The sequence below is a fragment of the Cupressus sempervirens genome, chromosome 5 (genome assembly GCF_028749045.1).
Source record: "Cupressus sempervirens isolate cs-2001-9-10 chromosome 5, ASM2874904v1, whole genome shotgun sequence".
In the NCBI taxonomy this organism is placed as follows: domain Eukaryota; kingdom Viridiplantae; phylum Streptophyta; class Pinopsida; order Cupressales; family Cupressaceae; genus Cupressus; species Cupressus sempervirens.
The window spans coordinates 884,105,593-884,177,681 of NC_143122.1; positions in this window are offsets into that span (position 1 = coordinate 884,105,593).

Below are 72,089 nucleotides of genomic sequence, written 5' to 3' on the forward strand. Positions count from 1 at the left end.
TGAATTAAAGGATAAATCTATTGAACTAGTAAATGTGGATCTCTAATGGATATTTTAGTGTCTTTTCACTATTTCCATTGGCCCAATGATAACTTTCCTTTCTTTCATACTTACTTTTCCATTTCCCATTAAGTTTTGGAGAATTATGAATAGAGTACCCCATGAGGAAATATCTGCCCAATTGAATTTTACTCAGAATACTTTTTCCACAATGGTTAGGTTGTTTCCATTATCATCTTAAGATGTTTTGTGTTTAATTGATGGTCCCAATTTTCTTACAAAGTTGATTTTCTCTTGAATATAGAAAATCATCCTCATGGGTTGAAAACCTGTCAAGGAGAAGACGATTCCCATTTTTTCTCCCAGACTTTCTTTTAAATTTTATGCTTTGAGTTAATATTTCCTTTGGTTTAAAAAAATCTATAAAGGACTATGAAAGTCAAAAAGGGGCCGACTTCCTTGTTTCTTTCCTTTACAATTGCCTTTGGCAGAAAATAGACTTCATGGGTCAAAAGCCTGCTTAAGAGAAGTCATTTTTGAGTTTTCCACTTAAGATGATTCTGAGAGTTGTGATGAATCCTAAATGTTTCCCAAGGTATAATATTGTAATAAAAATAAGGATTTTCTATAAAATAGCTCATTATCTTCTTACATCAATATGTTAGCCTAATTTGTTGCTCTTTGTGAGAAATTGCCTTCAAGGGTAGAAAACTTGTCGAGGAGAAGGCAATGCTCAATTTTCCATAAGAATCCTTATTTCATTGAAAACATGATAACTCACAAAAAATCATAGGTTTGTGAATAAACTTCACATGTTGCAAGAATCCTCATCAAATTAGGTACTAAGCTACCCATAAACTCACGACATCAAGGAAAACCACCTTGCCATGAAATATGGGAGAAGGGAAAGATGAAAGATCCAATTGAGACTCTTTTCACCTAAGGGGAATTAAAACTAGAACTAGACATACCTAGGCTTAACTAAGACACAAAATTTCCCAATTTTGCAAAATGCTTACAGGGTGAAAAGTGGGGCAACAAAATTAAATTTTGATGAGAATCATTGTAAGACTAAGAGAATAGATGTGTTGGAAAACCTACTTAGGAAGAACAAAATCAATGTGCCAAATGCTTCCAAGGATTCAAATCCACCCACTTCAAAGGGAAAAGGGCAAGCACTTATGTCTAGTTCAAGTTCTTTAGGGGAATGGATTCTTGACTTAGGTGCTTCATATCATATGGGTTCTTCAAAAGGAGACTTTTATTCATTGAAGTAGTCCAAGGTACCTCACATCTTTGTAGGGGATGATAGACAAATGGAAGTTGAAGGGAAAGGAAAAGTTGAGATGGAAAATGGAGAGCTCAAAGAATTTCTCAATGTTTCATACCTTAGCTCTAATCTCCTTTCAATTTACCAAATCACTCACTATGGAGATTGCAATAAAGTTGAGTTCCTTCCTGATTTAGTAATGGTGTGAAATCTTAAATATGATTCTTTGGTTGTAGTGCGTAAAGTCAATCATAACACAAGGCTTTATCCCTTCTCCCACTTTGTGCTTAAGTCTCCTTTACATGACTTGTTGACTCAATCTTATTCACAAAGAAAATTATGGTATGAGTGGTATGGACATCTTTCCTTCTACTAGCTTCATCAACTTAGCTCAAACAATATGGTCAAAGGTCTAATTTCAATAAACTTTTCTAAGGGTGAATGTTCAACTTGTTCCATGGATATGCATCTAGAAGAGAAGATTGATAAAGGGAACTCATGGAGAGCATCAATATCTCTTGAGTTGGTTCACACAGTTCTAATGGGTCCTTTTTCTGTGACATCAGTTAGCAAGGGTCACTATATCCTCACTTTTATTGATGACTTTTCACGCTACACATGGGTCTACTTTCTTGATCACAAGAATGAAGTATTTGATAAGTTTCTAGCCTTCAATAGTCATGTTGAGAAGTAATAAAGTAAAGCCATCAAGGTTCTTTGTATGAAAAATGAAAGCAGATATGTGAACTCAAGACTTAGAGACTCTTGTGAACTTGAGGGTATTGATCTTTAGAATCTAGTAGCATTTAGTCCACAAAAGACAAATGTTACAAAAATGAAGATTAGGACTCTTAAGTCAATGACAAGTTTTATTATTCAAGCTAAGTATTTTGATCCATCACTTGAAGTTGAAGCTATAAGCAATTCCAAGCATATACTTAATAGGTCTCCTCATTATTTCTTAGATGGAAAAACTCATTTTGAGGCATGGTGTGATAGAAAACTAGTTGTGAAACACTTCAAAGTCTTTGGTTGTCCAACATGGCCACACATCTCTTTAAGGGAATGTAAGGCGCCACCACCTAGGTCTTGTACTTTTATCACATATGAAGATAGTGTTAAGGCATATAGACATATGGATCCTAAGACCCATGAGATTTTTATAGAGAGGAATGTTCACTTTGAGGAAATTTCATCTAGCTTATCCTCTAATCCTCTCCATACTTCATACATTATCGAAATTGATAGTGACAATAGTGATAATGATTTAATAGATTCAGATATGTGGAATCCTATTGACATATGTAGACCAAGGTCACAATATTAGCACATTCTACATGCATACATTGTTACAGTGATAGCTCCATGTAATTCAACACAATTGGATACACCTTGTCTTCCACTTTCAACATCGGGAGATGACTACATAGCATATATTTTAGGTTTTTTTGTGGACTCATACATAGAAAATTTGGGAGATCATTGATGATATACATCTTCTCTTTGATGAAGAAGATCCTTCTTTAGTTGTTGTGAGGGCTTACTTTGACCCTCCTATCCATTCTCTACATGATCAATTTTTCCAAGTTGATATGATTGTGGATCCTTATGTACAATAGTTACAAGAGGTCTCTTTATCATTTGAGGAGACACATGGCTCTTTGGAATATGTTCTGAATCCATCCTTGCTAGATCCAATTTAGTAGTATTGGAAGGGGTGACAGTCAATATCAATAGAGGGATAGTTGAGTAGGTTTTAGAGACACCATTCATCATCATGATTCTTTCTTCACATTGGGGAAGCATCTCATATCTACCTATGATATTGTTTCTTCCAAAGGGGAGGAATATTATTCAATAGTTATGGATCAACTTCTACATTAATCTTGGAGCAACTATCACTAATTGACATTCCACATTTGTGGAGGGACCACCTTGTCTCCTTTCTACTTCTTCTCTTTTATTGGGGGACCTTTTCCTCTTTTGGGATAGTGTTCTTCCCATACTTCTCTATTGCATATACTTGATGTATGTGATAGTGGGGGGAACTTGATTACTCCATCCATCCATGCATCTTTCTTTTTATCTCTCTTTTTGGGGGAGGGTTTTTCCCATGAGGTTTTCCCTTTTTCTCTACTTTATGAGAGATTTCATTGCATTTTATATGAGTACCTAATATGGCCTAGTAGTCACGACCCATCATGCATTTTCATCCTAGATTTTTTGAGCTCAAGTGCATTCCCCTAAGTTGGACTTAAGGGGGGTTGTTGGTGTAAATAAGTATTTACTTATTACACTTTACTTAGGTCAATTAATTATTTTATTATTTATTAGGTTAGACACCTAGGAGTATGTGTACTCACATGAGTTGTCTTGTTGACAACACAAGAGTAAGGAACTCTAATTTAGCACATGGTGTCTACAACATAATTTTACATGACACATCTTTGTAGGCTTATCCTCTCATCATTGCACTAACTCTTGTGTGCGATGGAGGATAATCGACACTTGGTGTACATCTGCTTAGTTGTGAGGCTTATCATATTGCAAACTCCTTAACATTCTGGAAGCATTCTAGAGGCCTTTACATACAGGTACTCCTAATGTGTATGAACATCAATTGAATATCATATTGTTATTTTGATCATACTTTTTTCCATTATGTGCTTGTGCTTGAGTTCCTTGATCTTGGATGATTTTTCCCTAAGGAAAAATCTTACAAATCATCAATATAATGCTATCATTTTAAAAATTTATATATATATATATATATATATATATATATACACACACACACACACATATATTTATATCATTCTATTGATAATTATCATCCATAATCATCTAACCAAATCTATTAATTTTTACACTCTCTCTTAGGTAGAGAAGATAACATTCTAAGTAAACATCATAATAGGTTCATTTATTGTTATAAGATCTATCAACTTACTTGTGATATAAAGAGGTATGATACTTAAGATTATCAAGTCACACAACATTCTTTATAACTCAAAAATCTATGGTATGTGCATTGATATCAAGTCTCATGATGTCTAACATATGCATGCTAAATCATGGCATATCCATGGACACAATGTCCACATTATTATCTCTTAAATATCATTATGATCTTCAAATGATATCAAGTCTCATGATATCTATCAAAATTTCTAATAAGTGATATTAACTATCATGATATATCCACAAATATCAAGTCACATTATATCCATCATGTGAAGTTGTCACCTTACAATATCAAATACTAGTGTTCATTATTTGAAAGATCATCACCTTTTAATAAATTTCACAGGGGCCCATAAAATCTTGGAATAAAAAATGCAAAAAACATTTAAAACATTAAACATCTTTTATATATTTTATGTAGGAGCATCTAGTAGTGCAAGGGAAAGTTTGTATCACCAAAAAAAAATTTATTGATAGTTTTTAGTTTATGTGTTTATATTTCTAGATACTGATTTGGGCAAAATAGAGATTCTAACTCTCAAATTACCCTTGTTACTTTTCTTGGATAGTATTTCTGTGACCTTAGGATACATGAAAATGTTTTTTTTTAATAGCCATAATTATGAAGAGTTATAGAGTGCAAGTAGGAGGGAAGGTTGTAATTGAAATTTTAAGAGCTCTAGAAAACATTAATTAAGTCAAAATGTTTCACAATTTGAAAATTATGGCACTTTTAAATTGCTTAGATACCTCATAGCAATACTTTGAAGCCTAGTTTGAGGAACTAAATGACCTCTAATCACCCCAAACAATGGGTGGGGGGGGGTGGGGGGGGGGGTGGAGGTGTTGTGCATAGGTAGCCCATAGGGCTATAGAACACTTGGAGATATTTAAAAAAATGCAAATGATTTGTCAATCAGAGCCATAGATCAAACATTATGCCTTTGATAAGTTGTACTACCTTTTTGGAACCTTCTATTCTTGAACTAACTTCTATGTGAGTTCTAGAAGATCTATTTTGGTACCGGTTGCCAAATATCCTAACTCTAAACTTAGGAATGGCTACATAAGGCCCATTCTTGGGGTGTAAGAGTATTTTTTGGTAAAGTTTGAGAGAAGGTACTACTAGGAAGGTTTTTCTCCACAATATAATAATACTGTAAGCCCATAGGGCATGTAGTTGGGTCTATTTTTTTTGTAATGCATGTTGTAACGTTTCATTTTAGATAATACAATTTTTAAATTTTTTTTTTTTGTGGGTTCATTTTGTCCCAAGTTTTTGCCTCATCAACATTAGTAAGAATAAATAATAATATACTCAATCTCAAGTTTGACTTATATTTTCAACCATACCAAGTTTATGTTGAAAGCATTCAAGTTCTACCTTAGAGAAAGGCTCATTATGAATGTATGTTGTATAATCACTTGTACTAATATACTCCAACCAAGTCAAATTAATTTCTAACACATGTCTCTAGCATACTAATAAGATATCTCAATGTGTTTTGGTCTATCATGGAACACTAGATTCACTAAAATCTTAAGAAAACTCTAATTATAAAATAGATAATGAAAGGATCCAGGGTCTTATCAAATAATGCCAAAAGAAATTTCTTTATCCATACTTCTTCTCTTTCTTTCATATAGCCTACATTGTATACAACTTATATAGAGATTTAATTAATTGATTATTATTTCCTATTGATCCATGAAATCATAATTGATTCTAAATTGAAGTGACATCCTAATGTGCTTTTTCTAATATGTTCAGTTCTAGCCTAATCTGAATTAGAGTATCCATGTAGGTCTAGGCCTAATTTTTTGTATTTAAGACCATATCCAATTGTACCTTGAAGGTACCTTAAAATATGTTTTATAGAAACAAGATGTATCTCCTTTAGTTCACTCATAAATTAGCTTAGAGATTTCACTACATAACATATATTTGGTCTTGTGTTAACCAAATAAATTAGTGATCCAATTATCTTTCTATAGAGAGTGGGACCTACGAATTTTGATTCTATTGTTGCTTCCTTAAATTTGTGCAAATTAGTTTCCATGGATGTAGACATGGGTCTATTGTCCAACATTCCAAACCTCTTCAGAATGTCAATAATATACTTTACTTGATTAAGAGTGATGCCATATGATTTCTACCAAAATTCTAACCCAAGAAAGAAATGTAAAATTTTCAAATCCTTCATATCAAATTCTAAGTCTAGATCCCACTTACACTAAGAGATTAGGTGATCTTCTCTTGTGATCAATAGGTCATCAACATATAAAATAATTATTAATATATCACCATTAATTACTATAAAGTAGAGTTTGGGATCTACATCATTCTTGGAAAACCCTAGTACCATAGATAAGTGATTAATCCCCTCCTAAAAGGTTGTAGGGGCATATTTAAGTCATATAAATCCTTCTTTAATTTGCATACATATGGTTCAACATTATGTATGATAAAACCTTTAGGTTTTTCAAAATAGACTTCGTCTTCAATTGTCCAATTTAGGAATGTAGTCTTTGTATCTATTTGTTGGATCTTCCATCCTTTAGATGTTGCAATAGTTTTCACTACTATAATTGAGGTTTAGTGGTACACATATGAAAATATTTCTACATAATCAATACCTTCTTTTTTTTAGAAACCTCTAGTAACAAACTGGGCTTTATGTTTTTCAATATTGTTGTCTGCAACATATTTGATCTTGAATAAATTTTTTGAAGAAAAAATATAATTCCATTTTGGTCTTGGAACTATATCATACACTTCATTATTAATAATGATACTCTTCTATCATAGCATCTTTGCATACCTAATGTTTAAGAGATTCAACAAAGGTAGGTTCTTGTTTTATGATCTCACACATCAAGGAAACATTACTAGAGAATTTGTGGGGTCTCTTACTTTCTCTAATAGTTTATTTGGGTGTTGCATAATTTTGGACTTCATAAATCATCTTTTTATCATAAAGTGGTATCTTTTTGTTATTATTAGGCTCATCTACTAGAATGATCTGATTTTTATTTATAGTCTCCTTAGGAAACTCCTACTAAACCTCTAGAGAATAATCCTCCTCTACATCTTTAAAAGGATCTTAAATTTCTATCTCATGAGAGCTCGTGGATCTTGTGAAGAAATTTATTCTTTAAAGATGACATATTTTCTAAGTTGAATCAATTTTTTTTAAATGATGTATATTGTGTAGGATTTAAATGTTTTACTGTAGCCCCAAAAAATTATTTCCTTATCTAATGATTCTAACTTTGACCTCTTTTTTTTAGGCACATGAATGTAGACAAGACATTGAAAGATCCTTAGATGATGTATGCTAGGTTGATACTAGTTAATGCTTCTTTAGGGGTTTTATTTTCTAGGAGTGAATAAGGACATCTATTTTGAATGTTGTCAACAATCCTAGTGGTTTTAACCCATTATGAAGTTTCTATGTTTTGATCATACAATATGGCTCTAGTAGATTCTATAATGATCCAAATACTTCTTTCAAAAACTCCATTTTTTTGTGGATTTTAAGGTACAATAAACTCCCTCTTGATCCTAACATTTACACATACCACTTTAACAATTTTGGAAGTGTATTCCCTCACATTATCTGCTCTTACTGTTTTGATTTTCATCCTAAACATTTTTTCTATGAGAGCTTTAAATTAATTGAACCTTTTAAGGATTTATTTAGTATCTTTACATCTAAGAAAGTATATCTAGGTCTTCTTAGAGAATTATTTAATCTCTTTATATTTAAGAAAGTATATCAAAGTCTTCTTAGAGAAATCATCTACAAAGATTATATATATAAGAATTCTCCAATAGAGGGTACAAATATGGGTCCACCTAAGTCAGAATTAAATAATTCTAGTAAATTTTTAGTTTTACTTATACTATTTTTTAAAAAGTACTTTGTGTATTTTTTCCTAGACCACAACGTTTGTATGCTCATTCATGGGATTGATTTAGTTTGGGCAACCCAATCATAATTTTCTCTATTGAAGGTAGAGAGGAAAAATGAATAAGCTCTAGTATTCTATGCCATACCTTCAATTCAACTTTGAAGTTTCATGGATTAGGGCTTGATTTGAATCAATGCAATATTTGCAAATACATCCTTGTCTTATTCCTATGGTATGTGCCTTCTTTATATTAGATTTTTTTGGCCATGCTGAAACCTTTCCATCTATAAAGGTTATTGTATATCCTTTGCCTTCAAGTATATAAATGAAGAGTATGTTTCATTTTGTCCCTAGTACAAGTAATACTCTAGTGAGTTTAAGGGATATGATATATTTCAAACTCATGCTACACATTCTAGTCCCCTTTATTGGATAGTTAGAATAATCTGCAATAGTTACTTCTTCATCATATTTTTCTACCATGGTGTCTGGACATTTTTTGAATCCTATAGTATTTCATGAGGATCAACTATCAATCACCTATTGGAAATACAAATGGGAGATATATACTTCTGGGAGCAGGGGGGAGGGGTGAATTAGAAGTAACTAGTCTTCAACTAATAAAACTTTTAACATTAAATAATACATGCATTAACATATTGAAATAACATGCAAAGTAAATGCATCCACATAAACACTTGACACTAGCTATGATTACCCAAAAATCCTCCAATGAGAAGGTAAAATTGGGGTGGGGATGACACTCATAATTCTTCACTACTGCGGTAATAAAGTTCACTTGTTAAGGTCACATAGTTTGACCATTTTCATCATCTACCCTATGAGAGTCCTACCCTATTAAAGGCTTACAAAGGACTATTAGATCCTACCCTTTTAAAGGATTTTAACACCCATTAAAAGTGTGCCTGGCTAAAGGACTTTAGAAAACTCACTTGGAATATCACCTTGTAAAGGATTTCACTATGACTATTCAATCAACCTTAGTCCAAAGGATTTCCCCTATTGATACAGTTGTTAGAAAGTAATAGTAGAATGTTTGATTTGATTACATACAAGCTTGTCTTGCTGATTTCAAATCACGATTCTATCCATCTTGATCCTCTTGATCTGTTATATCAATGTTGTATATCTTCTCCTTTATTCTGCAAACTAATTCTACAATTCTTTCACACTTCTAAGTCACCTTGGATGCTTTTTGATCAATTCACCCCTTTCAATTCCTTCAATTCTTCACTCGCATCACTTCCTCACATACATTCATTCATACTCATATTAAGTTATGGAGTTTTGTCTCCCTTTAAAAGACTTTGGTGGATTAGGGTTAGGTATGAATCTATGATTGAGATTCATTCATTTTCCCATTCAATTCCTTCCATTTTTCTAATTGGTTGCATGTTGATCACATAGGGAATCTAAATAGATTTGATCTTATCTTTAAAGCTTCAAGATCTATCGATAAGTCAACTCAAAAGTGATTTACATAGTTTTTGTGCCATCACAAATAATTAGGTCCATTTTGTGTTACTTGGCACTTGATAATATTGATGCTTGACACCTATAATAATTTTGTCTTTCTTTAAACTTGAAATACTTAGCACATGAGTGAATCAACACTCATTGCAACTTGACATCTACACACATTATACTTGGCATGTGTTACTAGCTCAGAATGAACTTATTAAATGTCTTAAGCATGTTGACACTCAATTTTCAAAACCAGTCTAAGATAAAAAATCTCCCCCTTTGACATGAGTGAGAAAAAAACTTAACTGTACATAACAAATCTAATGCCCTTAGGTATAATACGCATATAGTTCAGCATATGTACAAAACTTTAAAATTTATATACCTCAAAATTTTTCTTGTTTAACTCCCCTTGAGTTAATGTGCCCATTCCATGTCCAAAATTTCTTCTCTTCTCTGAGTAGATTTGCTTCACATTGATCCTTTTTTTCTTTAAAATTTGTGACACTCTATTTTTGTCTGATATACTCTATTTTTTCTGATTTCTCCCCCTTTTCTTGCTCCTTTCTTTTATTATTTATTATCTCCCCCTTTCATATTTTTCTCCCCCTTTATTATATTTCTCCCCCTTTTTGACATTGATGTCAAAGGGTCTATACACTAATTGTGTATTTGTCCAAAAATTTCTTATGCAATTCCATTATGATCTTTAAAGCAGCATCCCAATTGTCTAATGCAACATCTAAGGACTTAATCTAGATGGTCATCTCTACTGCAAGATGAACTAGTCTATCCAATGTTGAAAGATTTGGGTCTTTCTTTAACACTATTTTTGCCTAGGCTAGTTCCTTCTAGAGTATTTCCATATGGGGGGTAAGGGAGGTTTGTATATTAATAAACTTGGCTCTTATGCTAGCCTCTTCTACTATTAACATAGCTAGTTGATTTGATATATGAAGCACTGAATGAAAGTCCTTCTCACTTTGAGCTAGATTTTGGGGTAGTTTCATACCTGAAATCTTCAAATTTCTTTCCAAACTCAAAATTTTGTGGCTCGTTTCTTGTGTAAAGAGTGTGGGATCACACAATTTTATGTACAATAAGAATATGTTCTCAAGCACTCTCTTCACTTTCTCAATTTTTTTAGCCAAATCAACTTGTGATAGTGCTATTCCACTAGTTATCTTCTCATTGACTTTCCCTTAAAATTTATTTTTAGACCATTCCATGAGTTTAACATTGGTTTCCTGGTCTTCATTTGTCACCTATTCAACAATTTCTGACAGTTGTTCTAATATGGGCTTTGATCCATCAGATGTTTTCAAGTTGAAAGCATCTAAAAAGATGTTTTTGATCTCCTAAAGTGCTTGCCTCTATTTATACTCTTTTTTGAGTATCTCTTGATTCTTCTTTCTTTCCAATGCCTCTTGCATGATATTAATTTTTTCTAAGGTCATTTTTTTATAATCATATTTGGGTATCACTATGTCTTCATCTAACAGTGCATCACCATAGTGGAATACCTTTATAACTTTTGTTGAGCTCAAGCTTGGTGCTGAAATTTTCAATGGTATTGCTTCAATGCTTAGGCTTTGAGGGACTTTAGTAGCAATTTTAGTTGCTGGTATATTTACCAATGTCTGTATGCCTTCTTGCTCCTCTTTGGGTATGTCCTCTTCATTAGTTCTACCTTGATCAATTATGATCACTTGAGGTGCACCTTATGTTATTGTAGTAGGTACAAAAACATCTATTTTTCTTTCTTGTTCCTTTGTTGGCTCCTTCACTTCCACAGTTTGAACTTCATCAACTTTTGTAGTAGTGTCAACCTTTGTAGATTTATCCTCTATTTGCATTAATGGTTGAACACTGGTAGCTATAGGGATGGTAGTGGGTGCTTCTTGTGTGTTCACCTTTTCCCTGGTTATGTCATTTGTAGCCCTTTGTAGTTCATCCACGCTAACCAATACAATATTTTCACATATTCTTGCCTGTAATGTGGATTGGTCAAGTATCTTTTTAAAATCTTCTGCAGTTAATGGACTGATGTTCTGTGGTGATTTATCAGGAACATCTTTTACTGTTATGGTCTCTACAATTGTCTTTGTGTCATGTGGAGGGCTCATGGCTAGCAATTGTGAGTCGTCAACACTGTATTCTACTTGTTACTCATCAACTATTGCTACCTCATCTTTCTTCTATTCTGTCTCCCCCACTATAGTGTCTTCTTTCTCTTTTTCTATTTCTTCCTCCTTGTCCTCACCTTCTTCTTCATTGTTCCTTCCCTCAAAGGGATCTACCTTCTCCTTCCTTTATAGTTTTCAATCCATATATTAATCTTCACAATTTTGTGGATTTTTTCACAACATCCTCAATTTTATTTTGTAAAATGCTAAATACCCTGCATTTTAATGCATATCTACTACAATATTTCTTATTAGCCTTAGTTATTTTTCCTTTTGACAATTCTGGCATCACTTGTACTAGTGTAGTCTCTCTTATTTCTTTCTCCAGGTTTAGGTAATAGTGCCATTTATTCTCAATAATAGTATACAAGTCTTTTGGCATTGCATTATCAAATTCAAGAGGAGTGTTCTTGAATTTTGCCATCATGGCATATAAAAACTCTTCAACCATATTTTGGTCTTCTCTACGTAATTTACCAAATTCAATGTTTTTCAAACTTTTTAAATCTGCATTGTCTCTAACATTATCACAAATGTTCCCAATATTAGATTTGGGAGCATGAATTACCATTCTAAATTGGCTTCTATCCTTTGATTCTATCTTTTCATCATTTGATTCTAGTTGTGCCACATATTTTCTTCTAGATTTCTTCTACATAGGACTAGTCTACTTAGTTACCTTGGTTTTCTCTTTTTCTTGCTCCTTGGCCTTTTGAGTGGTTGCCCTTATAGTGGCTCTAGTTACTGGTGTTGTAGGCTTTGTTGCATTAGGATTTGCAGTCTTTTTTGCATTAGGTTGTGCAAATAGCTATGTTTTGGCCTTTCTCTTCTTTTCTTGTGGCTTTCATGGTGCTTCCTCAACATCATCTCCCTTGACTCCTTCTTCTTCCTAATCCTCATCCATTCCTTGGGTCAAACAAGAGGTTATTGACCTTCTTCCTCTTCTTCTTCTTCTTCATCTTCTCTATCATTGCCTTCTCCAAACTTAGCTTTCAATTTCTTTACAATTTTATCTTTCTTCTTCAAGGTTGATGCTATCTTTAATTCCATCTCAACCTTTGATTTAACAACATTGTAATTACCAAATATTTTGATAGTCTTGCCAGCTTCTTTAGCAAGAAGTATACTGATAGTAGCTAAAGCTTCATCAATGTTTATTTCATAACCTAAAGGCCTTAACCATATCACTCTAGGTACTATAGCCTAGAAGAAGGTGTAGTCAATATCCACAAGAAAGAAAATATCATTGTAATATTTCTCCACTAGGGAAATAGGAATTCTCAACCTTTGTTTCATGGACTTCTTGAAATCTTTAAAGTAGCTGGTCATTACTGATTCAAAATTCTCTCCCATTTGCTCAATATACTCATTGATTTGCAAAGCAACTAACCTGTTGGTCTTCCATCCTACTCTACCAAAATATGGGAATTTATTTTGAACATAGAAAAAAATACAAATCAATATGGAACCAAACTTATATTAAGCACTTTTAGAATTCCTTATTTCTCCTAGGTTTTCAATTATTTGTTACAACTATAGTTTTGCAAAATCATACGTATGATCTTTCTTGACTATCTTGTAGGCTACATCAACTACTATATAGGGAACACTATTTAGTTGGCTTGACTGATAGAATTTGTGTGATATGACTCTAACAATAAAGTCAAGAAGTGGATCTAAGGTAGTATCAATAGTGATCCCTCGCTTGTTCCACTTGGCTCCTATATTTCACTCAATTTCCTCTTTAGAATTGCTCTATAATTTTGAATTCCTCCTTCAACTCCCCATTTTTTCATAATCTATCATATTCTTGTCTAATATCCATGTCTCCACTTCCTCCTACCTTGGATTTATAACACTTCCTTACATCTTGAACCATAAGAACTTTAAGCAGAATGAAAGATAATGCGCCTATTAGATCATTTTTATATACAACTTTTTGTATGGCCCTAAAATCTAGTTGTTTGACCTTATTGCTAACTAATTGAGCTTTGAATGATTCCTTCTCCTTTACATTCTTAGAATTGGAGGCCATTATGCAAGCTAGGTTTTAACAAATATAAAATTGCATAGCTCAACAGATGAAGAATACCTTTGAAATCGATGAACTGATGCTTGATCTTCACTATGATCCATGAAAATACTTCAATCTTTCTTGTAAATTGCTTCTTCACTCTGATTGCTCTTTCTCTATGTTCATGATGATGAAAAATATGTGAAACTTTCCTTTATACCCCTTCAAAATATAACATTTATTGCATGGTACATGTACAGCTATAAACTCAACTTCAATGCAATTTCTATTTCACTTGACATTCACTGATTTTACCATCACTCAATAGCTATAAGAATTACCCTTACTCAACACCAATAGAAATTTCCCTCACTTGGTAGCTACTATTGACTCAGTTTCAACTGACTCTAGTTGATAGCTCAGCACACATTAGGATTTTACTCAACAATTGAAGATAACTTTTCACACTCGGTAGCAATGTGAAAACTTAAAGATTTGACCTTGGATTTTCCTTATCATCTTTCATATTTCTTTATGATAATGCATATTTTTTAGTATTAACTTCTTTTGGAATTGGCAGTTGATATTTTTTTTTTAAATATCAGTGCCACCTACCTTCTTTTGCTTAGTTTGATGAGATGTGACCACTTGACCTATCAGGTAAAGTGATCTCTTCATTTAATGTGTTGCATCCATCTTTCTTCCTCCATATTTTTTTCATCTTTGATCTAATGTATTTAACATCTATCTTACCTTTTCCTTTTTTGAACTTTGAGTTAGGTACCTTTGTTTTGTTGGACAGTGCTTGTTGATACAACAAGTCTTAAAATAGCTAAAGCATGTAGTCTGACACAACCATCTATTGTAGTTACCACTAAAGTGTGTTCTTATGTAATTATTAGGGATGTGTCCATACTCTTGACAATAATGATAGCTATGTCTTGTATTGTAATCCTAGTTATAGGAGTTTTTATAGTTTTTTCCTTTTGTTGTCTTGTTTGATGACCATGTGGACTTGGATCTACATTCAAAGGTTCTATGTCCAAACTTCTAAAAATTGTAGTAGTGTCCTTCAAATTTTGGTGCATGCATGGTTTTGGTTCTGCATTCATGTTCATGATGACCTTGTTTTTTGCACTTGTGACAATGAGTCATGTTCTTGGGTTTAGCATTCTGACTAGTATTCTTGTTCCTACAAACATTCACTATATATCCTTTCTTACCACAATGATGACAAGTAGGTTTAGAATTATTACCTTTATTATTTCTTTCCTCAATAGCTTTGGATGATTCTCCTTCTTCAGTGCTTATGTAGAGCAATCTTGATGTGTCTTTACTAGATCTAGGGGATTTCAATAGTTCCTCAAAGTACTTTATGGCTTCATTTGGCTTGTTGAAACTTTCAACAAACTCTTTTTCTCTTTTTAGGTCATTTTGTTGTTTTTCATTCTACAAATTCAATGTAGTTGTTTCAATGTCTTTGAGATTCAACTCATGATGGGCATTCATCATTTGGCTTAGGGTGTCCAATTGCATGCTTGAGATCTTGGATAGCTCTGCTAATTTTTCTTCCAATTTGTTTTCCAAAACTCTTTTTTCTTCATCAATCATGGCCTTGTGATTCTTGTTACAACTTGAGATTTTTTATTTCTTGAGCTTGTGCTCTATTCTTTGCCATGAGATCTGCAATTGGTACATCAAATTCATAGGAGTTACCATCTATAAATAACTTTGTGGTGTCAATCTCTTTGTATTGTGTGTCATTTCCAGCCATAGAAATCTCTTTCCTTCTCTTCAGTGAACTTCTCAAGGCATCTCTAGCTTCATTCAATTGTTGTAGTAAGAGATGTATCTCAATCTCCTAATTTTTAATGGTCTTTACCAACTTGTAAACTTCTATTTCAAAATCTTTTCTCCAAGACATAAGGCTTCTCCTTATGATAACTTAGCTCTAATACCAATTTTTGGAAATACAAATGGGAAATTTATATACTTTTGAGGGGGGGGGGGGGGGGGCGAGGGTGAATTGAGAGTAGCTAGTCTTCAAATAATAAAACTTTAAATTTAAAACAATGCATGCATTAACATATTGAAATAACATGTAAAGTAAATGCATACACATAAAAACTTGACACTAGATATGATTACCTAGAAACCCTCCAATGAGAAGGTAAAACTGGGATGGGGCTAACACATACAATTCTTCATTACTACAACAATAAAGTTCACATATTAAGATTATATAGTTTGACCATTTTCATGATCTACCTTGTGAAAGGCTTACCCTATTCAAGGCTTACAAAGGACTACTAGATCCTACCCTATTAAAGGATTTTAAAACCCTGTTAAAAGTATGCCTGGCTAAAGGACTTTAGAACACTCACTTGGAATGTCACCTTGTTAAAGGATTTCACAATGATTGTTAAATCAATCTTAGTCCAAAGGATTTCATCCTACTGATATAGTTGTTAGATAGTAATAGTAGAATGTTTGATCTGATTACTTATAACCTTTCCTTAATGATTTTAGATCACAATTCTATCCATCTTGATCCTCTTCATTTATTATATCAATGTTGTATATCTTCTCCTCTATTCTATAAACTAATTTTGTAATTATTTCACACATCTAGGTCACCTTGGATGCTTTCTGATCAATTCACCCCTTTCACTTCCTTCAATTCTTCACTAGAATCACTTCCTCACATACATTCATTCATTCTCATAATGAATTATGGAGTTTCATCTCCCTTTAAAAAGACTTTGGTGGCTTAGGGTTAGGTATGAATCAATGATTGAGATTCATTCATTTTCACACTCAATTCTTTCCCTTTTTTTGATTGGTTGCATGTTGATCACATAAGGAATCCAAAAAGATTTGATATTATCTTGAAAACTTCGAGATCTATCCATAAGTTAGCTCAAAAATGGTTTACATAGTTGTTTGTGCCATCAAAAACAACTAGGTCCATTCTGTGTTACTCAACACTTGATAATATTGATGCTTGACACTTACTATAATTTTGTCTTGACCGACACTTGAACTATTTGGCACATGAGTGACTCGGCACTCATTGCAACTCATCATCTATACACATTATACTCGACATGTGTTACTAGCTTGATATGAACTTAGTAAATGTCTTAAGTGTGTTGACACTCAATTGTCAAAACCAATTTGAGATCACCATCACCTAGGTGTTCATTTTATTTTAAAATTGGCCCAAAAAGGTTGAATAGAAAATAAGTTTCTTTGTATCATGTTTTATATTAGCTTTTCCAACTTTAAAAAATGGAGCTTTTTCTTTTGTTCTATTAGGGTACTTGACTTCACAATGTCCACATTGATCATATTTGAAATATTTTATTTGAGATATATCAATCCTCTTCTTGAAACATCCTTTTCTATTTGTACTGTACACCTATTCCATTGATAAATGAAGTTGAGCTTTCAATTTAGTGATCCTAATAAGGGACAATTTCTAGCTATCAAGTTGAAATTTAAATTTAGTCATCCTAATAAAATATGTTATAAAAAATTGTCCCTTATCCATTTTCCCATGGTGAAGTTATCTTTCTAATGCAATGATTCTTCAATTGTTGTTTATTTCTGATCCAAGAGCATCCTGGTTGTAAAGGCAATCTTGCATCACCTAAAAGTATTTCTATTTATATCTTTTCAATAAGGGTTATTTTAGTGTAGAATTATTGTTTGTGGAAGCTTGCTATTTTAATAAGTTGGTCATGTGACATTAGAATGTTCTAATTTCATATTTGGATGTTCATCTTAGATATGTGAGCCTCAAGAGTTAGGGACAAGTGTCTAGAACTTTCTTGGGTGGTAGAAAATATATATATAAGGAAGGCTCATAAGGTGTTTATGGTGGTTATAGTTGGTAGTTCATAGCTTAGTCTTGGAAATTACAGTAAGGAAGTTGTCCATGTGGATTTGCATATTGTATTGCTAAATTTTGTAATTCTAAATTTGTAGAAATAATAAGAAACTCATATGTTGTTCTCACAAATTATTGGTGTTTCACTATTCTTCTATTGTGTTCTTGTGGTATTAAGGGGAACACCCTTCATCAAGTGGAATTAGAGCAAGTTTTCCCAAGTGTGTAGACTAATCATTGACTTTGAAGTAGTTTGCATAAGGAATATGGTTTGAGAAGAGTGTGTAGATAGATCATTGATTGTGTGGTAGTTTGCACAAGACTTTCAATAATATGCACAAAAATGTCTACATAAAAGGAATGAGGTGGAAGAGCTAAAGGTATCACACTTGAAAAAATGTAAGAATTGCAAGAAAAAATACTTAGAAGGATGAATATTTTCATAAGAGATGAAATAGAGGATGAAAGAGAACAAGAAGTTGATCATGAAGAAGATGAGGAAGTTTTCAACCTAGAGGAAAAAAGGCTTTTAGGGACATTTCCAAGATTGGGAAAAGACCTTAGTTGGAGTCTCCCAATTTTTTGGGAAATCTTAATTTTAAGGAATTGATTGATTGGATAAATGAATTAGAAGAATATTTAGAGTACAAAGATATTGAGGATCATGATAGGGTCAAGTTTGAAAAGGCCAAACTAAAGGGTCATGTGAAGATCTACTTGTAGGAGATCCAATTGGAGCAAAATAGAAGAGGAAAACATAACATCACAAGATGAGATCAAATGGTGGTTAAATTGAAGAGAATATTCATTCTTGTTGATCATGATATTGATCTACTAAAGAAAATGTGATGGTTGAAGTAAGTAGGAATTTTTTTTAGGAGTATACAAAAGAGTTATACCAAGTTGTCATCAAAATAGGCCATGCAAAAGTCAACAAGGAGAATTTTTTTTTTTACCTTAATGGGTTGAGATCAACTATCTAGGGGGGGTTATGTCTAATCCAAATGAATAGTATTTAGGACTCATATTTCTTTTCTCTAAGAGTAGAGGAGACATTGAATAGCTAGTTTGAGAGCTAGCAAAGAAGAAGAGGGCATGGTGAAAGATCTAGTAGGTGGTCTTATGGAGGTTAAAGTGAAGATCATAAGAAGGACAAGGCCAGAAGGAGAATTCAAAAAAAGAGGGGAAAAAATCAGTCATTCCCATGATCATTATAATAGAGATTAGAGAGGAAGAGGAAGAGGTCAATGATCTAGAAGAGGAGGTTTCTATGGAACATGTTATCACTATGGAGAAGGAGGGCATATGTCATTTGACTATCCCTAGTGATAAGGAAGGATATATAGGATAAGTGAAAGCCAAACCATAGTTGCAAATATGGATGAAGATGCCAAATCATTACATTCTAAATGTGTTAAAAGATGAGAAATCCTAGTTCATAGAAGAGTTCTACTAAGTGGGAGAATAAAATTGATCAAAGGGTGATCTTATTTTACACTAGGTGCAAGTGTGAAGATAAGTGTTGTGATGTGATTATCCATGGTAGAAGAACTAAAAATTTGGTGTTAGAAGATATGATTACAAAGTTAAATCTCAAGAGGTAGAAATATTTACATATTTATTAGATTGCATGGGGTCAGGATGACCACACGGTCATGGTCACTAAATAGTGCCTACTAAAGTTCAAGATTGGAAACTACTAGGATGAGGTACTATGTGTAGAACAAGAATTTTAGTGTGCAAAGAACATTAAAAAATAAAGTAAACATTCACAAACCAAAAAACTAAATTCACATATATGCTTAGACAAAGAAAGCAAACAAGAAGTGCAAACCTCACAAGAGAAAACACTCCATGCTTTCTTGATTCTGTAGATGTGTCCTTTTGTTGTGGATGTATGCTCAAGATGCTCAAAAGCTGCTTCAATGGAGATGGGTAATGGCAAATTGGTAGCTTTGTGAGCTCTCAATTTGGCATTATAAGGGTAAGATTGATGGCTTTGGTTCTCAAAATAGCATGGTAACTTTAGCTCAAAGATTGTTGATGAAATGGCTTGGGATGGGATTCAATTTATAGGCTAAGGGGTAGAGGGATGGAGGGCTTAGATTCAAGGATGGATGAAGGCTTAAGGAGGGCTAGGATGCATTCAAAGGAGAGCACATGGATTGTGCTTGTTTAGCACCAATGGGAAGGTGACACTTGTCACAAGGAGAATGAGTGTGAGAGGTTAGGGTAAAGGGTTGGTTAAAGGCATGATGAGTGAGGTTGAGTATGTAAGAGGGATGTAAGAGGAATGAGTGTGGAAGATGGAAGAGTGTGGAAGATGGGTGTAAGATTCATGAGTGGGCTTGTAAGAGTCTTTTATGTTTTGTAAGAGCACTCATGACTTAGTGGTTGGGTTTTTTGAGGGGAGACTTTGGTTTGGATTAAGAAAGTCTTAAACTTGTTTAAGGAATGTGACAACATGAGGGGGTGGATTAGGCTTGGGTTTAGGATTAGATTAGGAATGTTAGAGATGTGCAAGTGGATGGCATTAATGAGGGTGGGTGAGTTAGTGGCTAAGCTTGGTTAGTATGGGTGGATGGGGTGGATTAGGCTAAATGGAGGATTAGAGATAGGTTAGGGATTTTTGAATTTGAGGATTTCATTTATCAAATAGATTTAATTTAATAAATGGGGATTTTTGGAATTAGATAGAAGAATAGGATTTAATTGATAAATAATAGATTATTTGATTTATCAATTAGGACTATAGATGATTAATTAAATTAATCAACTAGGGATGGCAAAGGATTAATTAAATAAGAATTTAATTAATGATGCCTTTAGAGATGGCTAAATTAGATTACCAAAGTAGTGTAATCAAATTTAGGTGTCTACACCATGTGATATAATACCTATGGACATATGTCATATGTTGTTGGGTAGGTCATGACAGTTTGACATGCATGCTTTACTTGATGGTCATGTGAATTCCCACACTATGACAAAGGATGAGGTGAAATATAAGCTAAAGCTATTGAAGGATAAAGAAGAAAATGTATGTAGTAGCGAAAAAGTATGTTATATGGTGGAAAGAAGTTCCTAGAGAGTATGAAGCATGAACATATGTATTTTTCTGTAACTTCCAAAGATGGAAAAGAAAAGGTATAAGTGATACTTGCAAAAGTAGCTGATTTGTTGGATAAGTTTTGAGATATTGTATATCATAATGTTCTTGATGGATTACCACTAGTGATGAACTTGATTCCAAGAACCAAATTTCCAAATAAGACAATACACAAAATGACACATAGAAAAAGTGGAGTTAAATAGACAAGTACATGAGTTGTTAAATAAAGGGTTGATATGAGAGAGTCTCACTCCATGTGTTTTACTAGTAGTATTAGCAAAAACAAAGAATGGATAATAGAGGATGTGTACATATTCCAGAGCTATCGACAAGATTATGATCAAGTAAAAATTTCCATTGCCAAGGATTGATGATATTATGGACGATTTGAGTATAGTTGCGTGTTTTGCTAAGATAGATCTAAAGAGTGGATACCATCAGATTTAGATAAGAGAAGGAGATAAATGAAAGACTGCCTTTAAAACAAGGGAATAATTGTATGAGTGTTTAGTGATGCCTTTTAGGATTTTCAATACACTAAGAACTTTCATGCTATTTTTGAATGAGGTACTAAAGGAATTTTTGGGTAGTTTTTCATTGTTTACCTAGATGATATTTTGATCTTCAATAAGACATTGGAGGAGAATATAATGCACATTCACAAGGTCTTTAAGAAGTTAATGCATGAAAAATTGCTAATTAATTTGAAGAAGTGTAGTTTTGTGAAGGAGTTAGTGTTTCTAGGGTTGTTAGTTCTAGAAGAAGGTCTAACAATAAACCCTAAGAAAGTGAAGGATATCCTTGAATGACCTACTCCAAGGAGTACTATGGAGGTAAGATCTTTTCATGGTTTAGATAGCTTTAATAGAAATTTAGTCAAAATTTTAAGCAATATTTATGGACCCTTGACTGAAACTATATCACCTAGTTTAGTAGAGTAACATAAATACTAGCTATTAAGGAAAGCATTAACAATACTAAAATGAGTAAACACTTAAGATAGGACTGATTTGTTATCACCACAAATGGAGGCAAACCAAGAATGGTAAGCTCCAAATGGTATAACATAATGATACAATAGATTTGTCTCTAATTTAAGGTATGTGTGCTCACAAGTATAGCTCAAGCTTCAAATGAAAGGATGGGGTGAGTGAAATAAGGTTACAACAATGGAGTTATGGAGTGATTTTGCCATTATAATGGTATTTTGGTAGTGTGTGTGCTCTCAAAATATCATTATAACTTTGCATGGAGGATGGATAATTTTAGTGAAGGAGGGAGGTTCAATTTATAGGCCAAGGGTTGGAGGAATGGAGGGCCAAGATGCAAGGATGGAAAGATGGTGAGGGAGGGCTAGGATGCACTCAAAGGGGAGCACATGGATTGTGATTGTTTAGCACCAATAGCAAGGTGACACTTGTCACAAGGAGGATGAGTGTGAGAGGATAGGATAAGGTTTGGTCAAAGGCTTGATGAGGGTGGTTGAGTATGCAAGACTCATGAATGAAAGTGTAAGAGACATTAAGAGGAGTGTAAGAGATATTTGAGGGTCATTTATGTTGAAAGGTGAGGAGAAGATATTTGTTGACTTTAGCTTGGGTTAGCAAGTCTTAACCCATATTTATGATTGTGCACATGATTAGAAGAGGGTTAGGATTAGCTTAGAAGGGGGATTAGGTGGTGAGTGATTTGGCTTTGATGGGATGGGTTAGTTAGGTGGCTAAGTGAGTTTAGTATGGGTGAATGGGTTGGATTAGGGGTTAGGATAAGGTTTAGGAGGGCTTTTGGATTTTAGATATTTTATTAAATTTTTTATTCAATAAAATGGGAGTATGGAATTAAATTGAATAGATTTAATGATTTATCCAATTTAATAGAGGAATAGGGATTTAATTGATAAATTGATTTTGGGTGATCATTTGATTTTATCAATTGGACTATAGTTAATTAAATTAATTAATTAACTAGGGGATGACAATTAATTAATTAAATAGTAAATATTTAATCAATAATGTCCTAAGAGATGACTAAATATGATTACTTAGTGATGTAATTAGATTTAGGTGTCTACATTTTGCTCCTCTCTGACATAGTGTTGGAACAACACTATTTCAAAGAAGTTTAAACATAAATGACACGAAGAAGACTTTTTAAAGCAACATAGTTGCCCCAGTTTTGAGTAAAAGAGGAGAGAACGGACTGCATGATGCCCCCTCAAGAAGGAGGCAGGGAAAGAAAAAGTGACATGACGATGTCTTGACAAAAACCTAGGAAGCTGACAAGGGCCCAAAAGGCATGGAAGAGGGAAAAAAAGAGAAAAGAAGAGAAAACAAAGGAAAAAATAAATAAAGGAGCTGGGAAAACTAGAGGGCTGGATGATTGAGAGGGGTAGCCAGGGCACCTGGGTGGGCTATAAGGGGCAAAGAGGGGGCTAGAAGGGGTCAGTTGCAATCAGATTAAGGAGGAGATATTTTTGGTTAGGAGCTCTGTAGTGGAGATTACAATGGCGGGTATTGGGCGACCAGAGTATTGAGTGGACATAGTGCAACAAGTACGAGTACGAAGGACACCCGATTGATCGGTAGGGTCTAAGCTTTCTTTGTGATTTTTGTGTATGCATTTTTTAGGGCATTCTTGCAAAAGTGAAAATATGAGCCCATAGGCATAGGTCCAACGGGAACGCGAGTGGGATCAACGGGATCGCGTGAAAGTAGCCTCAGGTGGGATGTGTGCATGACGCCAAACAGTCTATTGTGAGAAAGTGATCCTAGAGTGGGAAATTATGTGGGAATGAGTAGAGTTGACGGGATTGCTTCCCTACCAAGAAGAATGTGATTCAGGTAGTAGGAATGCATACCCATAGTTTAGGAGTTGTGTACAACGGGAAAGTGGGAATATCGGCACAGTGTGGGAACATGATCCGACAGGACCAAGGATCAACAAGATTTCCAGGTGCATGTACTGCGAGAACATGCTAGAAAGAATGGGGGAAAAGGCATGAGTAATATCAAACTCAACACCGTGATCCCATCAAAAGATAGGTCTGCAGGAACACGAGAGGGTAGGCATAACAGGAATGCTATTCCACAAGAACGAGGGTTGTGCAGAATAAAGGCAAAAAATTTTGAGGTTGAGGAAAGGGAGGGTGGGACAATAAACAAGGAGATAGAAAACTAACATTTGGAGTTGTTTTGGTGGTGTGCAGTGGTCCTTGGATGCATTAGGGTCACGAGAGTGGTGAGAAGCAGTATTGCACACCAAAAAGATGTTGACATTGATCGACTGGGCATGAATTGAGGTGATTAGACTAGGCTACTTGGTGAGGTTGCCCTATACCCACACTTACATGGAGATGGTCATAGCGCTATGTGAGAGATGGCACAATGAGACAATGATCTTCCACTTACTGACAGGGGAGATAACGGTGATGCTGGAGGATATGTATCGCATATTTAGACTACTAGTGTTGGGGATGCTAGTCATGGTGACCAGAGAGATGACAACAAAGGCAGTCGTACAGAGAATGGTGGGGCCTAGAGTTGAGTACAAGATCTGATAGAGATCATTTGCACTAGACGAGCATTTGGATCACATGATGATGGAGAGGCAGATCTATTTCTATGTGCTAGAGCTAGTTTTGGGGTACATTTCCCTAGATACAGTTGGTACAGGGGTTACGCTGGCATTGATTCCAATAGTGATGCAAATTGTGGATGCGGGATGCCCAGTGACATGGGGTTCTCTGATGTTGGCTAAGCTATACTAGGACCTACATCAGATAGTATACCAGGATGGTAGTTGATAGGGGAGGAGTATTGAATTTCCTACACTTTTACAGGTATGGGCATGAGAGCATATTGTAGTGCTCATGCCATTGGGGCATAGAGATAGGCAGGAAGAGGAACTAGTGGCATATAGCTAGGCCGAGCCATTAACATACCACCACACAAATTTAGTAGACTACTGGAGAGTGTATATCGATGAGATAGTGACAGTGGTGTGAAGGCCATACATGGGCCTGAGACTATGGGAAGAGGAGGGAGAGCAACTCCCATACACTATTTCTCCATGTTTTGTGTTTAGGAGGTGGGAGTATATGGCAAAGTAGTACATGCATGGTGACGGGTGACACATGAGCCAGTATTGATGTATAGGTCAGCCCTTCAGAGGGATGGTTTGTTGAGGGTATGGCTGGAACTAGAGCCATAGCACTGGGATTGGTTCGGCAGGGTGATAGATGCGAGCTCAACATAGGAGTACCAAGATACTTTTGTGTGGTCGAGACCAGTGGGGAGAGCATAAGGCATGAGGTCAGTAGTGGTGGTAGGTGAGCTAGCTCAAGCAGCTCGATAGGGGCAGTATATGGTGAGAGGGTTGTGACAGAAGGTAGCAATGGTTGCACAGGAGGAGGAGCCAGCTTGATAGAGGAGGAGGGTGGGGGGGAGGAGAGGAGAGCTCGGTCAAAGAGGAGAGAAGAGAAGAGGGGAGCTCAGCTAAAGAGAGGAGGAAAGCAGGCACAAGGGTGATAGAGGGTAGTAGGGGGAGATGTAGTGGGATCATCTATCAGTGGAGGAGATGACAAATTGGTAGCCCAGTATGCCTCTCTAGAGTAGGCATACACAGTGATGAGCCAGTTGCTCTATAATACACAATAGGAGAGAGATCAACTCTGGGTAGAGTGGGACCAGTTTAGATAGGAGTGAGATACAACCTAGGGGCAGGTAGATAGGGCAAGTGTAGAGGTGGGGAGGCTACAGATGGAGGTGGGCTGGGTGGAGGGGAGGTTGGATGCTGTGACTTTGGAGTGGTAGGGGATGCAAGTGAGACTAGACACCCTTCAGTAGGAGTGAGATAGGCTGGTGGTGGAGGTGGTGATCTTACGGGCGTAGATGGCAGTAGGAGGGGGTTTGGATGAGCTGTGAAGACTTCAAGAAGACATGGAGGATTTGAGGGAGAGGGTTGGATTCTATAGGGGGAGGTACCATGCTGCAGTGGTAGCATTGCAGATTAAGCACTACAGGCGACCGACTCAGTCAAGGAAAATAGGTACCCACACAGGGATGTAGGGAGGAGGGAAAAGTGGATGGAGCACTGGGGGGAAGAGTACAGGTAGGTCCCAATGCACATGGCATAGTCAGAGGGTAGGATGAGCCAGCGGTGGGGGAGGAGGGAGGAGGTAGAGAGCTTCGAGATAGGGGGAGGATTGATGAGGCCACCACCTCCACCAGTAGTAGCACCAGGGGCCAAGGGAGGGGCAGAGGAGGAGACTGATGATGTAGGGACAATGGGTTGACCATTGATGAGCAAGTGACTTTTTGGGATACTAAGTATTCTATATATATCAACTTTTTTGAGATACATGGAGATTTTGTGCGCGCTTAGACCCGTTTGTATGGTATGGACATTATACGTTGATGGACTGTTATTCTTTCATTCTTTCATTGATATATAGATCTAATGATTCTAGTGAGATATGTTCTATGGACTGGTGATGTTATGTATAGTTTTTGATATGCGTTGGATAGGCAGTGATTTTTTGATGATATTGCTGATGATTAGTGATGCAGGATGTGATATGTGCTATGATTTTATGATTGTGCTGACAATTTTTGATGCAGGATGTGATTTGGCTACGATAGTGCAAATATGATGTGATGTGATGTTTTTATTATCTATGATATCACAGATGTGATGTGATTTGATGTAATCCCTAATGATGAGATTTTCTGTATGAGAGATGTTATGTGGTTTGATATGTTTTGATACGATCCTAATGATGTGATGTGGCTTATGATGGATGTGATGTGATCCTGGAGAATGTGATTTCTTTTGAGAGTATCTAATATGCTATTGTATGATGATAAGTACAAACTAAAAAAAAGAAGTGACAAATGTAAAATGAATCACCAACTAAAGGAGAAACAATAGATTTGTGATATGGAAAATGAATATAGTGTCATGACATTTAGGATATGTTAACACAAACTAAAGATGGATGAAAAATTTAAAAAAATGAATTACAAAATAAAAGATGAAAATACAAAAAATGAAGTACAACTTAATGATGAACTACAATGCTAAAATGAATTACAACTTAATGATAAAATATAATACTCAAATGAATTATAACTTAATGATGAATGATAATGCTAAAATGGAACCTAATCTAATGATAAATGAAAATGCTAAAATGAATCATAATCTAATGATGAATGATTATGCTAAAATGAATCATAATCTAATGATGAATGACTATGCTTAAATGAACCATAATCTAATAATGAATGACTATGCTAAAGCTTAAGCAAACTAAAAGAGAGAACAATAAATTTATGATATGCTTAAAAAGAACACAAACTAAAAGATACACCTAAGATTTATGATAAACATGGGAGAATAACATAAAAAATTGAATGCAATGATATTCTGTGATATGATAAAAGGATACAAGCTATGATAATACAACATACTAGATTCTAGGAGATGCAAGACAAACGATGATGGTGGAATAGGATAACCAATGCTTGACTTGTGATAGTGTTCTATGATATGAAAAGTCAACGTAGGAGATACTAACTCTAAGGAGAATAATTTTGGAAAATGATTGACCAACAAACTTGCAATCAGGAGGATAGCAGAGATTTTAGAGCTAGGATAGTAACTTATGATAGGGCTCACATCATGATGAGAATGAATAAGAATTGATGTTCAAGGTTTTGAATCAAATAATTCTAAGGGTGGAAAAGTGATAGTTCAAGGGAGAGGGGTGATGAAAAGGAGGAGGATAGCAGGGGTTCTAAAAAATAAAAGTGAGGCGTAGGGGAAGCTTGAGCATTGGGTACTTCATGAGAAAGTACCACTATGTAGTGTGAGAACTTTATTTGATATAGGATTGTTAGGGATCTGCCAAGGTTACTAAGAACATCAAGGCCTTTTTACCAAAATTCCATAGAACTAACTCAAACAAGAACACAAGGATTGCCCTAGCATCACACATGAGTCTTAGAGAGATCAGTGTTGGAATGATGTTGGGTGATCCACAAGAAAATGAGATTACCAAGTGCATCATGTTTTATCGGAAGATGAAAACATGTTGGAAATATGCAAGGATAATATCAAACTGACTCTCAAGTAGCAAAAGACTATGAGCAAAAACAACCTCCTTAGTTGCCCCAGTCAAAACACACCATGATATCAAATGATCATGGTGATCTTGAGGAGGAAACAATGAAAGATACGTGGAAACGATCAACCAAAATATACAATAAAAGATTTTGCAAAGTGAAAAATTAACCTTTTGCCAAAGAGATCAACTGATGAGCTACTGATGGATTGCAACAAGACCTAGATAGTATGTACAAGTATGACTAGTTAAGGACATTGGAACTCGCGATAACAAAACATAGTAGTAGGTATATGCATGACAGGGGAAAGCTTAGGATGAGGAGATAGCATTGCTATGATACATGGGTTTTTTTAGGTGGGATTATGTAAAGCATGATTTATGTACAAGGGTCCAGATATTGCTGCATTCATATAGGTATGGTACATGGGTGACAAGGGTTAGTGCAGGGGTATGAGACACATGTTATATGGGTTGTATATGCTACATATGGTAAAGTACCAAGATAAAAAGCACTTGATAGGGTACATCTAGCAGAGTACAATAGTAGGATACATCAAGTATGATACATGGGATGTTATAATATAGGAATGAGGTGGGATGTTTCATAGTGCAAAGTGCTAGAGGATGATGTTGTGAAGCATGGCAAAAAACAATAAGGAACACCTTGGAAAAGCGGGGGGGATGAGTGATATAATATGGAGGGGTGATAAAGGGGTGCATGTCAGTGATAGATAATGGAAGAGTTGTAGTACACTTGGTTCCTATTTTCTAGGTTTTCACTAGGGACCTATCCAAGGCACTTGAATTGCCAAGTTTTCACCATTGGACGCTATATTTAAAAAAAAAAAATTGTGCCTTTTTACTTTCTTTGATTTGCAAATTTTTTCCTTAGGCATAGAATTTTTTGAGGTGAATAATGTTGGTAGGATCATTTAGGACTTCACCTTCAAGGGTAGATAGCTGATAGGCTCTTGAGCCAAAAGATGTCATGACCACATAAGGACCAAGCCATGCGGGCTTGAACTTGCCTTTCTTTTCTTTGTCAGCTTGAACCTTCATATTCTCTTTAAGGACCATGTCACCTTCTTGAAATGCAGAACACTCTATATTCTTCATCAAGTTGAGTAAGTCAGGCCACTCTATATTCTTCATCAGATATCTGTCCTCATAGAGAAATGCGAAGTGATGGGAGTTCAACCTCAATAGGTAGGACTGCTTCAGCACCATAGACCAAGGAGTATTGAGTCGTGCCAATGGCTGTATGAAATGAAGTGCGGTATGCCCATAGGGTGAGATTTATTTGCAAATGCCAATCATGACTAGAGTCATTGACAACTTTCTTGAGGATTTTGAGCAGGGTTTTATTAGTTGCCTCTACTTGATCGTCACTTTGTGGGAAATATAGACTAGAAAAGTGGTGATGGATGTGAAGGGAAGTGCACAATTCCTCCATATTTAGGTTTTTAAAATTACCTTCATGGTCTGTGAAAATGGTAGCTGGGATGCCAAAGTGACATATGATATGATACAATATAAACTTGGACACTTGAACTCCCGTGGCCGTAACAAGGGGAACTGCTTCGACCCACTTGGTGAAATAATTAGTGGCGGTGATTATCCACTTGTGCCCTTCTGAAGAAAGTGGTGCAGTAAGACCAACAAGATCAAATCCCTAGTAGGCAAAAGGCTAGGGTGGTGCAATGGGTTGCAAGTCCTGTGCTAGAGCCCAGATTAAATTAGCATGTTGCTGACAAGGCAAACATCATTTCATAAATTCACATGCTAACTATTCTAGAGTAGGCCAATAATATCCAACCCAAAGGATCTGCTTTGCTAGCACCATCCCGCTCATGTGAGCACCACAAAGTCCAACGTGTACCTCTTTGAGAGCCATCATAGCCTCATTTTGATCTAAACATTGAGAGAGAGTATCATGATAACCATGATGATATAGGGTTTGGGCGATGATAGTGTAATGGGAAGCTTTGAAAATAAGGTTTTGGCATTGGGTTCATGTGAGGTGAGGAGATATAATACCATTTAGTAGGTAAGCATGAATTTCATGGTACCATGGAGATTGGGGACCAACCAAGAGATAGACCTGTGTTGATTCATCATTCTCATATGCTAGTTTGTGTAGCTGCTCAACCGAGAATTCATATTGTGTAGCTTCACGTGGAATTTCCAAGAGAAAACCAATAGTAGCCATAGCATCAGCTACCTTATTCTGGAGTCTAGGTACCTGTATAAATTGGATCTGAGTGAAATGCTCCTTTAATTGATCAACCAGATCTTTGTAAGGTAGTAACTTGTCATCCTTCGTTTGATATTCATTCAAAGCTTGTTTGATGATAAGCTAAGAATCACCATAGACTTGAAGCTCTATGATATTCCATTCAATGGCAATTTTTAGTCTAGCAACAAGGGCCTCATACTCTGCAATGTTATTGGTACACCAAAATTGTAGCTTGAAAGATTTAGGAATATAATCACCTTGAGGTGTAACCAAGGGTATGCCTGCACCAAAGCCATGAGATGTATAGAGCCATCAAAATATAGCTTCCAAAGTGATTTTTTTTCATCAAACAGAGGTATTTTTCTACAAATTCCATGATGAGTGGGTGATCTACAACTAAGGGTGCATTAGCAAAGTGATCTGCAATAGCCTAGCCTTTGATGGCCTTTTTGTCAAAATATTGAATGTCAAACTCACTAAGAAGCATAACCCATTTTGCTAGCGTCTGGTGAGTACTGTATGAGAGAGCATATATTTTAATGGATCAATCTTTGATATCAATTGCACAGTATGACTCAACAAGTAATGATGTAGCTTTTGGGTGGCAAACACCACTGCTAAGCATGCCTTCTCCATTGGCATGTAGTTGAGCTCATAGCCCACTAATGTTCGACTGATGTAATAAATAGCTTGTTCCTTTCCTACATCATCAAGTTGTGCTAGAAGAGCACCTAATGCTGTGAGAGTAGCTGTGATGTACAATATGAGTGGGTGCCCTACAACTAGAGGAACCAAAATAGGCGGATTAGCTAAGTATTTCTTGATGAGCTCAAAATTGTGCTGGCAAGCTAAGTCCCATTTGAAATTTTGATCTTTCTTAAGCAAGTGAGTGAAAGGTTGACACTTATCAGCAAGCTGAGAAATGAACCGCCAGACTGATTGGAGTTTTCCTTGCAAAGAATGAAGGTTCTTGAGTGTCTTAGGAGGAGCCATATCCATGATGACCTTGACCTTCTTAGTGTCAATCTCGATACCTTGCTATGACACAATGAAGCCTAGGAGTTTTACTAAAGTAACACCGAAGACACACTTCTTTGGATTTAGCATGAGATGATATTCTGCCATTCGATTGAACACTTCCTCGAGATGAGATAAGTGATCAAAAGCATTGAGAGACTTGACTAGAATATCATCCATGTAATCCTCTAGTATCTTATGGATTAGGTCATGGAAGATTACTATCATTGCATGCTGATAGGTTGCTCTAGCATTCTTTAACCCAAATGGCATCATGGTGTAGCAGAATGTGCCCCAAGGTGTAGTGAATGCCATTTTATGCTGATCTTCTTCTACAATATGAATCTAATTATACACAGAGAAACCATCCATTAGTGACAAGAGTTCATGACCTATGGTGAGATCCACAATCATGTTGATATTTGGTAGTGGAAAGTCATCCTTTGGACAAGCTTTATTAAGATCCCTGAAATTGGTACAAATCCTGATATCACCAGAGGGCTTGGTAATAGGTACCATATTAAAAATCCATTCAGAATAATCTATTGGTCAAATTATTTTTGCCTCTAATAACTTCTCTAGTTCTTCTTTGACTAATAAGGCCACCTTGGGGCGCATTTTTTGAAGTTTCTACTTGACGGGCTTGGCCCCTGGATCCACTACCAAATGTTGTACGACTAGTTTGGGGTCCAACCTTAGCATGTCCTGATATGACCATGCAAAGTAGCTCAAATTTTCATGGAGAACCTCAATAAGAAGATCTATTTGTTCAAGTGGTAGAGAGGCTACAATGTATGTGATATGTGGTATCTTTGTCAAGCTAATATTTACAGGTTGTGTTTCTTCTGTCAAAACTGAAGATATAGGAGGTCGATGCTCTTGTGGGGGGAGGATGAAATCTCCATCTTTAGGTGCCTCTGAGAGGTTTTCATAGTTGGATATGTCCTTTATTTTTGTTTCATTTTTTGAGTCACCCAATGGTGCTCCAGAGGAGTTTTCACCATGGGATGTTATTCTTTTTTCTTTTATCTTTTTTTTTTCTTTTAGAATTTCATTTTTGCGACTAGAGATTTTCTCCTCCCTGAAGTAACCTATAGGATCCATCTTGTAGACATATGTTGATGGTGGAGGCAGTTGTTTATGTGGCATTTTTTCCCCCATGAATTTAAGGAGTGCATGCTTAGTAGAGAACTCATCAACATGAATGACACTTGGTTGGTCCCAATCTATGAGTTTGGGGTGAGTGAGGGGGAGGTCTATGAGATTCAAAGATAATTGGTAGAGCACAGAGGCTCCAAGGATTATTTTTTCAAGGAAAATATCGTCATAATATTTCTTTTCAACTTCCTTAGGGATGTCTTCAACCTCAACAAGAGTGTTTTGGATGTTCATAAAGGCATGGCCTTCTATTGTAGTGCCCCCAGTTGCGGGGAGTCCATAGCCCAAGCCTTTGGTTTTTTGCCCTTGGTGTGCTTCTATAGGTTGTCTCATACCTAATTCCTAGCAACCTAAACCACCTCCTTGATAATCCCATTGCTCCATGGCCAAGCGATGTGACCAGGGATATTTCTGTTTAAAGTGATCAAGAAGTGCTTCACTTTTAGGAGGTGGCTCTTTGTATAACCATGTGTTAATGTCTGGTGTGTTTTCTACTCCATCAAGGATACCTTTGGTAACAAATGTGGTAGGGCCCAACTGGTGAAGTCGAGAGGTGGTTTTTGGTATAGGCCCTTGATGTGTTGGGCATCCTTGAGTATGTGGGTCAAGTGGTAAAGCACCAACAACAAAAGCATCTGTGAGACTATACTTGTCACAACCTTGGTAGTTGATCTTAACTATAGAAAGAGTGGAGGCTAAAATGGTGTCCAGATCGTGGTAGGTGCCAGAGGAACTAGTAGTGGTGGTGCCAATTTTGATCCCAAGATAGTGAATAGTGTATGAAGCTTCAACTACATTGTAATAAGTAAAGGGTTCAGGATTTGCATGGATGATTATCTCAGTGCCATTATGCAAAAATTTGATGCACTGATGATATGTGGATGGAACGGGCTTCATGGCATGAATCCATGGACAATAGAGGAGGATGTTATATGGAAGATTAAGATCAACTACATGACAGAGTGTTTCTTGAGTGGCTAGACTGACTCTGATAGGGAGCAAGATGGTTCCTTCATTAGTATGCTCCAAATTGTCATATGCCTTGATGGTGATCACCTAATTGATGACATCTACTTTAGTATATCATGCCTACTTGATGAAATTTAGAGTACATAGTTTTAGAGCTGATCCATTACCTATCATGACACATTTAACTACAAATTCAGAAACCATGACAGCAATGCAAAGTGGGAGGATGTGATCAAGTTCAACTGCTAGGATATTAGTGGTTTTGAAAGATAAGCCACATGAGGCTGAAAGATGGTCAACAAAGTTGAAAAAATTAGTGGCATTTATGTTGGAGGGGACACGTGACTCATGTAGAGTGCTATCAAGGATCTCTTGATAAAGTGGGCTTGTCCATAAGAGATCCAGGATGGAGATCTGGGCTAGCATGTTCCCAAGGTGTTCCAAGATTTTATACTATGGCCCTAGTGAAGGTGATTCTAATGGAGATGCTTGAGATGGAGATGGTCATTTTGATGATGGTATGATTTGTGTAGATACAGGTGGACCAACTATATTGAGTCGCATCCGATGGGTAGCAACTGCACACTGAGTGTCTGGGCCTTTGATATTGATGACATTGATGGATGGTTTAACTTGTGATATGCAACCAATTAAGCTACCATAGTCTAAGTATGCTTAGGTATAATTATGAGATGTGTCTCGATTTTCACCTTGTTTACCCGAAGCATTGTTAGGTTTGTTAACAAGAGGGTTTGCAGGTACCTTTCTCGAGTTTGTGTTATGAGCAGGGAAAGCATTTTGATACATCATTAATCCTACATTAGGTGAGGGTTGTGCCCCTATTGTGATCTCTTTTTGATCAATGAGGTCATGTACATAATCCTTAAGTTGCATGCATTTAAGGGTAGTGTGCCCTTTGACATGATGGAATTTGCAATATTCATTATCTTTGTACCAGGATGCTCTAGACTGATTGGGTTCCAAGGGTTGCATTTGTGGATACTGAACAAGGTTATCTTTCGCCAATTTTTTGAAGATTGTATCAAGAGGTTCCCCTAATGGGGTGTATGTTAATGGTTGCCTCTGAACACGGGCTTTACTACCTACTGACAGTGTGATAGCATTAGTTTGATTATGAGGAATCAGTATTTGCTGATGAGTTTGCATGGGTGGCTGGTGATACATAGGGGGTTGCTATTGATAAGTTTGTTGTTGGAAAAATGTGGTGGAAACATTGGTAGCCACCCCAACAATATGGACCTGTTGAGTGTCAGTGGCACCATCTGTCACTATATTCTTGTTTTTGTTCCAATATCAGGTTTTGTCATTGCTCAGACCATGGTCCTGATGTTTTCTTTGTACAATCTGATGACACCATCCTTAATGAGGCCTTTCTTGAGGCCCATTCCTTTTTCTTTGATGTCCTTGTATGTTTGCAAATAATTCATAACCATATGATGAGCGAGGCTAGGGTGTGCATTGTTTATGAAAATGTTGACAAGATGGCACTCAGGGATGGTACAAGAGATCCTTGTTGTGAGGATTTTCCAGCATTGTAAGTACTCTACAAGGCTTTCTCCTCCCTTTTGTTTAGTGTGGATGAGGTCTACTACAGATAATTTAGTTTCAATGAGATGGGTATACTGAGCAACAAAGGCCTCAGAAAGTTCCACAAAAGTTTTAATACTACCTTGAGGGATACGATAGAACCATTCCAAGGCTAGTCCTACTAGGCTCTTGGAAAAGAGCTGCATGAGGAACACATCATTATAAGCTACCTCCTCAAAATGCATATAGAATTCCTTAGCATGTGTTACTGGATCACTCTTCCCCTAAATTTTTCAAACTTGGGGATCTTGAAATGTTTAGGAAATGGAGTCAATGTGATAGTCCTATCAAAAGGGTATGGGCAATCATTTTCAAATTTTAAAGTTTTGGTGTCCATCCCATCCTTGAGGGCTTTGAGAGCATTTTTTATCTCTTCCCATTCAGAATTTACAAGCGGAGGAGTGGGTGCCCCCGATCTAGGTGCCCCCAGTGTAGGATACATGTCAGAATCTGAAGTGTGATATGGAGAACTTTGATGACCATATGGCATCTATTGAAAAATAGTTTGCATAATTGGTGGAGTGGATGCTATGGTTTGCTAGAATGTGGGTTGTGCATATTGTTGCATCTACTAAGGTTGGTGTGGTAGATAACTATGAGGTTACTGCCCTATGAGATAGTTCTATATGGGTGCTTGGGCATACTGCTGATGTGAAGATTGTGGCTAAAATGGTGGTAATGTGGATAGTGCTTGTACTATGCTCTGGGAATATATACCATGCCCAATATATGTGGGTTGTGCGCCTACTTGAGAGTAGGACTGATTTGGAATAGGCGCAAGGTAGTTAATTTGCAGCAAAGTGTTTACTATAGGGAACTGTAGTGGTAGTGGATTTGGGCTATTGCCTAGAGGTGGCATGGAGAGATAGTTGGTGAGGGGTGGGAGTGAATATCTATGTGAAGTAGTGGATGACAATGTTAGAGGTGCAGATGTGACTGCAGTGCTAGGGGGAAGACTAGTGATGGGTGCCTATGTCGTAGTAGTATTCCAAGGTCCCAAAGGAAATGTGGCTGAAGAGCTTTGGCTAGTTACAAAGGGGTTGATAGTGATGTTTTGAGGGATGGAAGATGAGGTATTGGACCTAAATGGTAGTATCTGAGTAGCAAATGGAATAGATATGATATGGGGTGGAAGCGAAAAGGTAGTGCTGCTAGATGCAAATGGAGGATTTGGTGGAGCGAAAAAATGAGTGGTGGCAACAGAAGCAGATGGTATACTTGAGGTTGGTTAAGATGTATTATGTACTAATGGTTGAGTGAGAATGGGATGAGTGTTTTTTGGAATGGGAACTGACACCTGGGTCGAGGGTATATTTGGGTCTGCTAGTTCTACCTAAGGTGGTTGCCATCCAAACAATGGGTGAGTAGGATCTATTATGTTGATAGGTGGTGGACGTCCAAACTCAAAGACACCAACATTATCTCATAAGAAATTTTCCATGATGGTTTCCTTGTTGTGATCTATGATGGCATTTACAATGGTACCATGACTAGGTTGGTTCATGAAAGCCTCAATATATATGGATGATCCTAGTTCTTCTAGGATTTGCAGTGTTGGGTCTGATGGTGTCATCGATACTACAGAGTATGGTTGAGCTCGAGATGTGTTACCACTATGACTAGGATCCATGTCTTTTTTCCATGTGTTCCTACCAAAACGTGTGGTGGGTGGCATGAAAGGATGCTTTTCCTAAAGATGTAAATGCAGTGAGGGATGATACTAAGGAAGTCTAAATGATATGGTGCTAAGTGCAAGAAACTTATGTTTTCCTAAAATATGAATGTGGGAAATGTGATGGTGATGTGAAAAGTGTGACCCTAACCTTTGGCTCAAGGTGATGTGGGACACCAATAACAAACTATTCCTAGCAAAGTGTTTGTTTCAAGGATACTCAAGATGATGAGAGATGTGATGCAAAAATGTTTCTAAGTGAGTGAGGAAATAACACTAAGATTTTAGCAATGCATGTGGAGGATTCTTCTTCAACAACCTAAGATGAGAGCAGATGGTCTATCTTCAAATGCTTGAATGGGATAGTGAAATTCCTAGATGAGAAACTAAACCAATAAGTGTGTAAGTGTTTGTGGAAAAAGGAAGGACCTAATCAGAATGAGTAACAATAGAGTTGTTGATAAGGCTCATATTAACACCATGTCGAAGGGTTAGGTTTTTTATTTTGTAGTCCCATTCAGTTTGCAATGCTACCTTAGCTCCATCTTTCTCAATTTGATCCAATTTGGCAATCCTAGGGTTAGGGGTATGCTTCTTATGCTCTTCTTCAATTTCCTTATAAGCTAGTATTTGAGGAAGCTTAGCCTTCTTAAACTTAGTCTTAGGATGGCTTGACATGAGATAAATTAAGGGATTTAAATCACAACCATGGGGTTTTTGGAGGTAGTGACTACACTAAGTATACCTTCTAGACCTTGGGTTGGAGCATAAATCAATTGAGAAATAGCAAGTTTTGGATTCCTTTCAAGAAAAATTTGGCTAACTCTCTTCTAGGCAAGGAAAATGTGTCATTTTTGGTCAAGTAGATTGGTAGCAAAAGGTATATTGAAAAGAGAAACTGTTGGATCTTTTTAGAGAAAAAGGGGTTTGTTGGTAACTAGACTTTTGTGGGGTATTTTCTAGGTAACAAGTGTAGGAAAAAGGTAAACTTAAAAGTATGGTGTTGCGAGTGGGCTTGCTAGCAATTGTTTCTTACATATGAAGGTGAGGTCTCTCAAAGATAAAATTTGTGATATTTTCAGTCAAGTAGGGTAGATGGAAAAGTATTTTTGAAAAATATCAAGACTTTGGGCCAATAAAAGATTTATAACTTAGGTTCTTCTTAGTGATTTTTGAGGGAATAAGTAGATTTCTTTGAAACAAATGGACAAATTGGACCACTGAGACAAGCAATTGTTGCGAATGGACTTGCTAACAACCATTGTTTTGAAATGACAAAAGGTGAAACTTTCTTTCTTCTGATATAGGGATAAATGAGGAAACAATTTCTCAAAGGACAAAACAACTTTGAGAAATACAAATTGTTGATCTCTTTAGCAAAAGGAGTTTTTTGATAGTAACCACTAAATTGTGTATGTTCAACAAATGTTTTCATAGGTCTTGAGCATAATTTAAGACAGTTCAAAGACACACTTTATCCCTACAAGTCAAAATTTGGTTGTCATATGTTATTCAATGGCCCACAACTTGATGTCTCCTAGTTCTAGTGCAATATTTCCCTCTAACTGAAGAGGTGAGTCGATACAAGACTCGATCGACAAAGGATACACATCAGAGAACCTTCAAGGCATGACAAATAGAAGTTCCCCTTTTGTGGGAACAATGATGCTTGGAGATGAAACCCAAGTGGCCTTATGCCTCTACCAGGGGAGCACAATGGTGAGTAATCTTGAGGGATGTTGTTTCCCTTGCACTGTGAATAACATACCATGAAAGAAAGTGAGATACTTTAGATAAGAGGGTTGTAAATGGGTCTGTGGAGTCTCTGCAACAGTTGTTACTGGCTGTGATCCACTTAAGGGTCTATTTTAGACATGCTGAAATTGTGGGAAAGTTTTCCCACCTCAAACTACCCCCAGAAATATGCTGCCTGAACTAAAAAGATGGAACGAGAAGGTTTACCCTTCCCCTCATTTATATATCAGCTAGACTATTTACTAGTTTGAGCTTCTCACCAAAGGGGACGTGCTTCCTAGAGGTGGATGAACTCACTAGAAGCACTCCTAGGTTGTTGCAGATGATCTTGCTAACAAATTTTGGTACATGCATCACGTACTTTAATGGTCTTACTTTGCATGAAAAGAGAGAAGTCTAAGATGCATGAAAATTCACAATCTCAAAACACGCAAGACATGTGGTTCATTGCTATTTGGAAACTTTAATACTCTACTCTACAACTTTTGAAAACACTTGTGTTTAGCATATAAGATTCATTCCAACTTCACAACATCATCAACAAAATTAAATTGAGTCAACAAAGGGGAAATCGCATGCCAAAGCTTCAAATAGGAGGGAATAAGAGATTTTTAAATCTTTAAGGCATTCAAGATTTGATGAAGTTTATTTTAAGCCCCAGATTTGAAGTGTTTGCACATAATGTTCTTTAACGCCTTAAAATGAAGTGTTCATCACAATAGTTAATTGCTAATCATTCATTCCATGAAAAAGCAAGATTTTTTCAATTTTAAAAAATTCAACAGATGATTGATGATGATAAAATTTGCACAAAACACATCAGTATAAAACTTGTAAATGAAAAACTGTTAGAACTTTGAGAAAAACAAATCTCATAGCAAACCTGTGAGTTAAGAATGCCTTCCCATAGGTATAGGAATGTGAGAATTATCAGCAAGAATATGACAAATGTGAAGCTAAGTTTTGGTTAGAAAGGCAAGGTGATCTTGTAGGTAAATGCAGTAATCTCGCAATCGTGGGAGTGCAGAAATAGTCAGTGGGAATGCAAGACAGAAAACTGGTGACAGTAAAAATTGAGGCCATAGGTTTAAAAATGCAAAGCGATCCTATAGACATGCAATCCCATGGGTATACTTTAGTGCATTTCTGCAAGAAATTATTTTGGCAAGTTTGAAAGGTCAACAGTTGGCAAGGGTGAGCAAGTTTGATAGGCAACAAAATGGGTTCCCACAGGGAAGTAGCAGCGATCGCGCAGGATTTTAACGCTTTTTCATAGAATGAAAGACTGCTAGGAATGCAGAGAGATTTTTTGCTAGTGTGACTATGCTTGTAGGATGAACTATGAACTCGCAGTAACGAGTTCGCGTTCCCTCCGAGAAATAGTAGCGTTCCCACAATCACGGGATCGCATTCTTGGGGTAGGGGGATTATGAAAATAAGGTGTTTTGAAGTGTTTAAAATTGAAAAATGTTTAGATGGCTAGGAGTTTGTTTCCCAAAGATTGACTTGTGTACTTGCAACAATGTTAGCAAACCACCTACAAAAACCCACAAGCAAACAATGTTACTTTGGTTGGTTCTTAAAAAAAAACTAAAAATTGATTAGATTGACCCAAATGCGGGGTCCCACTGGGCATGCCAAAATGTATCACCTAGTTTAGTAGAGTAACATGAATACTAGATATTAAGGAAAGCATTAACAATACTAAAATGAGTAAACACTTAAGATAGGACTGATTTGTTATGACCACAAATGGAGGCAAACCAAGAATGGTAAGTTCCAAATGGTATAACACAATGATATAATAGATTTGTCCCTGATTTAAGGTATGTGTGCTCACAAGTATAGCTCAAGCTTCAAATGGATGGATGGGGTGAGTGAAATAAGGTTGCAACAATGGATTCGTGGAGTGATTTTGCCATTATAATGGTATTTTGGTAGTGTATGTGCTCTCAAAATATCATTATAACTTTGCATGGAGGATGGATAATTTTAGTGAAGGAGGGAGGTTCAATTTATAGGCCAAGGGTTGGAGGAATGGAGGGCCAAGATGCAAGGATGGCAAGATGGTGAGGGAGGGCTAGGATGCACTCAAAGGGGAGCACATGAATTGTGCTTGTTTAGCACCAATAGAGAGGTGACACTTGTCACAAGGAGGATAAGTGTGAAAGTATAGGATAAGGGTTGGTCAAAGGCCTGATGAGGGTGGTTGAGTATGCAAGACTCATGAATGAAGGTGTAAGAGCCATTGAGAGGAGTGTAAGAGATATTTGAGGGTCATTTATGTTGGAGGGTGAGGGGAAGATATTTGTTGACTTTAGCTTGGGTTAGCAAGTCTTAACCCATATTTATGATTGTGTACATGATTAGAAGAGGGTTAGGATTAGCTTAGAAGGGTGGTTAGGTGGTGAGTGATTTGTCTTTGATGGGATGGGGTTAGTTAGGTGGCTAAGAGAGTTTAGTAAGGGTGAATGGGCTGGACTAGGGGTTAGGATAAGGTTTAGGAAGGATTTTAGATTTTAGATATTTTATTAAATGTTTTATTCAATAAAATGGGAGTATGGAATTAAATTGAATAGATTTAATGATTTATCCAATTTAATAGAAGAATAGGGATTTAATTGATAAATTGATTTTGGGTGATCATTTGATTTTATCAATTGGACTATAGTTAATTAAAATAATTAATTAACTAGGGGATGATGATTAATTAATTAAATAGTAAATATTTAATCAATAATGTCCTAGGAGATGACTAAATATGATTACTTATTTATGTAATCAGATTTAGGTGTCTACAGAAACAACAAGAGGGATTGGGAAAGAGTTTAAGTGGATAGTAGGACTAGATAAGAGTATAATTTGTTGAAACAAAAAGCTAAAGACCAACCTCTTCTAGATTTTAAAAAGGTGTTTCAAGTAGATTGTGATGCTAGTGGTACTACAATAGTAGAAATTAGGAGCCAAGAAGGGAGTCCTATTTCCTATTTCAATAAGAAGTTGAATGATGCCAAAATAAACTATTCTATTTATGATCAAGAATTTTATGCTATAGTTCAAGAATTGAAGAAGTGGAGACACTATCTTCTTACTAAGATTTTTTTTTTGTATACTAATAATTAGGGATTTTAATATTTGAATAGTCAAGGAAATTTAAATTTGAGGCATTTAAAATGGGTTGAGTTTTTGCACAGTTATATTTTTGTTTTGAATACAAGAGTGTGAAGTCTAACAGGGTTACAAATTCTCTTATGAGGAGGTAACTTTTGATGATAAATATGTCTATTGAGGTTTTTGAGATCAAGGAACTCATGAGTTTGTATCCTATTGAACTTGATTTATTAAAGCTTGGAAAGCTTACACAAAACCTATTGCACTTGACATATAAGAATGGTTGGATTTCATAATCTAGGATGGTATGTTATTTAGAGGAAGCTATAGATTTAAAGAATATCTATGAGGTATAATCTGATGAAGGAGAATCATAGTGGAGGATTGGATAAAAATTTTGGTAGGGAAAAATCATTTCTCTCGTTAATGAGAATTATTACTAGCCATAGTTGCAACAAGATGTCAAGAAGTTTTTATAGAGTTAAAGAGCCTATTAGATGGAAAAAGGAGTGAAGAAAAATATAGGGTTGTATCATCCATTACCTGTACCTAAGAAGTCATGGGAGGATTTTAATAGCATTAATTTTGTTCTTAGTCTGATAAAGACTCAATAAGAGCATGATTCAATTTGTGTAGTAGTTGACAAGTTTCAGAAATGACCCATTTAATTCCCTACAACAAGACTAGTGATGTTGTTCATGTGGAAGAGTTATTTTTTAGAGAAGTGGCGAGACTACAAGGTTTGTGAAAGAGTATAGTTTTATACTAAGATACCAAGTTTTTTGGTTATTTTTGGTGCACATTGTGGAAGAATTTGAAGATAGATTTGAAGTTCAACTCTATTAGATAACTGAGAGGGGGGTGGGGAAAATCTATTATAACTAGCTATCCTACATACCTTGATTTTTTTCCACTATCTTAAACTCTTTAATATTTTAGATCACTAACTTGGTAAATAGATCTAACACCATAACATAAATTAACATAAAATTTGCATTATATTATCAACTTAATTACTAAGTATCAGAGTAAACTTCTAGCTTATACTAAGTTGCATCAATAAATAATATATTTCTTCACTATTCATAGTAATACTTTATTTTTAATTAATTTATCACCATAGTTTACCTTTCATTGGTTTTAATGTTTAGTTATTTTATTCATATATTTGTTATAAATTTATTAATATTATTATTAAATAGTGACCTTTGAATATTACTAATGTTTTTGAAATATAAAGCAACCAAAAAAAGGGGGTCAACCCTTACAAACAAAAAGGTAGCAATCAACACACTACTAGAAAAAACAAGCAAATGGCCATCACTGCATCAAAGAACTACACTATCAACCACGAGACTACTAGCTAGTAGAGAAAAAAACTAAACTAAAATAATAGCTCTAGTACTAAACATACTATAATTATTCAAAGCATAAATTGTTGGCATAAGAAAACCAACCCATCCTAGAAATAACACACTACCATTAACATCTATCAGAGTAAGTTCTATTCTAGTGATGAAGACTATAGTACTAAACATACTATTAAAGTTCAGAATATAAAAACTATTGGCATAAACAAGCCAACCCAAGTCTGAGAATAAGCTATAAACCAACAAACCAAGTAGCAACAGAAAACAAAAAAAGAAATTAGGGTCAATACACCCCTAGAGACTACCATATTATTTCTCATCCTTTTCCTTTACTTTCCTAGCCAGGAGCACCCTAGCTTAATCCTCAGCAAGAAACTTATAAAGGATATTGTTATCCTCCATGGCCAGCCTTGTTTTGTCCTTCTCCTACACTAGTAATTAGAGAGTGGTAACAACAACATTGGTAACCTTCAGTGAAAATTTAGAGAAGGAGTAGAACCCATCCTCTTATAATTTAACTCTTTTTTCCAACTATTCATTCTTCTCATTTTGTTCCTCCTCTTTCTCCTTATTTACTTTTTCCACATTCTTATACTGCTCCTTAGTCTTTTTCAATGGTTGGTTCTCATCATACAAAACCTAAGGGTTAGTAAAAACATTGGTTTTTTTCCTTTATTGGGGAGGAGATGGTGATAGGGGAGGTGTCCACTTTACTACTATCCTCACAGAAGGTTATAGGCTATAGGGTAAAGCTCGCCAACACATGTGTAGTCTCCATGGCATTGACATTACCTGTAGAGACCTAGGTATTATCAACAGAGTTTCCACTTTTCTCTTTCTCATCATTCCCTTTTTCTCCATTGGATTTAGAGCATTTATCCTCCTCCAACTCTCTTTCATTATTCTTAGATCTCTCCTCCTCCACCTCCTCAGTCCTAAATCTGTTTTCTTTTTTTTAATACCTTGCCTATGATTTTGCTAGCCTTCTCGACCTTCTCCTACCCTTTCCTCCCCCTTCCTCTTCCAAATCATTAATGTCCACATCCTCTGGTTTTTCAATTTTGATTTTTTTACCACCCTTTTGTTCAATAACCAATTTTGGGCCTTTCCTTTTCTTGTTATCTCTACCAGGGGAAGGGCAACGTGTGTGAATTTTGGTTCTAGTGTTGGTACTCAAATTAGAATTCTAGTGGTGACACTGATTATCAACAACAACAAACCTAGGGGGTATATGGTAAGATGAAACTGGTAAAGTTTAAAATTTAGGGCTTGGTGGATGATAGTAAAATTGTTATCCCTCCTTCATTTCTCCCTAACATCACTAATCATATCCTCAAGGGAGTGTAATAGAAAGAATAGAATAGAAATGAAATATCTATTTCTAAAAATGATTTAGGAGTGGGAAGAGATAATAGTAATAAACTCTAAACCTTTCTTCCAGCATGAGGTACCTCATGATCACCAAGTAGACATCATCCCAAGGAGCCAATAGTTTATCCCTTTGGAAGCCTCCCCTATACTGAACTAGTTCCCCATTCTCAACAAAAAACTATTCATACTGGCCTTGTTTGCCATTTTTGTAACCTTCTTCCATTTCTTTCCTTTCATTGATAATCTAGTGACCATTGCAATAACATCCACGTTAACTTGGAATGTGATACCATTTATGGTAACTCTATGGTCATTCCACCCATTCACAAACTGAAGGCACAATTTTTGTCATACCCCACAATTGCCTGCATATAAGGAAGAAATCCCCCCTCTTTTAATAGGAACCAGGTTGCAATCCTATCTTTAAAATTTTCTATATTTGTTGGCTCCAGGCAATTCAAATCTCCACCCATTTCTTCCCCACTAATTCCTAAACCTTCAACTTTAGTAATTTTCATCTAAACCTTCTTTTCATCAAGCCTTTTATGAACAATGATACTATTAATCACCAATAGTACTACAATGATACAAAAAACATCTATAGGGTCTTTATATACCCCACAAGCATATTTTCAAGGTGCTTCAAAATCCCATTCATTTTCATTATGGGATCCATGTGTATTAGTATCATTATTCTATCATCCCTTAAATCTCTAACAACATCAGTAATTATATTTTTCTTCCTTTCAATAAGAAAATATTTTAAATTTTGCATTATGTTACCATAATTTTGAATTAACTCATTCCTCAAATTGCATCTATTTATTATCCAATCTATACAACTATGTCCCATCATCTTTCCCTTGTACTTTTTATTAAATTTAGCAAGTTTCACCTTCCTAGATATGAAACTTCCAAACTTGGTACTGAACTTTATTTGTCTAGCCATGCTTAATTTATGCTTCCTCCCTTTCCTTGCAAATCAATGCCTTAATTTCCTCCTTTAGGATATCCATGCTTCTCTAACACATAATCTCCTTTAATTAAAACCCCATGGTAGCAGCAACATCCACCACCATATTACCTTCTCTCTATATGTCTTGCAACTAGAATTTTTCCATCCCATTTAAGATATGTCCTGCAAAATTATTAATTCCTCCACCAACATTCCTAGAGTAGACTAGCAACACTTCACCATTTCCATTCCTTAGCACTCCATCCACTACCCCAATTCTCTCTCTTGAAGCACCATCAAAGTTTAAGTTGTGTTTTTGTTGGTGGTTTCCATCTTGTTTTCTACCTCTTTATTACCATAGAGTTATCAAAATGTTTAAAATTCCATTGACTGCCCCACCTTTCTGCTATTTGGCATTATTTCTTGCCTCGTTCTTCCTTTGGGATCTTACATTTAGTAATCATTATATTTTCTTTCACCAATTTCTCCATAATTCCCATAACTACCTCATCAAGTTTTTCCTCCTCCTAAAAGATTTTATTATTTCTTTCTTTCTATATGTGCCAACAAATATATGGTGGGACAATACTCAAAAGGAATATCGACTTGGGATGATAAAAGGGATAGTCCAAATTTTCCATAAATTGACTTAAGTTTTCCTTTAATACCCAACAAGGTCAAATTTCTCCCACAACAGTGATTAGATCTTTAGAGTATACAAGCATTCAAGGAATAGGTGGGAGATATTCTCCTCTTTTTCTTTGTAGAGATAACATTTTTTTGTGACTAAAAAAACCCATTTTTTCAGATTGTCCAACAAAAGTATTTTACCATGTTGAACAACCCACTAAAAAAAGTTGATTTTGGGTAGAAGATTACCAATCCAAACTATACACCATATTGTGGGACACAATTCCCTATAGAAGAGAAGTTTGTAAGCCAATTTGATAGTAAAATTACCACTAGGAGTTAAATTACATACCACTTTATCCTCCTGTACAATAATTGAGAGTCTTTGTGCCTTAATCAACTCTTTCAGTTCTTTAAGAAGTTGAAGTTCCTTCTGGGAATAACTATTATTTTTTAATTTCTTCCACTTCCTTCTAGGGTCAATATAATCCATCTCTCTTAGCCCCATCTTTGCCTTCAATTTTTCCATAAATATTCTAAATTTTCTATGAACCAGTGATTTCCCCCCCTCATCCAATTATCCTCCTAAAACCTGGTGTTTTTCCCATTGCATGTAATCGACCTTACCCCTTCCCTCAGTAAACCTTTTCTTTTGACAATAATCATCCATATTTTGGATCCTCCTAGGAGGTCATTATTAAAAAGATTATGAGTGAAGAGGGAGTTAGAAAGGTATTTAACTTTCATGATATTGCTCCAATTGGTATTATTTTCTCCCAGTATCCATCCAATTTTAGCAAGGAGGGCTCTATTTAGATCTCTAAGTCTTATAACTCCCAACACCCTCTCTTCTTTTGTTTGCAAACATATGTTGATCTTAGATTGGTTTTATTAATTGAGTGTCAACACACTTAGGCTTTTTACCAAGTTCATGCCAAGATAGTAAAATATGCCAAGTATAATGTGTATACATGCCAAGTTACAATGAGTGTTGAGTCACTCATGTGCTAAGTAAATAGTAAGTGCCAAGCAAATAGGTAGTGCCAAGAAAGCTTCAAGTGAGTGAATAGTAGATCCTAAGCAAGTTCAAGTGTCAAGCCAGATATAATTATAGTATGTGTTGAGCATCAATATTAACAAGTGCCCAGTAACATAGAATTGACCTAGTTGTTTGTGATGGCACAAAAAACTATGTAAACTATTTTTAAGTTGGCATATATATAGATCTCAAAGCCTAAAAGATACAATTGAATCTATTAGGATTCCCTATGTGATAAACATGTATCCAATCAGGAAAATGTAAGCAATTCAGTGGGAAAAATGGATGAATCTCAATCATAGATTCATACTGAACTCTAAGCCACCAAAGTCTTTTTAAAGGGCAGAAAAGCCCAATAATTCAGTATGAGAGAGAGCATTAGAGAATTTATGCAAGGAGATGATGCTAGTGAAGATTTGAAGGAAGTGAAAAAGGGTGAATTGATCAGTATACATTTGAGGTGACTTAGAAGAAGGACAGAATTGCAGAATCAATTATCAGAATAGAGGATTGAGGATACAACAGTTTCATATTAGATTAGAAAGGATCAAGAAGGATTGAATTGAGATTCGAAATCAACAATACTAGATTGTAAGTGTATCAAATCAAACATTTTATTGTACTTTCTAACAATTATATTAGTAGCATGAAGTCATTTTTATTAAGGTTGATTTAACAATCATAGTGAAATCTTTTAACGGGGTGACATTCCAAGTGAGTGTTTTAAAGTCCTTTAGCCAAGACCTCTTTTAACAGGGTGTTAAAATCCTTTAATAGGGTAAAATTTGACAATCCTTGTAAGCCTTTAGTAGGGTAGGCATCTCACAAGCTAGATCATGAGAATGGTCAAATTATGTAACCTTAAGAGGTGAAATTTATTGTTGTAGTAGTGAATAAGTGTGGGTGTCATCCCCACCCCAATTTAACCTTCTCATTAGAGGGTTTTTGGGTAATCATATCTGGTGTCAAGTGTTTATGTGGATGCATGTACTTTACATAGTATTTTAATATGTTTATACATGCATTTTTTTTAAAGTTAGAAGTCTTATTGGTTAGATATTAGTACTTTTGATTCACCCCCTCCCTCTCAAAAGTATACATTTTTCATTTGTGTTTGAAAAAATTGGTATAAGAGCTAAGTTCTCATTAGGAGAAGCCTTATAGCTTTGAGAAAAGATCTTGAGATGGAATTTTACAAGTTGAGAGAGAACATTGAGAATAAGAGATTGAGATACATATCTTATTGCAACAACTGAATGAAGCCAAAGATACTTTGAGAAGTTTGCTAAAGAGAAGGAAAGAGATTGCTATGGTAGAAAATGACACTCAATACAAGAATATTGACACCACAAAGTTATTTATAGATGGTAACTCCTATAAATTTGATGCAAAAATTATAGATCTCATGGACAAGAATAGATCACAATTTGAGGAGATTAGAAATTTCAAGTTGGAACAAGAATCACAAGCTATATTACTATGTGAGGTGATTGAACAAAAGAAGAAAGCTATAGAAGACAAGACCATGATTGAAGAAGAAAAAATAAATTTTTCAAATAGATTGGAAGAAAAATTAGTAGAGCTATCTAGGATCTCAAATATTCAATTGGACACCCTAAGTCAAATGACAAATACTCATCATGAGTTGAATGTCAAGGACATTGAGATAACTTCATTGAAGTTTAAGAATGATCAGTTACAAAATGACCTAAAAAGAGAGGAGTTTGCAAAAAGTTTCAACAAGCCAAATGAAGCCATCAAGTACTTTGAACAAATGTTAAAATCTTGTAGATCTAGGAAATGCACATTAGGATTGGGCTACACAAGCACTGAAGAAGGAGAATCATCCAAAGCTATTGAATAAAGAAACAATAAAGGTAAGAATTCTAAACCTACTTTTCATGATTGTGGAAAGAAAGGACACATAACTAATGTTTGTACGAGCAAGAATGATAGTCAGAATGCCAAGCCAAAGAACATGATTCATTGTCACAAGTGCAACAAGCAAGGTCATCAAGCACATGAATGTAGAACCAGAAGCATGCATGCACCAAAATTTGAAGGATGCTGCTACAATTGTTTGAAGTTTTTACACAAAGCCTTTGAATGTAGATCCAAGTTGACATGGTCATCAAACAAGGGAAGAACCCATGGAAATTCTTATAATTGGGATTACAATACAAAACATAGCTATCATTATTGTCAAGGGTATGGAACCATCCTTGAGAATTTCATAAGAACACACTTTAGTGGGAGCTACAACAGGTGGTTAGGTCAAACTACATGCTTTAGTTTTTTGAAGATTGGTTATATTAGCAAGCATTGCCCAACAAGGAAAAAGGCACCTAACTTAGAGTTCAATAAGGTAAAAGGAAATGTAGATGTTGAGCACATCAGAGGAGAGATGAACAAAACATGAAGGAAGAAAGATGGATGCAACATATTAAATGAAGGGATCACTTCACCTGAAAGGTCAAGTGATCACATCTCATCAAACTAAGCAAAAAGAGGTATGTGGGACTCATATTCAAATGACTCATCATACATTAGTTCCAAGATAAGTTATTACTAAAAAGGTTAAATTAGTATGAATAGAGATGCAAGTCAATAAGAAAAGACCAAGGTCAAATCTTTAAGTTTTCATCTTACTATCAAGTGTGAGAAATCTTCTTCAATTGTTGAGTAAAATTCCAATGTGTGCCAAGTTGTCAACCAAAGTTAGTTGAAGATAAGTCAGTAGAATTTTTTGAGTGATGGAAAACCAATAGATGTTGAGTGAAGTAGAAATTGCATAGAAGCTGAATTTATAGTTGTACAAGTACCATGCTTTAAATGCTATATTTTGAAAGGGTATAAGGTAGATTTTCACTTATTTTTTCATCATTACAAACACAAAGAAAGAGCAAAAAAGAGCAAAGAAGTGATTTTAAAGAAAGAATGAGAAGGACTAAATTATTTACATGAATTCCAAAAATGATCAAGCATCATTCCATCGATCTAAAGGTATTCTTCATGTGCCAAGTTATGTAGTTATGTAGTTTATATTTGTTGAAACCCTAGTTTGAAAAATGACCTCTAGCTCTAAGAATCCTAAAGATAAGAAACCATTCAAAGTTTAGTTGGTTAATAATGAGGTAAAACAACCAAATTTTAGGGCTATTACTAAGGTTGCATACAAAAATGACCTAGCAGGCACTTTATCAATTATTCCACCTAGGGTCATAATGGTTTAGGATGTAAGAAAGTGTTATAACTACAAGGTTGGAGGAATTGGAGACATGGAAATTCATTACGAATATGATAAATTATGTGAAAATGGAGTGTTGAAAGAAGAATTCAAAATTGTAGAATGTAAGGGACTAATCTATGCCCTAGATTTCCCCACTGTCTTTAAAACAAAATGGATAAGAATTGTCTTGAGCAGAATCCATGATGGATGCTTATGGCTAGAAGGAGAACCTATCATATTGTTAAAGATGATTGTGCATAGCGTTATAGGATATACAACCCTAGAATGAACCAAGACCCTAAGGAGTGACTCAAAAGAAGCAATTAAGAAAAAGATAGGGGCAAAGTGGAACAAGAGACAAATGACCATTAATACTATCAAGGATCTACTTCTTGAATTTGTAGTGGGGTTCATATCTCACAAACTCTATTAGTTAAACCAATTGAATAGTGTTAAATGTATTGAAGTTGACGTAGGCTACAAGATTGTGAAGAAAGGTCATACTTATGATCTGGCAGAACTATAGTTGCAACTAATAATGGAAAACTTTGGGGCAATAAGGAGATCTAAATGTGCTCTATGTAAGTTTGGTTCCATATTCATATGCATATTCTTTTATGTTCAAAATGAGTTTCCCTCTTTTGGTAAGTTTGAATAGAAGACCAATAGGTCTATGGTTGTAAAAAAAAAATGAGTACATTGAACAAATGAGAGACAATTTTGAGTCTGTGATGACTAGGTATTTTGAGGATTTCAAGTAGTCAATGAAACGGAGGCTGAAAATTCTAGTTTCCCTAGTGGAGAAGTACTAAATGATATTTATTGCTTGGTAGAAATTAATTACACCTTTATCCAGGCTGTAATACCTAGAGTGAGATGGCTAAGGCCTTTGAGCTATGAAATAAACATAGACAAAGCATCAGCTACCATCACTACACTACTCGCACAAGAATTTGACAAGTCAACAAAAATATTTGGTAATTATGATGTTGTCAAATCTTAGGTTGAAATGGAGTTTAAAATAGCCTCAAATCAAAAGAAGAAGGATAAAATGGAAAAGAATCTTAAATTGAAGTTTGGTGAAGGAGCTGAAGTCAATGATGATAATGATGAAGAAGATGAGGAAGAATAAGAGTAGGGCCAAGAACCTCTTTCCCTAACCCAAGGTATCGGTGAAGATGAAGATGAAGAAGGTGTTAAGGAGGAACAAGCCAAGGAAGCACTAGTAAAACAAGAGTCTAAGAGAAGAAAGGCTAAGACATAGCCTGAAACTCAGCCAAAGGGTAAGAAAATTACAAAACCAAGCCCTGCAAAGCCTACTACTCTAGCTACAAGAGCAACCACAAGGGTCACCACTAAAAAGGCTAAGGAGCAAGTAAAAGAAAAGAAGAAGGCTATTGAACAACAAGGTCTTGTGCAAAATAAATTAAGGAGAAAATATGTTGCACAACCTAAATTTGATGATGAAAGGACTGAGTCAGAAGATACAAACCAATTCAGAGTGGTAAGTCATGCTCTCAAGTCTAATATTGAAAATATTTGTGATAATGTTAGGGACAATGTAGATTTAACTGGTTTGAAAAACATTGAATTTAATAAATTAAGTAGAGAAGATCAAAATAAGGTTGAGGAATTAGTATATGCCATGATGGAAAAATTCAAGAATACCCCACTTGAATTTGACACTACAATGCCCAAAGATTTATATTCAATTGTTGAGAATAAATGGCATTATTTCCTAAATATGGAAAAGGAAATAAGAGAGTCTATATTGGCACAAGTGGTGTCAGAATTATCAAAAGGGAAAATAACAAAGGAAAACAAGAAACATGGTAGCAAGTTTACACCCAAGTATAGGGCATTCAACATACTTCAAAACAAGATTCAAGATGTTGTAAAGAAATCAACTCAAATATGGAAGTTGATATATGGCCTGACTACTATCAAAAAAGGAGAGGAGGATCCCTTTGAAGGAAGGTGAAAATGAGAAAGAAAAGGAAGGTAACACAGTGGAGGAGACACAAAAAAAGGGTGATGAAATGGCATGGCAATAGTTGAGGAGCAACAAACATATCAAAGTGTGCAAGACACACAATTGCCACCAATAAGCCCTCCACATGACACAAAAACACCTACAATCATAATAAAACTAAAAGATGTTCTTGACAACTTAGCTCAAAACATCAATCCACTAACTATAAAGGATCTAAAGAGGATCCTTGACCAATCCACATTGTAGGAGAAAATATGCCAAAATCTAGTGTTGGTCAATGTGGATGAGTTACAGAAAGCAGTAGCTAAAATAACTAGGGATAAGGTGAATACACAAGAACCACCTTCTACCATCCCTAAGGCTACTAGTGGTCAACCTCAAGAGAAAGCATAAGAATATACATTAGCAAAGGCTTACACCATAGTGACAGTTGTTATGATTCAACAACAAACTAAGACTACCAAGGAGCCCACAAAGGAAGAAATAGGATAGACTAAGGTATCTATACCTATTGTACAAATACAAGGTGCACCATAGATAATTGTGATTATTAAGGAGGATTAGAAGAAGACAAGGACATTCCAAAGGAAAAGGAATAGGAATCCATTTAGACATTGGTTAATTTAACAACAACTGACACTCCTACCAAAGTCCTTTAGAAGTCGAGCACTAATGTAATGACACTTCAAATTTCAGCACCAGACTCAAGCTCAACAAAGGTTGCAAGGGTACTTCACTATGGAGTCCCAACATTAGATGAGGAAATTTCTATACCAAAATGTGACTATGCAACCATGAACCTTGAACAAATCAATGAGATGCAACAGGCATTGGAAAGGAAGAACCAAGAAATACTCACAAAGGAGTATAAGAAAAGGCAAGCACTACATGAGATGAAAGACATATTTTTAGATGCATTCAACTTGTAGACACCTAATGAAACCAAGCCTATATTGGAACAATTGTCAGAAATTATTGAACAGGTGAGAAATGAAGATCAAGAAACTAATACAAAACTCATGGAATGGTCTAAAAAGAAGTTTCAAGGAAAAATAAATGAGAAGATATCTAGTGGAATAAGACTTTCACAAGAGGAATTGGCTACAAAGATTGAAAAAGTGAAGAAGGTACTTGAGAATATATTCTCACTATACACCAAATTATGTGACCCCACACTCTTCACACAAGAAACAAGCCAGAGGATTTTGAGTTTGGAAAGAAACTTGAAAATATCTAGTATGTAATTACAACAAAACCTAGCTCAAAGTGAGAAGCACTTTCATTCCACTCTTCACACACAAAAAGAAATAGCTATATTAATAGTAGAAGAGGCTAACACAAGAGCCAAGCTATTCCAAATTCAAGCTTCCCTAACCCCTCAAATGGAAATCCTACAGAAGGAAGTAGCCTATGTTGAAACAGTACTCAAGAAAGATCCTAATCTTTCAACATCGGGAAACTTAGTTCACCTTGCAGTAGAGACAACCATCCAAATCCAATCACTAGATGTTGCAACATACAACTGGGATGCTACTCTCAAGATTGTAATGGAAGTAAATAAGAACTTCTTGGATAAATACACACTTATTGTATAGACCCTTTGACATTAGTGTCAAAAAGGGGCAAAAATATTAAAGGGGGGGATATATGTAAGAGGGAGACATGTAAAAGGGGGAGTTACAAAATAAACAGAGAGAAGAAAGGGGGAGTAATATTAGAACATATTAGATAAAGAGTATTAGAATGGTTGAAGAAAAAGAGTTATAGTAGAGGCAAATCTACTCAGAGAGATTTTGGATATAGAAAGGACACATAAACTTAGGGGGAGTCAATTTTTTTGATGTATATTGTTCATTACAAAATTTTGAACAATTTTGAGGTTTTGTATATATGTTGAATTGGATGTATATTATACTCGAGGAGATTAGATTCATCATGTATAGTTAAGTGTTTTTTCCACTCATGCCAAAGGGGGAGATTGCTGATCTTAGATTTGTTTTGACAATTGAGTGTCAACACAATTAAGCTTTTTGCCAAGTTCATGCCGAGCTAGTGACATGTGCTGAGTGTAATATGTATAGATTCCAAGTTGCAATGAGTGTTGAGTCATTCATATACTAAATAAGTAGTAAATGCTGATCAAATAGACAGTGCCAAGCAAGTTTCAAGTACTAGGTGAACAATAGATGTCAAGCAAGTTCAAGTGTTGATCCAAATAGAATTATAGTATGTGTCAAGCATCAATATTAACAAGTGCCAAGTAATATAGAATTGACCTAGTTGTTTGTGATGGCACAAAAAAATATGTAAACCATTTTTCAGCCAACATATGGATAGATCTCAAAGCCTAGAAAATAACATTGAATCTATTTGGATTCCCAATGTGATCAACATGCAACCAATTTTTAAAAATGGAAGGAATTGAGTGGGAAAAATGGATGAATATCAATCGTAGATTCATACCTAACCCTAAGCCACCAAAGTCTTTTTAAAGGCAGATGAAACCCCATAATTTAGTATGTGAGAGAGAGAGCATTAGAGAATGCATGTGAGGAGATGATGCTAGTGAAGATTTGAAGGAAGTGAAAAGGGGTGAATTGATCAGTATATATTTGAGGTGACTTAGAAGGACACAATTGTAGAATCAGTTATCAAAACAAAGGATCAAGGATACAACAATTTCATATAAAATTAGAAAGGATCAAGAAGGACTAAATTGATATCTAAAATCAACAATACTAGATTGTAAGTGTATCAAGTCAAACATTCTACTATATTTTCTAACATCTATATTAGCAGGATGAAATCCTTTGTATTAAGGTTGATTTAATAGTCATAGTGAAATCCTTTAATAGGGTGACATTTCAAGTGAGTGTTTTAAAGTCTTTTAGCCATGCACACTTTTAATAGGGTGTTAAAATCCTTTAATAGGGTAGGATCTAAAAATCCTTGTAAGCCTTTAATAGGGAAAATCATGAGAATGGTCAAATTATGTAACCTTAATAGGTGAACTTTATTGCTATAGTAGTGAAGAATTTTGGGTGTCATCCCCACCCCAGTTTTACCTTCTCATTGGAGGATTTCTAGGTAATCATATTTAGTGTCAAGTTTTTATGTGGATGCATTTACTTTACATTGTATTTTAGTATGTTTATGCATGCATTATGTTAAATTTAGAAGTTTTAGTGGTTCAAGATTAGTACTTTTGATTCAACCCCCCACCACCCTCTTAGAAGTACATGTTTCTCATTGTATTTCCAACAACATCCTCCCAGTTGAAAAGATTTAATTTGTTCTTTTCCTCTATACCTGACTAAATAAAATTCCTTTGTATTTTCTCAATTCTATCTACCATGTTCTAGTTTATTTTAAAAAGGGATAGTAAGTAGATTGGAATGCCCTAGAGAGCAATAAAGAGTAGCTATAGTTTTCTAGCATTACTAAGGATTTTCCCCTTCCATCCTACTAGCTTCTTCTGGATTCTTTCAACTATGGTATTCCAAAAATCATTTGTCATCTCCTTAGTGGTTAATCGGATGCCAAGATAAGTATCATGGAGGTTGGCTGACTGATAGCATAACATAATCCTAATCTTCCTTTGCATACAAGAATCAACATTAAAGAAATATATTTTACTTTTAGAGTAGTTTATTTTCTAACCTGAGTTATCTTCATAGTTTGTAAGAATAATCTTCCATGCCTTAGCTTCCATAATAGAGGATTCTCCAAAAAGAAAGGTGTCATCAACAAATTGTTGTAACACTTCAGTTTTAGCAGCAGTAGCAGGTTTAATTCCTTTGATACACCTTGTATTTACTAGTTTGGAAAATGATCTCCCTAGCACTTCTACCACCATAATAAAGAGGTAAGGAGATAGTAGGTCACCTTGCCTTAATCCTCTCTCTACTTCAAAATTACCCCAAGGAAAGCCATTTAGTAGAATTGCATACTGGATAGTACTCACCATCATCCTAATAAGGTTAATGACTTTTTCATTAAACCCCACTCTTTCCAAAACATCATAAAGGAAGTCCCACTTTACCTTATCATATGCCTTGGAGATATCTAGCTTGAAGGCCATATTAGGTATTTTACTTCTCTCCATTGCATCTATGATCTCATGGTTAGTTATTACAGCATCCAAAATTTTTCTTTCGAGCACAAACCCATTTTATGGTGTTCCTATGATGTTCTCAAGGAAGGGCTTAATCCTATTTACCATTACTTTGGAAAAAACCTTATAAACTATGTTACAAAGGCTTATAGGTTTGAAATCCAGTAAAGTTGTGGGTGTCTAAGTCTTCGGGACCAAAGCAATAAAAGTCTTATTTATCCTTTTTAGCATCTTCCCTATTTTAAAGAAATCCCTAGTAGCCCAAATCAGCTCCTTCTTGATGACCTCCCAGAATTGTTGGAAAAATGCTGGGGGGAAACCATCTAGTCCTGGGGCCTTAAATTCTTTCATAGAAAAAACAACACTTTTTAGTTCATCCTCCATGATGTTTCCTAGAATGCTATTATTTTCCACTTCTCCAAGCACTTGTGGGATCATATTAATGAAGCTTCTTCTTATTACTTAGTTTCCTATTCTATTTTCCTTTTTATAAGCCTTGCTAAAGTATTCCATAGTATGTCTTACCATCTCCTTCTAGTCCTTATATTCTCTTCCCCCTTCACCTTCCAACCTATTGATTGTGTTTCTTCTCTTATGATTTGAAGCTGACCGATGGAAAAAAGTAGTGTTCCTATCTCCCTCCGTTAACCATTGAACCCTTGATCTTTGCTTCCAAAATATTTGCTCCCTCAAAATGATGTCCTTCCATTTTTTTTCTATACTCTTCTTCTTCTTGAGTAGCTTCATCCAAATTATTACCCTTAGCAGTCTTCCCTTGCAACTTTTTAATTTTTTCCTCCACTTCTCTTTTGACTTTGAAAAAATCTCCAAAGGAGCTCTTAGCCCAACCCTTGACATTTCTTCTTATATTATCCAACTTTTGAGTTAGTTTGCACATAACAGTACCATATATCCTTATATTCCACCATTCTTGTATTTGATCTTTAAATTTTGGGTGGGAATGCCATATTATTTCATACCTGTAAGGTTTTAGACCTCCTTTTATATCATCCTCCCAATGAAATATTAAAGGGGAATTGTCTAGAGTAGTTCTTATGAGTTTCTTCAAAAGGGAATTACTCAACCAATTCCAGTTCCTTGTCACCATCAATCTATCTATATTGTGGATTTGAAGGCAATAAATCTACCCACAACACATAGTTTGAGGCTAGATGTAACGCTATCCACCAAGGTATTTGGAGGAAAATCACTGGTCCATTAGTGTTGCATGCAATCTTGGGATCCTCCATGTGATCTCTAGCCACTTGGGTACCCACAAGTGCATTCTTCCAACATCTAAGGGTCCCATCTGTCGGCTTTTTACTACCTTCCATAGGATCACCATTAGGTTTTCCATTTCCCAAGAGGGTAAGGCTAGAGAAAGCCTTCCTCTCCCCCTCAATAGCCCCACACTAGTCTATCATGACTTCCAAATCTATGTGCAAGGTAAATACCATCTACAGATCTGGGCATGGTGGAGGGTCCACCATGAGACTAAAATTCAAATTTTGAAAAGGAGCAACAATGGGCAGTAGAGTTGCAGAGCTAAATGTTGAATGTCTAAGTTTGAAAATATTATTACTAGTGTTATTTATATGGTTTTTATTATGATTATTTATATAAATGTTATTTACAAATTTGTCTATTGTCTATATGAAATTAAAGGAGGAGCTATATATTAAATCTAAAATGATTTTATTTTATATTAGTGAACCACATTATATATAATATATTGGTTATGTCTCATGACAATCCACCCCTTCCAAATTTACTTGTCCTCAAGAAACTAATAGTAGGAATTGGAAACTAGACTCATTTCCTCATGTATCAAGAAATGATTCTTTGTTAATCTCATATTGTGCTAATCAAATTTTCCATTTGTCAGGCTTTGAATCCTCTCATTATAATTAATCTAGAGTACACTTGAAAACATGTATAAATATATGAAGACATGAAGCATACATATTGATGCAAGAAGACACATAGCATACATGATGTATACACATTGATGTATGAAGACACATAGTATACACAAAGCATACACAAAGCATACACATAATACACATATTGTTGGAATCCTTTTTATTTCATTATAATTTTTCCATGTTTAATATGTTATCCCACAAGATGGTAGGATTGTGCTATGATATCACCAGTAATGACCTTTAATAGGGTTTTACTTAATTTTCTCTAAAATTATTAAGCAAGGTTTAGATTACATTTGTTTCATACTAAGAGAATCCTAAACCTCTATCATTGCCATAATTAAAAACATTATTTGATTTTATTTTTATTTTGATCAGTAATAGGTTTTTTTGTATTAATTTATAAAGCATCACATCAAGTTCAAATCTAAATAACATCTACCATTGCCTCTCTACCTCCCCACAAACTTTTCTCCCCCATAATTTCTTATCCTCCTTATAAGCTAATCCTCTATGCTACATATTAACTATTAAAGCTATAAAATTCTATACATTTTACATTGATGCATAATCAAAAAACCTTATGAGCTTTTATGTTTCAAAAAATTAAGCTCAGTAGCTTTGTTGTTCGCGGCTTCTTCCTTTCTCCATACTTTTGTTGGACAATGCCAACAAAAAAAATCTTCCACTTCACATCTCCTCCATTCCAAAGCCCCCAAAAAATTGTTTTCATCTATCACCTAGCTATCACGCTCAATCACTACTTGAGCTAGACCAAGACCCAACATTGCTTCTTCATTGGCAAGGGAGCCATGCCTCCTTGACTTTATGAAATAGTAATGATTTATCTGCTTGTGCTTTCTAATATAGGAAGGGCACATGTCCATAATAGTGAGCATAATCTTCATCCTCAAAGTACTTACTTATATCTTTCCCTATTCTAGGGATTGACCACTCCATAATTGATCCCATCCCATCTAGCATATCATCTACAAATAGGGAATATGTCATAGATTCCACCTCAAAGGTGCTTTTATTCAACTCCAGACCCTACACAATGAATATTGAAATCACATCCAAATTTGTGCTCCTCTTAATGGATATTTCCTAGAATTGATCTCCAATCACCCCACACACTACCAAAATCATGTTATTAGTCTTTATTTTTTTTGTGGTTTCACAATGCATGCTCCATTTTGACTAGAAATGGGGACACCCTACTTTACTTTTTGGCTTTCTAGAACCCTAATCTAGGGTCGGAGTCTTTTTAGGATTTTATTTATTATTTCTAGTTAGATAAAGGTCCTAGTTCAAAAACCTAAATCTTAAGAATCAAAATTTAGAGTGCTAATTCATTGTTTTGCAAAAAAGAGACACACCAATGCACCTAATCAAGTGCACTAGTGTGCTAAATCACTTATAAAGCATCATCACTTGGTGATCCATATTAGTTTAACTATGTAGCTATGTAGTACCAAGTGGTGCACTTGGCCCCTAAGTTTATATAACCCAGGGATCCCCCACCCTTATCTTCATCGATCTTCATTTTCTTCTACAAGTTCTCCAAATCCATAGTGCCACAATTATTAAGGTACACATCTCCATTCTTCTCCTTGCCATTTGTAAAGATATACACATAATAAACAAAAAAACACATTAATAACACTCTAAAAGGTGTGCATCAGTGCACCTACCCAGGTGCACTAATGTACACTTTTTTACTTCAATGAAAAATAAAACAAAACACAAACACAAAAACATTTCCTATTTGTGCTTAAGTTCATAAGGTGTGCATCAACACACCTCATGAGGTGCACTAATGTGTCCCATATGTTAAATTTTACTAAGGAAGTAGTGCACCTGGTGTGCCCTTTCTTGCACAAAAGAGTTATAAATTAGGTTTTTTTGTGTTTTTGAGTAGTCATTTTTTGGGGTTTTATTTGAGTCAATTTTAGGGTTTGAATTTATCATTTTTTTCTTTAGCACTAGACTAATAGGAATTATTTTTGTGTAGATTAAGTGGCTACATAATCATCCTCCCTCACCACAAAGATGGTACAAAAGCCCATAGTATTCAAGTTTCAAGGTGTTTTGATTAAGCCACAATTTCAAGATGATTACTTAGAGATCTAGGACACCAAACTAGGTCACACAGATTTGAATGTATTCCTAGAATTATGAAACAAAACCCATAGAAAGGTCTATGATAATATCTGCATTGATCTGATTAGGACTTGTTAGTGTAATCCTCAGAGCTAATTATGACACTCGTACAGAATTATGTTCTTGAAGAAATAATTGTGAAGATTAAAACTAGAGAGATCATCCTATATCTTTGACCCAGGAACACTAAGAAGGTGTTTCATCTCATGAGGGTAGATAAGGGAAAAAGCATTGCTGAGAAAACTCCTTTATCCTCAAAAAGGAAAATCTTAGTTGGAGCATATCCCAAGGTGGCTAAGGAAAGAAGTAATAAGAAATAAGAGGCCACAATTTACCATAGAGGAAGAGGATAGGATGGAATTGATTAAAGTCCTAAGGAGGCACGAATCACCCCCAAAAGTTCCACAAGTATTGGCCTTCATCATGAGTGATCAGAGCCAGGACTTGTTTTCTCACATGGCTATCCCTCCTCCACATTCAGACATTGAAGAATTGATTCCACAAGATTATCAAATCAAGGAGGTTATGCTTGGGAAACCTACCATATATACTACTAATCTTAGGGTTATAGTAGGAATTAATGAAGTGTTCAGGATCTTAGAGTAGGAGTAGGTGGAATTGATAACACTTCAAAGGCAAAATGAGATCCTAAAAGGATATCTAAGTGAATTTATTGGTCCCTTAGACCCTAAACACCCTTTGGAGACTTTGAACATGACATTGGAAAGAAGAGATAAGGGTACGATACATTTGGACCCATTTTTGAGAGCTTTTTAGTAGTGGAGAGAGAGTTTTGAGGAAAATAGTGTACAAATTATACAAGAGAATTTAGAGATTTTACATGTTATGCTAGAAAATGTAGATAGTCTAGTCACCATTTTGAATCAAGATTTTGGTCTAATGGATGAAGTACATACCTAGGGAAAACATTTTTAGACATTATAATCTATCAAAGGACAAAGGTATTTGATATTGATGGAGGTATATACAGCTAAGGAATTAGAAAAGATTGATGATTGGATTGAAAATATTATGGATGGTAATAAAGTAATGGAGACATTACATGCAGAGATTCATAGGCTCAAGGATCAAACCCAAGAGAAAATTTTGGAAGTTGAGAAGCATTATAGTGATGTGTGTTTGGAAATTTTTGAGTATGATGCATGGGAGAAATTAATAAAGGTAGAAGTAGTAGTAGTACAATTTTGGAAAAAAATGGAGGAAGCTACTAATGATGGTGATATTAGGAAAGCATTTAGAATAGAAGCCTTATTAGAGCTAGATGTAAAACTTGAAGATTTTGAGGTGGGCAACCACAAGCAGAATGTAAAAGAAAAATATGAAGCCTTAGATTTTCTAGATGTGTCTCAAGTCATTGAGATCATTGAGAAATTCAAGGTAAAATAACTAGAGATGGCTCAGGTATAAAAGGGAACAAAATCTAGAAGTCAAAATTTCAATTTTGACCCTTACTGAAATTTTGTATTTTTTGGAACCTACCTTCAAGGTGCACTAGTGTGCTAGTGTGCTAGGTGTGTAGGTGCACTTTTTAATAGGTTTTCCACAAGTTTTGAAGAATTAAAAGGTGTGTTAATAGTTAACATCCAGCTCTAAATTTAGAGCTTTTCATGAATCAAAAATACATTCTGACAGTAGTTTAACTTTGACAGACACCTAGTGAAGATGGAGCTTCTATTTTTGGCACTTCTAGAGACACCTACATCAACTAAAGGATTTATCTTTCTTATTTTCTTATGATTTCTTTTTTCTATGACATGTAAAGTCTCATGCATCCAATTTATGATATAAATATGGATGGAGTCCTAATTAGCACCAGTTAGATAATTAGTTTATACATAAATAGATTTGTTTTATTAGTTTAGAAGCATATGATTGCATAAAGATATCTCTCACTTTCAACACAAATTGAGGAGAAGATTTCCTATAAATTTAGGAATGTAATATGTATTCAAGCCCACTATTATTTTAATGCAATAGTATATGTTGTTGGTGCTCGCATTCAGAGTGTACTGATTTTTGCCTAAGTGTGTTATATTTTTGTGAATGTATGTTCATGGGATGTAATTGAGCCAAAAGTTTTATTGTGTTTTTTTTTTTTTGTGTGATCTTTTAATTCTAGTGTTTTCTATAGGCCTAAAAATTTCACTCTAATACATAGTTCAAGAAGAGATCATGATATTGTTCTTGCATAGCTTTCCATCTCACATGAGCATACTTTCTAAGGCCTTGCAATCTGATGAAAAGTGAAAAATCTTATGGTTACTAAATTCTCATCAATGATTGCATCAATGGAATTAAGGAAGTGTTGCTCTTATTTTCATTGTTTATCTACCAATCTTTTTGAAATCTTCACTTGCAGATGCATTGTTTCCATAGCTTATATCCATTAGGATTTACTTTTCATATTATTTTCTTAAATTTCTTTTCACCCCATCTTCATTGTTTTATTTACTAACCCCTTTCATTAAATTAGGAATTCATATAGTTGCATTTTTAGATTGCATTCATGATAAAAACAAAAAATATATTCCTTTTGTATGGTTATTCTTTTGAGACAGAAAGTAGATTCAAAACTTTATCCAAATTATTTAGAACTAGCAAAGGCATCCTTGTGAGCATTCACAATTATCTTCAACTGAGTGGATTCCAATAGGTCACAAGATCACCTAGAACCTTGCAGTTGATCTATAGATTAATTTTTTAAGAGAGGATTTCAAAAGGATTCATACCATTAAGCATCGTTTAAAATGACAACTCAACCATTTTTAACAACACTTTCACTCTTTCCTTTCTGGTTGGTCCTTTAAACACCTTCATTTGTCTCTTTGAGTCTAGATGCCATCTTTTATTGTTTCTTTACATATTCCTCCCTACAAATAGTCAATTTATAAAAGAATTCAAAGTGACTTACACTTCACTCCACCCTTCACATGCTTCTATTGGTGTTTTGAAATGCTATAGGTTTCAAATTACCCCAATGTGAACAAGACACATCTAGGGGTAGCTAACTCCCATCCTTAATGTATCCTTTTAGACACCAGGCCAACTATAAGGCTAGACCCTTCTTCTACTTTAGGCTCTGCAAAACCTAAGCAGGTGGACCTTAGATTCAATTAATATGATACCAATGCTAAAAACATATTCCTAAATCTAACGGAGAAAATAAAACCCTTAATCTCCTACTAACTCATGCAATAACATAGATCTACAATAGCTAAATGAAAATCTATGAAATTCACAAGCTGAGTGAGGGCATCCTTTTCAACTCTTCAACATGAAAGGGAAAAATATTTGATTAATGATGTTGATCTTAGAAAAATGTGACATGAACAACATAACCCTATGATCCTTGAAAATGACTAGTGCCTTATCTATTGGGAATTCACACAAATCCCTAACACACATCCCTGAAAGTCATTGACATATTCCATATATCAAGACTTCTTGATCTATCTATCCAATTTGTGAATTAGACATCTACATCTTTCTGAATCTCATACTTGACCTATCCCTTCATGAAATCTATAATCTATGATGATGAATCAAGCATTTACATAACTCTTTGAGTCATAAGTAAAATAAATCAACATATACAACCAACAAATTGCAACTAAATTTCATACTCTTTGTTTACAAAAATAAAAAGATCAAAAAAATGTGAATGGGAGACAAGATATTAAAATTGAAGACTAACTTTCTACTAAATTTTATTTATTTCTTTGAAACAAATACAAGAGATGCATGAAATTGAAATGCCAAACTACCTAATAGGTCAGAACTATCTACAGAGAACTCAAATGCTGCTCAATAGAAGAGAAATTTCTGAAGTTAATTGGTGTCATAGTGGTGAGAACACATCAAGATTGGAACCATGTTTTCATAGATCTAACTAAACTCTAGATTGAAACACACATGGTATTACAACAATGAATCATTTTTTCTCCAAAATTGGAAACCATTACAATGAAAAAGAAAGAGAATGATATAGAGGAAAGAATTCCTAGATCTGTTCTACATCTAACATGTGTCCACTTGAGAAATCTCCTCAAGAAGTGAAAAGAATCTCTCTAATCCCTCTCTATAACTACATATCAAATGCTTGATCATTTTGGCTCCTAAAAGCATAAAGTATCTCAAAATATTTGATGAAAAGTGAAAAAATAGTTAAATGGTCTCTAGAGGCACAATAAAATTATTAGAATTGATTTTTTTCACAATCAAGCTTCAACAAGCTTTTATATTTGCTCCTAACCGACCTTGACACTCAATGGTGAAATCTGCCTATTCTATAGAGAATGCCCAAGAAAACATAAATATACTTAAAGCAAAAACTGGTGAATATCTATGCAAAATCTAACCTCATATTCAGAAAGTTCATTTTCCCCTGGTTCCAGTGATATATTGAAGTGCCTATTTTAGGCAAAAAATACCCCCTTGGCAACCATTTAAAAATTTAGGTCCCCAAATATACCCTTGCATAGCATTATTACATAAATTTTTCTTTTTTAAAAGTTTGAACTATATTATAAATTCAAACTTTATTTAAAATTTAACCCATACTTTTGTCATTAAAATTTATGCCTTCTGAAATTTCCTTCAATTTCTCAATTTAGATCATAGCTATTTTGACTACCCTAGCCACATGTCATTGTCAGACTCATCCACCTCACCCTAACATATCACCACCACATCACTCAAATGCCACATCACTAATACATCTCAACTACCACATCAACACCATGTCACCATCACCTAGCTAGTCACTAAATCACCATGTTGATCATTGAGTAACTTCATCTTGGCGACATGGTGACTATCTTCGAATCTTCCACATGTCACCATATTGTGCACCAGTGAAATCTAATTACCATACATTGCCACTTGTCATCACATAGTTGGTCAAAATTCCACACAAGAATCCAATCTACACACCTTGTTCTTGTCAGATTTCAAGGTTTTTCGATAAGTTTCTATGTCACTACTGGAAAACCTTCTCATTTTCTAGTGGTGACATAATGCCTACTAGAATCTAGTGATGATGTCAATGCATTTGTTCAAATATTATCTCATTGTTTCCTCCAACTATTAGCAACTGGGTTGGGACCCACAACATAGCTTGTGGCTTACAAAAGCCTTTTGTTTTGTTGACAGCATGTGATGTGAGTAGAATAGTATTTAAATACATGAGAAGGGCGACCCATAATAGATGTGGGATAAACAAACAAAAGGTTTTCCTATCACCAATGCCCTATTTCTGTATGTGAAACTCCATGTTTGTTACTGGCTTTATCCCTTTCAATTCTTTCAATGTGTGGCTTTAAATGCTTGCAAATTAATTTTTTAATGCTCCCATGCATCCTCTCTTTTCTAAAAATTTATAACTTGTGGCTTCATATTTTTCTATGGCTTCTCTTTTTACATGCTGCTCCACTTCAGTGTGGAACTCCTTCTCTTTATTTGGCATGAGGTGCTCTATCTTTCATGTGTGGGTTCCTCTCATTCTCAAACTTTGGTGCATTCCTTCTTTTATACCTTATGTATGTTGAAGATTGCCTTCTGACCTTGCATGTGGGTGTGGGGGAGTGATAAGAAATCATTTTGGTCATTCTCTAGCTGAGGTGAAATTTCTATTGGGAACTCAGACTAACCACTTTACCATGTGGTCTTTTAAGTTAGTTATGCCTTGTAAACTTGGGGCTTGTCCTAAGTAGTTGACTTGTGGCTTGAGGGTGTCTTTAATGTGAGAGTTTATTTATTTTAAGGGTTTCTAAGCCAACTTGTGGCTTGGTTTAGTATAACTAGAGGGTCTTGTGATTCTTGAGTTTGTATTTATTCATAATGGAGTTCGGCATGGAGTAGTTGAGATGAGTGAAATTTAGCAAAGCTAGTAGCTAAGTGTGGGCTTTGGAAAACATGAAGGTTTCTTGGTGGCTATGAGCACAAGTTTAGGATTTTCTTGGGCTTCTCTACTAGATTATGGATATGGATTGGCTAGTGGTTGGATCTTGTGAGATCTTGTAGGAATATTATTGTAATCGTTATGTATTGGCCATTACCTGGAAGGCCTTATAGTTGGGTATGTTGGATCTAAATCTTATGATTCTATTATGAGAATTGGTGTTGTTTTGGATCTAAATCTTTGTATTATTGTTTATATTATAGTGTGTTGTTATTACTAGGGGTTCAGATCTCTCCTTTGGGGATTTTCCTACCTTGCACTATATTAGTTCCTTAGTGATGGCAATATTCTGACCACCCACATTAAAACATTCCCTCATTTCACTTTCTTAGGAAAAACTAAGTGACTTGAGGATTCCCAACATGGAATATTTCCATGAAGGTGGTCATACTACCTCTCTCAAAAATCTTCCAAAATTTGATATATCGTATCCACTTCTCATAGTTAAGGGGTTCTTTCTCCTATGTTCACCGCCCATGTTTTTGTTTTGACTTGTGCTAATCTAAGAGCTATAGCAAAGCATATTCACACAAAGAACCATAGTTTGATAACAATAAAACACAATGGCTTGCAAAGACACCAAAAAGCATGGGAGAAAAAAAGATATAATTACAAATGTCATCCTTTCTCCCCTTTTGGTCTCATAACCAACAATTCATTACTCCTAAGTACTTCAATTCCCATTAATAAATGTTCCTTTCCCATCAATAATTTCTTAATTAATTGTTGGCATGATGTTCATGGGAAAATTTCTATTTCCCTACCAAATCATCTTATGCTCACATGTCACTGCCACATTTGCAATCAAATCAACAACCATGTTTGATTTCCTATATGGTATTTGTCCATAGATTTAAGGATGTCAATAGTACACAATAATATTTTCAATAGTTCATGAAGGACTATCTAGGAACCATTTAAAAACTTACTATATTCATTGAATAACCCGCCAAACAAAGCTTAGAGACATCATTATCCTTAGCCAATTTGGTAATCTGAAGGATGGCCATTTCCAAGAAACACATAGAAAAAATTCTACTTGAAAAATTTGGGAATTAGGTTTAGTCGACTCGAGGTAAAAATTTGAACATTTTATAAACCATATGCTAAGAAGATATATGAATAGAATTTATAGGAAATTGAATGTAGTTACTAAACTACATCCTTTTTTTGAAAAATAATAATAATCTAATTGTTTAAAAAATTAGATTTCAATTTAGTGGTACAAATATTTTAGGTAAAAGATAAAATCTACATGTTTGTCTAACCACTTTAATCACAATATTCTAGATATAACAAAAAAAGAATTATGTATCTAGTTTCCTTAAGTAATTATAAACTTTATAAACTTGAGAACTATTTTATTTTAATAGTGGCTGAAGCATGTAATGTGACACATATTTCAAATAAAAAATATTAAACCATTTGAAATTGATAATTATTCATTAGTTAATCTTTCAATAAGGACTTTAGAGGCAATTCAGTTAGAAAATAAGCAATAATTACATAATAAAATTGAAATTTGATTGAAATTATATTTATGGAAATGTGATAATCTTTTAAGAAACCATTTTTGTTTCATCAATTTTGGGTGAAAAAAAAAGTGATTGACTACATGGTCAAAGTTTGGAGATCGAAGAAAGTATGGTAAACATGTCCTTGGGTTGACCATCTACAGTGTACATTCCAAAGCCAAAACCTAAGGCAAATATGGAGTGTAATAAAAAATCTAAAAGGAAACTAGTATTTGATAATTTTAGGTATTTAATAAGATTTGGGATATCTAATTGGGAAAGGTTTGAACTTAAATTTTACTTTCCCACCAAAATCATTTTGATTTTTTTAAAAATTCTCAATGTTTGATTTATTTATTTATTTTTAATTGGTGTATTTTAGTTAATTAATTTTTTATCATTTTTTTATAATATTTTTAATTAAAATATTAACTTTATATTATATTATATAATATGATATAATATAGGCAAAAGCCTACACCGCAATGGTAACTTGTGAGCCTCTCATGTGGGAGGTCTTGGGTTTGAATCTACCTTCGCTTAACATATAATAATTAATTCCAATAAATAATAATAATAAATCTAGGCTTCAGTCATTTACCGATCAAATATATGTATAATATTAATATTATATTTTGTATTATGTTTCATGATGTAATCTCTCTCTCTCTCCCCCCTCCCTCCCTCCCTCCCTCCTATTCACTCTCCTAATAACTCTCTTCTACTCTCTCTATATATCTCTTCTACTCTATCTCTATCTATCTCTCTTACTTTCTCTCTATTTGTTTGTCTCTTTTTATGTATCCTACTCTTTCTCTGGTGAAGGTTTCTCCCTTTAATACCACAACAAGTAATAGAAACAAAGAACAACACAAATTGTGAGAAAATTTATGGGCTTCTATTACCATTGCAAATGTGAAATTATAATATGAAAACCCACATGGGTGCCTTCATTACAACAACCTGTAATACCTAGCTCTGACTATCACCCATAACTGACTTACACAACCTAGTGCAGGGGCACCAATGTCATTTTATGAAGATACACAAATACACCATGAAGGTTAGAGGAGTGAGTACGACAAGGAGATATCCAGGAAATTCAAATGGACAAGAATTGGAAGTTATAATGATTTTCATGGCCAAACAATGTAATCAATGTGTTTATTTTGTGATGTCCTCAAAGGACTAAAAGTCATACTTGTAATGTCCTAAAAGGACCAAAAAGTGAATGTAATTGGACAAAATAAGTCCAAAGGGAGATTTGATAGGTTTGAAGGGTTTAGAATAGTTATAGAAATTGTTTAAAATCATTAGAAGTCAATAGGTAATGAGTCATGGTTCAAAGAAAGTCATTTTGCAATTTAAAATTTCAAATATTTAAAAACAAATGGTTATGAAGATATTTTGGAGGGAATTAGTGTTTGGGATGTCTTTAGGCTTAAACTAGGCCTCCAACCAATAAGAGTTGGTTATGACGGTTTAGGGAAAGTCTATTAAAACATATATGCATCTATTGTACGGTAGAAGAGCTTGTTGTGTGTACGGTGGAATAGAGAAATAACACAAATTGATACAGTTTTTTGTAATCTTGGTCTTTTCTCATGTAGTAGTTATATGAGTTTGTTTTGAAAGGTTAGGAATGTAATAAGAGACTGCTATTATCTATTCTTAATCTTTGTTCATATAATCCATTCTTTATTTTGAAATATATATGCCTGGTGTGAATCTACAAACTAGTTTTGTAGTTTTCTTATAAACAATCTAGGGTATCTTCAAAGATATGGCCATCCCATGAACTCCAAGGGCCTAGATTTCATGGGAGGCATTATTCTAACATGTATAATACCATTCTAACAATTTTAATGTAGGAACAATGCTAATAATAAGTTGTTTACAAATATCAATTGAAATCAAGTTTCTTTGGGTATTACTATGATGGAAATAACATTCTCGGTGCGAAAGACATATCTTGAATTCTAACTGTTGGATTTCCCTAAGATTTGAGCATGTTTTGGAGAAACTAATTATGCCCATTCTCATTAGAGTGATCAAATTTTTTTAATTTCAGTCAAAAGTTATAGCTCTCTGTACACAGGTCTATCTTGAAACAACAAGTTCCAAGAAGATGCGGTTGCTAAGATTATAACACAAAGGAAGAGGTAAATGTGGTGAGAGTAGTAGTGCAACAGCATGGAGGCACCCAATAGCAATGAAAAATTGGTAGTGTAGCTGAGTGTGAAGAGATAATGGAAGTTTTATTGATGGTGATGGTCATAGAGACTAATGTCACATTGACATGGTTATCTTCAAACTGAAAAATTGGTGAACCTTTAACTTCTATCCACAAGGAGCAAAAGTTGAATTAATATATATCTAGTTTTGTGAGATTTTATTATACTAATGACCATGAAGTCTAGTATGAAATTGAGATTCTGAAAGAATGTGAGCCTCTACTAAATATGAATAGAGAAAGATAAAAGAACAGTCAAATTTGAAGGCCTATCATGATTTCCTTTGCATCAAGTGGTATCAGAGCTTCAAAAGGTCTTGAGGATATGATGTTTGGAGAATTGGAATTTGATCTAAGATGCCAATTGCTTGGTTTCCTTTGATGTGACATAGGAGTAGATGCATCCTTCTACGTGTTCCAAAGTGGTGGCATTGGGCTTGAGGGATCTTAGATAGGGTTTCTTGGTGAAGAAGGTGTAAGGTAGTTCAATTAATTTTTTTCTCTAACAACAAGAATGGTGATAATGAAGGAGCCTATGGATATGGAGTACCATGAAGAAGGAAATTTTAAGACCCATTGCAAATGCTATGGTAAAATATGTAAGCTTTCCATGACAAATGGAGCTTTTACCAACTTTGTTTCTATGGAGGTGATTGAAAAGTTGCATATTCCTAGGACTACACTTAAGAAGCCTTATAGGGTACAAGGGTGGAATGAACAAAATATTATGGACATCACTGAACAAGCATGCATTCCTTTCGGAATTGGTGCTTATGAAGATGTTTTGTAGTTTGATATTGTTCCAAAGATGGAATGCCATTTGATCCTTGGGAGGACATGGCAGATGGAAAAGACGGTTGTACATTGTGGAAAGGATAACACCTATACTTTTAGGCATATGTGGTAGATGGTAATAATGTATCCATTGAGGAAAGGATAGGCAACATGGCAAGTGAATGCTCACATTGGTGTGATAGAGTGGATAGGTTTTGTAGAACCTAGAAGCAAGTGAATGGTCACATTGGTGTGATGGAGTGGATAGGTTTTGTAGAACCTAGAAAGTAGGAAGATGAAGCAAGAATAAAAAAAAATGTTTGTGAAATAAGAGATGAGGAAGTGGATCAACATGAGATCCTATTGAAAGAAGAGATGACAGAGGAATGTCCATTTAAAGGACAAGTTGGAAGGAAAAATGAGGTTGCAAGTGTGGTAGATAACCACAATGCTAGGATAGACATGGAAGACAGTGGAGAGCACACTGAAGTGCAAATAAGGATAGTGGAAGGATCTCTAAAGACAAGGATGGAAGGGAAAGACAAAAGTTGGCATATGAAGATAAAGAAGATGGTTACTTGGCCTGTCAAGAGGCTAGGTAAGAGGAAGCAGTTGCTGAACATTGGACTTGTTGTTGTAAAGGTTCAAGTTGATGACAACATAGTCTTACAAGTTGCTGACAAAACAAGCATTTAGGGATGTGACAAAGACATGGTGGATTTTGAAAAATAATTTGAAGCCATAAAGGAGACATGGCAAGCAAATGATAGTGAAGAAGAAGAGGATAGTGAATTGATGGAGGAAGACCATGAACAAGGTTTTGAAGATGTGTTGAACAAGACGGACCTTTGGGGTCAGTTGGATGACAAACATGAAGGTGATAGGGAGGAATATGGTACTGCAACGGACATTGGTCAAGAAGAGACCATACAAATTGAAATATTTTCCAGCATTAGAATATCACAGGGAATGGGTGAATAGAAGAAGAAAGTCTTGATGGATAAGGAAGTGGGGAACCAAACATATGTTTTGTTGAATGAAGGAGCATTGATATTTGTGATTTTTAACAATTTTCTTGTAGGATTGCAAGGTTATTATGTGGATGATGATGTTGCATACCATGGAAACATCATGATGCTAGTTGGAGTATGGAACACTTGGAATCAACCCAAGGTGTTTCATTGCAGGTACAGGTGGATAGAGAACAAAGGAAACATTCAAGTTGCAAGATCTACTAAAGAAGTGATTAACAACTAGAAGACAAGAAAGAAGACTCCCCAATCCAAAGGGACTTGGATTAATTTGATCC